Here is a 62,354-nt window from a genome sequence, read left to right as displayed (position 1 = left end):
ATTATACTCAATTATAATAAAAATAGATGCATATCAAATATATCAACTGCAAATAGTCAGAATCAAGGTAAAAAAAATGCATACACACAAAAGGAATACAGTGCAGAACTGCCTCACAGAAAGCATTTCTATGGAAGGGGCTCAAGTTTGTTCCAGCAAAAAGATGAATAAATCAGGATAAGTTTATAACAGAGTTAAAAGAATGGGAAAGACAAATGAGGCAAGCAGCATACTGTTATGAGGAAACACTCACAGAATCAGAACATATAAGTGAATAAAAATTAAAAGAAAGCAGCACTGGACCTCCAGATGGAAGAGATAAATGGCTAGACATGTGTATTGAAGTAGTGTGGTTAGAAATTGAATCGTAACAGGCCTAAACAAGAAAGGTAAGCACAATGTAACTAGAAATGAAGAAGTGTAAAGGGAATTAGTAGTTGATGATAGTATCAGTTTCAGACCTGCAGATAAAGGTTCAGGGATTGTAATAATGGACACAGTTGATTATATGAGACTGAATTGCAAAATATAAATATATATGAAAAAGTAAAAACTAGTAATATTAAAAACATAATAAAAGAAGTGAGAATTTTAGCAGGATGATTGTATAAAAAATGTATTTATATCAAAAGAATTTTAAAAATTTACATGCTCCCACAAAATCCAAGAACAAGTTAGGCAATAAAAAAAAATACACAAAGAAAAATACTCAATGTGAATGATTGTTAGCACAACTGATAACCCAACAAACATTACTGCAGAAAAATAGCTGAGAAGCAGCTGCAGCCACATGTTGAAAGTTTAACAAGCTATATTAAAGATGCAACACAATTTCTGAAAAGAATTAATAGAACAAAGACTAAACTCCTAGAGAATACTATTTTATTTTGCATGGGATGTAAAATCCGTGTACCCCGATGTTCCAAGGAATGCAACTTTAGAAGCATACAAACAAGCATTGGATAACAGAAAATATAAGAACATAATACCCTGAGAAGAAATATTAAATGTGATTAAGATAGTTTTAGAATGCAGTTATTTTAGATTTGGAAACAAAAGTTACCAGCAGAATGATGGCACATCAATAGGCTCAAAATTAGGCATGCATTTGCAAAAACGTGTTAAATGGTAGGAAATGTTACTGAGTAAACACGAAACCTTAAAATACATAAGAGATGTGGATGACATATTTGGAATATCGACACATGAACAATAATCTCTTTTCCAGTTTCATAAAGCAGCAAATAATACCCACCCTAACATTTCAGTGGATCTTCGATGGGTTCTTAGATACCTTGGGAAATTAAGGATCTATAAAACACATCTTTACTCGATACCTACTGATACGCATCAGTACTTACATATGTCATCTGCACATCCTATCCAAACTAAAAGAGACCTTCCTAAAGGCTTACTTATAAGGAGGATACAAAGATTCTGTTTTGATGAAAATGACTATAAAAATGGAGAAAGGAATTGAAAATAAATCTTTAAAAAAGAGGATATAAAGAGCAGACAATCTCATAGAAATTAACTACTTATGTATAATAGAAAAGATTGAAAGTATACAATTAATAATTACTTATTTTAAAGTTTGTATTACCCAGCATTTAAAAAAAAAAAACATTTTGAAAGCATTTACGTAGACTTCATAATTCAGAAAAAAATACGCAATTAAAAAGTAGTACGCAGCGCACGGCATTTACTCACGCATGCCTAAACAACGTCTAAACAACAAATATGGCGCCTGTGATTAAAAACGCACAGCATTATGGGTAAACTCGCTCGGAATTATGGGAGTCTATCCTATCCTTTAATTATCTTTGACACTACACCGGTAGAGGCTTTTAAAGGGGTGCAAATTTAAATGACATTTTGGTCCACTGTAGTGTAGTTTTTTTTTGTTTTTTACATTACGTGTAGTGTAAAATTTTTCACTACACTAAAAATGACTTCACTTTAACATTTTAAAGTAAAGGACTGTTTTTTGTTTAAACCAGCTTCAACCAGTATTATGGACTCATGGACCTGTATGACTAGTGCTGGTCATTCCTGGCATTTTCAATAGAAAAATATGAGATCCACACATTTTTTGAAAATAGAATATCACCGTTTATACCATAAGCGTGGGTATATCTAGCGTGGGATCCAATCTAGTGGTGTGCTGCTGAAACTGACAGATTTAGCTCAAGGTTCTGAAAAAAGACGTTTGGGAAATAGGCCATAAACAGGATTCGAACCCTGAACCTAACCATGTTCATCTGATGCACGGAGGAGAATGTACATTAATTGCCAGCTGCGCCCCGCCCTCACTTGCTCATTTTGTCTGGAATCGTCTTTTAGCCTGTGAATCGGTTCTCTCAGTTATCTTTACCGTTCCTCTGTACAGTCAGGAGAGATGGCTGCAGCTGAGGGTGCAAATACAATGTCGGACGAAACATCAGCCCAGAGCACATGTCACCGAGATGGGTACGAGGGTAAATGTGTCTTCTGTAAAATTGTCCATAAGGAGATCGACACTGAATTCATGTATTGTGTAAGTAATAACGAATATAAAAATGTTCTCCAAGTGTGTGTCAAATCAATGAAACAAATCTAATGCAAGTATTGTATGTGTAGTTAGCCTGGTACAGTTCGTATTAAGTAAGTACTCTATTATATGATGCATTATACTAATTGTTAAAATTTATAGAGCGCAATTGTGTACATTATTTGCTGTCCCATCACACTATCTTGACAGAATACATAGAGAGGACAACCAGTGGTCAATTGAATTTAATTAAATGTACTGTGTTTTCATATTATTAAATAAACTATACTTTTTAAACATGTTACATTACACAAAAATCTACTCGTGTTTTATTTGTAAGACATTATTGAGCTTACATTCTGTATTCTGCATTCATAATGTTCTAACTTGATGAACTAGAAATTTTACAATACATTTTAAGGGATTGCATATCAAGGTTTAACTAAACAAAAAACCCTTAAAGATCTGCATGTTCATTTGTAGGATGAAGAACTGGCATGTTTTAAAGATGTTAAACCAGGAGCGCCACACCACTATCTTGTGATTCCCACTAGCCATGTGGGAAACTGCAAAAGTCTGAAAAAGGAGCACATCCCATTAGGTAAGAATGATCATAGGTATGTGTCTGCTGGCTGCATTCAGTTCAAGTACATCCATCTGGGGGATCCAGAGTGCAGGGTGAGTCAGGTGATCATGTTGACAATCATGGGTATTTTGGCTGATTTGACTCCTGTCTTATCACAAAATGTCATAAATGCTCTTCTTGCTCTTAATGTATTACTTGTATTGTAACACTTGAAATGTATTTGCTTACAATTGTAAGTCGCCCTGGATAAGGGCGTCTGCTAAGAAATAAATAATAATAATAATAATAATAATAATAATAATAATAATAATAATAATAATAAATGTAGCAAGACAAGGGGCTTGATGCTCATTCTTTCTGATAAATAAAAAATCTCATCAAAAGATTCGGTTATTGATATATATCTGAAACAAAATGTATATATGTCTGGCTTGCTGTGCAAGTGTTTTATAATATTTCGGTAACATGCTTTATTGATTTTGATGTTTCTGCACAGTGGAGAAGATGGTGGAGGTTGGAAAAAAAATGCTGCAGCAGAACAACTTTACTGATCTTAATGACATTAGGTAAGGCACTTAGTGTATCGTGTAATTTACACTAATGGGAAGGTTGGGCAGTGAAGTGTAGCCTACCAGCAATCTTGTTTCATGCTGTGATGAGGGTAACGCCAATCAATAAGATCTTTGTCTGAAGGTAATGGCCAGAAAAATTAATATGCTCAATGATTGTAAGGGGTGTGAAAACGGAGCTGAAGTTAATGAATTTAGATTTTGTTTGAGAAAGTTGGTAAGCGCATTAATATGGTATCACTTTGTGGGCACTGACAGACAATGCATCTACAATGAAACCATAACAAACCTACCACTTGTAGAAAATGTCAGTGATAGTAATTGTTTTATTTGTATATTATTTAAGTAGTCATGTAATAAAATATAGATAGAACAGCTACAAAATATTACATTACTTTTTAAAAAAAAACAACCAATAGTTATCAAAGAATAATTTCACTGTTAATTTAAGCAGATACTATGTTGTTCCTGCTGTCTATTTATTCCCAGGTTGGGTTTCCACTGGCCCCCGTTCTGTTCCATAGCTCACCTGCACCTCCACGTGCTGGCGCCAGCCAGTCAGATGGGATTCATCTCCAGAATGTTTTACCGGATCGATTCCTATTGGTTTATTACAGTAAGTGCAATATCTATAAAGAGTACGAGTTTAAATGTGCAGAAAACTTAATCCGTGTCCTAGCTTGGGAGCGCTAGGTTGTTGGCATTGCAGTTGACGTCTGTGACCACTTTAAAAAATGTAACTGCAGTTAATATTTTACCTGGACCACGTAATTAAATGTTCAGTGTACTGGATGCAGTGCAACATATGGCTGAAGGTCCTTGAGCACTAGTTGAAGAACAGTGGGGCTAATCCCAGAATTCTGTCCTTTTTACCTATGCAGAAAAATAAGAAGTTTTAATACTGAAGATTGAGCATTCAAATCATATATTGGTCTATTTTTCAAATGTGCAGTCAGGTTAGAATACAGGGTCCAGCTGTACATGCGACCTGGTCTGTTTTAGTGATCTCAGTACAACCACTCTTTAATTCTGTAAATATTGCCCCCCTTAATAACATTACTACATACAATAAAATGCAGTGGTGCGCTGTCCATGAAAAGTAATGTTTAGCAATTTTGGGGCAGCCATATTGAGACCTGCATATGTGAAAGTGTTCAAATTAAACAAGCATAACTTGGTTTACTAGCAAACCAGCTCCAGGTGACATGAAATACAGTCCAGGTTTTATTGTAACATTTTAAACAATTATTACTTTTATCCAAATTTATTTTTTTTTACTTCACAGGCTGAACAACTTCTCGAGAGACTAAATTCCCTTCCTGAAAACAGCTGAATCTGAGTACTCTTGTGCTCATAGGCATGTAATGTCTAGTTCAACTCAGTGAGAGGTTTGGAGAATAAACTGCGCTTGAAAAACAGTTGTAAATGGTACCGATTAAAGCTCAATTTAAAATAAAGTGTGTGGTTGGTCTATGCATATAAATGTATTATTGGTTTGAATTTTATATACCACTAGTTTCCTTATATTTCCTTACAGTACCATTTGCTCAGGGGATTCCATGTGTGAAAGTGTGCTGTTGTTTACCAAGATTAACCTCTACAAGTCACACTAACCCTGATCTGTGTTGTTAATCAATAACTGAAGCTTGAAGTTTGGTCCTGAATGACTTGCATAGTGAATGGAAATAAGTAATTGCATTCACTTGTGCATGCTGTTTTTAGGATATAACCGACTATAAAATATAATATAATATAATACGGGGCAGCAGTGTGGAGTAGTGGTTAGGGCTCTGGGCTCTTGACTGGAGGGTCGTGGGTTCAATCCCCGGTGGGGACACTGCTGCTGTACCCTTGAGCAAGGTACTTTACCTAGATTGCTTTAGTAAAAACCCAACTGTATAAATGGGCAATTGTATGTAAAAATAATGTGTAAAAAAATAATGTAATTGTATGTAAAAATAATGTGATATCTTGTAACAATTGTAAGTCGCCCTGGATAAGGGCGTCTGCTAAGAAATAAATAATAATAAATGAGAAGAGTAAAATCTGCTTTTAAACTGAGGGCGCGGTGGGCTAGCAAAACAGAAATGACTATAAATATGATTCATTGTACTGTAACCTGCTTGAGATGCTGAATTACTGCACCCAATTGCCTTTCCTGTACTGTAGATTGTAAATGCATGTATTTAAATGTAAAGGTATTTTCTTCAGAAAATACTGGCAGTTTATACAATTACTATATTAATAAATTATTTTACAAATTAAAAAAAAAAATCAAACCTTGCATTTTTAATAGATTTTTATTTTTTATTGATTGACAAAGTCATTGACCTGTAAATTGTAAAGCTGATTTTATGATGCTGGGAATTGAAAAAACAAATACAAAATCTAGATTGATCAAAAAATAAATTTTCAGCAAAGCCAAAAATAAATGAAATACGTAATTAATAGCAACTGAGGCTAACACCTTAGCAAATAATGTAACATTACATTAAAATACAAACTACTGAAAAAAACTTTGGCAATTTGTTGAATACAGTGTAAAAAATAAACTACAAATGCTGTATAAAATACTGCAACATTGTTGGGAAGGATGTCCGTGTCCCCCCCTTTGCTTTGCTGCTCCAAAGCAGGTATGTTTTTGGAGAGGGGTGTACCTGCAATATGAAGCACACACTATTGTATAAATGGGCTGTATTCCACATAACTTAATTTGCTTCCCCAATGTGCATTGAATTATATACAAGATGCACCTTTTGTAAGTCAGTTAGAATCGCAATGGGATGGCAGTATTTGTAGAGGGCTGACAGATCTGTTGGTGAGCTGCACATGTTTCATGATGACTTTACAGAGCAATGGTCATTAAACCTTGAATATAAACACTGCAGTCTAGCGTTGTCTTGTCTGACCACAGTGATGCTAAAACAGAGGGGGTCAACTCCAGTCCTGGAGGGTCATTGTACTCCAGGCTGGTATAATGGAATAATTAGGCTTTAGGACCTGGGTGGATGTTGAATTGATTCAATGAAACAGCTAAGAACATGATTTGCACAAAGAACTGAATTGGAAGGGACAGAGTTGCCCACCCCTCCCCTAAATCATATTGACAGTGTTGTTTCAGGTGTTTCTATTTTGTGTCCAACCCCTTTGTGAGTTAAGTGTATGGGATCTGGCTACACCCAGGTTAATTAACTTGATATAATGAATAATCCAGATGCCTATGACTTTGATCGCGTTACCACCTACACCGCTATCAAATAAAAGTGTTTCATTCCAGCAGTGTAATGATCACATCATCATCTCTTCTCTGCCACAGCATCTCCCCCTCAAAGGAAATCCGCCCATGCTTTCTGGCCCTCAGCAGGATCCCTACAAGTTTATTAGAAATGGCCACATATCTCTCAAACAAAGGCCCAAATGCCACCCTGGTTTGCCCATCCCCTCCTGCTTCTCCAATGCTTTTAATGATCATACACAGTTCGTCCACCTCCTTCTCAAGGTGAGCGTGTGCGCTGTGCCCACTTTGCTGTGTTCTTGATCCTTCTCTGGGTCTTCCGTAGCCTTCCTCTCCTTTCTGGAATTGCACAGTCACGGTCCTATTGTTACTGAAGGGATTGTGTTTCTGATACTCTGAGTGATTGTTAGCCCATTTCTGCCAGTTCTCTTTTAACCCCTTCACGGTGTTGCACTGATCCTCCTTTCTAATGTTTCCTTCATCACGTGTCTCCTCCATTTCTTTCTTGGTGTTATATTTCACTAATAAATGATGTTCACTCAAATGATCCAACAATGACATGGCTGTTATTCTGTAAAAACAGATTTTAAAAATACATTTTCAAGTTTCCCTGTATGACAATTAGGGGTAACCAAATTGCTGTTCTTTACATGTAATATACAGTTTTCTAAGACATTTTTTTTTTAACCCAGTGGTTCTCCACTTTGGTTCTCAGTGGTCATAAACAGTCAAGGTTTTTCCAGTTCCTAAACTGCAAATAAATGTCTGTGAGAAAGGTGGGAGTCATTTAGATAGCGGCAATGATGCAGATAGTGAGGCTTCAGAGAGTGACCTTCAAAGCAAACTTTCATAGCAGCACTGTTGACTGACAGTGACTGCAATCATAACAAGCCTTTCACAAGTGCAAAATCCCAACTCAGCCTGAACAATAACCTGAATGAAACACTGATCATTAGCCCCAATCAGGATGAACAAACAAACAGCGTGTCACACAATAGATTCAACCAAGGAAAGGCCCTTGATATTCCAAAATCCTCCAATAGCCTTCCAGTCACCGTCCCATAGCTACATACCCAGTTCCAAAGAGTGCTCTGTCTAGCTATGTCTATATCAGTTTACTTCAATGTAGCTGCTAATGGGCAACAATAAGCTGCTGTGTGAGGACTGTACAGACACGTCAGAAACACCAGAAAAGGACCAATACAACTGGTAAGTATTCTTTATATTTTTCTGATCATGTCTTTATTCTTTCAACATGAAGTAACTGTACAGAAAGATCCACACTCAGGGACCACCCTCTTAGGGGATGAAGGAGCTGTTCAGTCTCTGAGCTCAGCAAGTCTTTTTGATAAATACTCATTTCACAAATTCATTTTTGAAATATTGGTGCAATTACCAATTACCAAGACACTTTTTACCTTTTAAGACTTTCCTACATGGGATTTGTTACATAGTGATTTCATGTTATAACCAACATTCCAAAGTGTAATTATATATAGTAAAATGATACGCTTTGTGATATTGAATTTAAGCCATCAGTGCCAGAACATGATAGTGTTGTGATGCCAGTTATTATTTGTTTATTTTTATTATTTGTTTATTTAGCAGCTGCCTTTATCCAAGTCGACTTACAGAGACTAGGGTGTGTGAACTATGCATCAGCTGCAATCACTTACAATTACGTATCACCCGAAAGACGGAGCACAAGGAGGTTAAGTGACTTGCTGAGGGTCACACAATGAGTCAGTGGCTGAGATGGGATTTGAAACGGGGACCTTTACTATGTCTTTAACCACTGGACCACACAGCCCAGTTCTTGCTCTGACGAGGTATCATAATACAACTCGAAGGGGGGTTGATACCTTTACATTTAAAACAACTGTTCAATGCCTACCGTTTAAGCCACTTCCTGACTTAATAACTTAAGATAAACGTGTTCTTACGCTGACATTTAGTAAAGAGCCGCTCGTTGCCGCTGGTTATATTCTTCCTTAAAAACAACAACTTTATGTGTTTGTAAGACTTTTTTCCCCCATGCAGTGTTGGTCGCGAAGCTCTGAAATTTGTTGCCATGTTATGTGCTACGCTGCCCATAATAGGTGCCCTGTGCATCTCTAATACTTTGTATTTTCGTTTTGTTTGGCAACACTGGCAAACACATTTCCATACGCACACATAAGATCTCCATTCTTAACTGCAGGACCAAAAAAAAAGAAGAAAAAAAAAACATAATGCATAAACAACAGACTATGTCAAATTGTATATTTCGAATATGTCCATTGTACTTGCTTACCTTGACGCATGTAGTTTCGGCTGGGTACAATATATGTTCTGCACAACTGGAAACTGCTGCTATAGCTCTTGTACTGTGTACATGGACGGTGCTTATTGACCTGCTGTGGCAGTGTGCTCAGTGGGATTGACATACAAAGCAACCAGTCACATCTCTAGCAGTAAACAATACTGCACCCAATTGCCTTTCCTGTACAAATCAGTCTTCTGCATTCAGAGCTCCTGAAACAAGGAGTTTAGGGAGAAACCGACTCAGCTAGTCATATCTTATGTTTAAAACTGCGCTAATGGAGGCTAGTTTTACTACGATGTTTAGAGTTTTAAAGTAAACAGGACATTTTTTTCTACATGTTGTAAGATTGAATGATTAAGTTTTTCTGTTTTTACTCCAAAATTGTGTTAACTGGTACCTGTGGCAGTTTTTCACTAGGAACTATTATAACCACAGTGGTTGTTTCCCGTCGGGTTGGTTTTCTGTTGTGAGCGGCAGAGATGGCGCTACCTTGTAGCCGAGCGTGTAGGAAATATTTATTGCATTTAGCTCAAGAAAATATTGAATTCAGGTTGCCGGTATGTATGGAGTAATAACTACTTTTATTTAAATTGTTCTTGTGGTGATTCCCTCGCAGAGGGATTCTGAAGAAACAGCTCGGTCACATCTACATCAGAATTGGTGCTACTTTGTAGGGAGGTATGACACAGGCCCGGTTTTTGGGATGGAACCGCATAACAGTCTCGCGTTTTGATTGGTCCATGTCTGTCACATGAATATGTCGTAACACGAGTGGAAAAGCTTGCAGGCATTTTTAACATTGTGATCAGAGAGAGAGAGTGATCTGCTTTCCACAACCTTTCCATTAAAATATAATGTGGTATTACGCTGTACTGATATAACAAACTATGGGTGATTACTTTATATGAATTATTATGTTATGCACGAATGTAAGAATTGGCTTTCTGTGGTGGTGTACTTTTTTCTTTCAAGTAGCATATTAGCTATAATCGTTTTTGCGATATATTTTAATATAAAATGTATACACAATTGCAGTTTTGTTAGAGGATACATTAGTTTAACTCTAATGTAATCACAGTTTTACATATAGACTGCCCCTGTTTTCATTTACGTAGCAAATTCTGGGCCGATTTGGTTTGCAGATAACGTCCCAAATTCTGGACCGCTTTGGTTTTTAGATAACGTCCCAAATTCTGGGCCGCCTTGGTTTTTTGGAATTCAGCCCAGTTTTGGGGACTCAGCGGACAGCCGAGTTTCTAAGTCATGCACGCACAGTTTACCGTAAACTGGATCGTGAATTCATTTGAGAGTAACCCTTAGTACATGAATCAAAGTTAATGTATTTTTTACTCTTCCCCAGAAATCGTTTTTTTTTTTTTTTTTTTTTTTAATGAAAAAACAAATAAAATGAAAAAAAAAAACGTATTTCTTATTACATGAAGAAACTACATAGCACTGAAATAGGTACATGAAAATTAATTAAAGCAGTCGTTTTCCTTCATTAAAGGCTAATATTAAAACACATTTTTGGGAAGGAACATGGTATTCTGAAAAAAGGACATCTCACTTTCTTATGTAACGTCCATCAATATATTGTAGTGTTTCAGGTTCTTTTTGGACAGAAATGAGACTGCAACTGTGAGTAGATGAAGGCCGTTTATTTTGACAATAATTAAATAAACACAAAATAAAATCATAAAGTGAGTTAAAGGAGACTGGGAGTCGAAAGGGAAAATAAATCATTGTAGTAATTTTTCTTTTACCCTACCCTTCCCAGTCTTTTCCCCGCCCCTCTTTTGCGCAAAACCTGCACTCCAATTCCCCTCCATACATGTGTACCACCATGCAACCCCTATATGCACACTCCACCATGCAACCCCTGCACGCACACACCACCATGCAACCCCTGCACACACACACCACCATGCAACCCCTGCACACACACACCACCATGCAACCCCTGCACGCACACACCACCATGCAACCCCTGCACGCACACACCACCATGCAACCCCTGCACGCACACACCACCATGCAACCCCGGCACGCACACACCACCATGCAACCCCGGCACGCACACACCACCATGCAACCCCTACATGCACACACTACCATGCAACCCCTACATGCACACACCACCATGCAACCCCTGCATGCACACACCACCATGCAACCCCTGCAAGCACACACCACCATGCAACCCCTACGTGCACACACCAATATGCAACCCCTGCACGCACACACCCACAGTAGCAATTCTTTGCAAAATATATTTTCGGGTATTCAGCCCCATTCATGTCTATGGCAGTGTTAAAAAACACATTTTCAGGCATATCTCTCGAACCAAAGCACCTACAACCACTGTTCAAAGTGTTATAGACCAGCCTGAAAGTAACATGCCCAGTTTCGTAGCAATTCTTTGCAAAAAATATTTTCAGGGCTTTCAGGGTGTTCAGCCTCATTCATGTCTATGGCAGGGTTGAAAAACACATTTCAGGCATATCTCTCGAACCCGAGCACGTAGAACCACCATTCAAAGTGATATAGACTCAGGGGAGCACCCCAAACCACCCCCTAAAACGGTGTGGTGGTTCACCCAAAAACTCATGTCATGACGAAAAAATTCACTTTGCCAAGCCGTCCTGGCATCTGAACCATGAAAATGGTGACTCCTTGTTCGGGGCCCCATGGGGCCCCACCACAAAAAAAAAAATCAAGTTCCTAACCCCCACAGAACCTGAGATACGCCTTGTCAAAAATGTCCAAAAACTACCATTTTCGGGGTCATATCTCCATGACCCTTGGGCCTAGAAACCGGGTTGAACTTCCTAGGGTCATGTCTGGGGGCCCTCTTTCACAGGGAGCCACCCGTTTTCAAATGCTACATTTTCAAGAAATGTACACATTTTCAGCATGATGGCATGTCAAGGTTGCATTTCCAATAGCTTTTGAGCTCCAGGTTGGCAAAAAAAAGTGTAAACTGGTGTCCTTTCTAGCTGGGGACACGTCGCTTGGAGGGATCGACAGGGGCCCCGAGTTGGACCTCCGTACCGATTTTCAAGTCTCGGGGACCCCCGAAACCCGAGATATAGCACCCTGAAAAATGTCTATGGGAAATCCCATTATAAACCCCCTTTGGGGCAACACCCACCATCTGGCGGTGGGGTGGCGTATGAACCCGTGTCCGATGTCTTTCTTTAGCTAAGACTCTTGTGCACGCGAAGACTGCCCTTCTGAGTTCGTTGGCCCAGGGGTCATGGAGATACGGGTACGATAAGAGACCACCCCCTTCCCTATGGCAAATCCCATTATAAAAACACCATCGGGGTAAGGCTCGGCCAATGGAGGTCGTGGGTCTTACGAACTCGAAGGAACCCATTTTCTTTAGCTAAGACTGTTGTGCATCTAAAGAGAGTACTAGCGAGTTTTGTTGGCCCAGGATTTGTGGACTCATGGGGTATGACAGGAGGACCCCCCCCCCCCCCCCCCCCGACCGCGATTTCCTATAGCAAAATACATACAAAAAAAGTCCATTATATATAAGACCTGAAATTTGCTCATTTTGTAGTGTATTTATGCAACAGAAGCACCAATTTAAGTCCATTCCAAGTGTTTTGTGATCACAGTATCAGCTTAAGTGTATCGGAGCATAGTTTTGCACCAAAAGCGAGCAGAGGAGAAAAAAAGCACTATATACCCTATTCTTTAAAATATCACTTTGCAGTGTAAATTTGAGGAAAGCAACCACTTAGCAACTTGCAAATTGGTACTGCAATTTAAAGGCCTGAAGTGTCAGACTGGTAGTACCTAACTGATTCAAGTGTTTTTGGAATGATTCCTGCAAAGACTGATTAATAAGAAAAAAGAGAGATTGACAAACAGCATTTTGCTTTATATGCAGAAATGGGCAACTACAAGAGGGTGTCAAACAAGCTGTGAATGTCCTAGGAGGCTACAGAGTACCTCTGGGTATGAATCCAGATGCTCGCAGTACCTGTTCTTAGATGTCCGAAACCACTCTATCGCTGTATAACTGTATACCCTATAAATATCACTTTTTATTGTGTATTTGAGGAACACAACCAATTACAAACTTCATTTGAATTGCTGTGCTATCAGAATATCAGTGTATAACTTTGCTGGGTATTGCAGTGTATGCTGTGTATCAAAAGGCTGTCAAAATTTTAAAAAGGCCGTCAAAGTTACAAAAAAAATAGGTGTGCTCCTAACCCAATACTTGTCTTTTTAATTCTGTGCATCCAAATACTTGTACTTAAAAGTTTTAAGAATTAAGCCGACTGTTTGTTGTTCTGTCCTAAACCAGGGGGTGGTGTCATCAGATTATTCTCCATTTTATTGCAACTGAGGTACCATTCAGTTGAGCGAAAATTGTAAAGAGGTACTCGAGCTGAAACCTCCAGATAGAAGGGCTACAGTTTCAAAAAAAGGTTGAAAACCCCTGACCTGTATAAACTATCAGGAATAGATAAGGGAAATGTTGACTAATACGATACACTAGGATTTATTTGAAGTTGTTGAAGTACACTGGTCTCTTAAACCCAGAGGTTCTGATAAACCCCTACGCCTCACTATATATTGATGGACATTACATAAGCAAATGAGATGTCCCTTTTTTTTTTTTTTTTTTTTTTTTGGTATATAATGTTCCTAAATGTTTTCTGGGGAGAGTAAAAAATACATTAACTTTGATTCATGTACTAAGGGTTACTCTTAAATGAATTAGCGGTCCAGTTTATGGTAAACTGTGCATGCATGACTTAGAAACTCGGCTGTCAGCTAAGCAGAATATCCTGCAAACCAAATCGGCCCAGAATTTGGGACGTTATCTGCAAACCAAATCGGCCCAGAATTTGGGATGTGATCTAAAAACCAAAGCGGCCCAGAATTTGGGACGTTATCTAAAAACCAAAGCGGCCCAGAATTTGGGACGTTATCTGCAAACCAAATCGGCCCAGAATTAAAGCGGCCCAGAATTTGCTACGTAAATGAAAACAGGGGCAGTCTATATGTAAAACTGTGATTACATTAGAGTTAAACTAATGTATCCTCTAACAAAACTGCAATTGTGTATACATTTTATATTAAAATATATCGCAAAAACGATTATAGCTATATGCTACTTGAAAGAAAAAAGTACACCACCACAGAAAGCCAATTCTTACATTCGTGCATAACATAATAATTCATATAAAGTAATCACCCATAGTTTGTTATATCAGTACAGCGTAATACCACATTATATTTTAATGGAAAGGTTGTGGAAAGCAGATCACTCTCTCTCTCTGATCACAATGTTAAAAATGCCTGCAAGCTTTTCCACTCGTGTGACAACATATTAATGTGGCAGACATGGACCAATCAAAACGCGAGACTGTTATGCGGTTCCATCCCAAAAACCGGGCCTGTGTCATACCTCTGTGTAGGACTCTGGACTACTACTTCTTTGGATCAGTCTGTTAATAAGCGTTGCCTCAATCTATTTAATAATGTTCTCTAGTTCAGGAAAATATGTTGTTGTTTGTTGTTGTTCGTTGTTGTTCTTGTTCTTCTAAAGCAGTTTTGCAATACTCTTCCTTAGATGCCTATAGTCATGTTTTTTTGGTTTTTTTTCTAAATTATTTCTATGGTATTAAGTTAGTGTTCCATTAGGGACAAGTGTTACAGTTTATTCATGAATCTGTTTTTTTCTTTATTTTTTATTTTTTTTATATAAATCAGCTCATGAATAATGCCAACTTGATTAACGTGTTTTCTCAAAGTAATATATTTGCTACTACATTTTTGTTTATGTAAAAAATAAACACAATTCTGGATTTCCCATCATTGGCAATAGAACCCACTATGCATGTTGGATTTCAACCCAAAAATCAAAGCCATGACCATTTATTTTACATAGGAACATCCTGTCACATTTTCGTGTAGGTGCAAGCAAGGCAGTTTTTTTTTTTTTTCTTCCTGCTATCGGAATGTTATACATACGTATTTGCTGGAGTTAAAGTACACCTTTCTAGTCCCAACACTAAACACAATTCTTACCTTATTCCAAACCCGGTATTGTACTGTTTACATACAGTGCATCTGTAATGTACCTGTACAAACCTTGTAAGGGTTGTTTGGTTCTTGATTTGGTGTGATATTTTATCCAGATCTGGTCTGTGTTACATTATACACACGATAAAAAAAAATGTAGTTCTTTAAATCAGGCTTGAAACATTAACCGTATTTGACTATAGTACTTTATTTTGAATTGCAGGAAATCAAATCATTACTTGCTCTCAATGGGGGACAGTTTACGCCTGAGGAGAACTTTAATGAAAAGGTAGCCTATGTTATTTGCCTTTCTAACATGATTGTTTAACAGATTATTTTATACTAAAATACATTTTTTTGATAATGCTTAAAATGTAACCACATGAAGCAGCATTTGTGTAACGTAGTTTCCAATACAAATACATGTTTACTCGGTCCCAAGCTGGTCAAATGTGCATTTCATGTGATTATTGACATATAATAACAGTCTGGTGAGGAGATTGCATGCCGGTTACTATGACAGTTTGTTAATCAATCATTATATATATATATATATATATATATATATATATATATATATATATATTATAATTATTTTTTGTTACATTTATTTTAGTCTCCATTCTGGGTCCTGAATATTCCTTCTGAAGAAATAGCACAAGGAATAATGAAACGAACAGTGTGTGCAAAGTAGGTGGCCATTCTCTGTATGTAAAATACCATGTTTTAAAGTATGATAAAAAAAAAAAAAGTCATCATACAGTACATTACAGTTGATCAAGTAATAAAATCCAATCCCTTTGACAACGCAGATCTCTATTTGAATTATGGGGTCAGGGAAGAACACACGAGGATTTGCAAGCATCCTTAAACAGCTACCCAATGGAAAATATGGTATGTGAAACAAAATGAAGAATTTTTTTTTTTTTTAAATATGTTTTCTAAAGTGACCATTGATGCTAATCCTATTTCCCTTTAGGTTCCTTATCTTAAACCAGACTCGACATACAAGATCAATGTTTACACCTTCAACAAAACAGTTACTCATCTAGACAGAATAAAGAGAATAGATGTGAGTTATTTATTTTTTTTTTTTTACCATTTCTGTACCAGACTTAATATTTAAATCCAACGTCTATTTGCATTACAGAGCCTACAGCAACTGCTAATCTATTTCCACAAGTAGCTTTCACTTTACTGCAGAAATAGATTTTGTTGAAAAGCAAGAAGAGTAATATTTTAGTCTCTTTCTGAGGAATGCGTTGGAACACACAGTATTGACTCCAAGCATTTCTATTGAGGTGTACAGGATTGAAATGACTTTATTCCTTGATTATTTGATTACATATATTGACTTATTGTTAAAGTCTTTAGTTTGAAGTACTGAACATTTTAAATGTGTTTTTTTTTTGTTCATCAGACGGATGGAAATCAGATGTGCTGTACTGGAATATTTCTAAAACACTGATTTTTAGTTGCTAAAAGAAACCTGTTGATTTATAATTTGCTTCTTCCTCTCTCAATGTTTGTCTATTTGACTTAGTTTCTTTTTTAAAGATATGTATTCCTTATTGTACAGTATGTGCCTTTCCACAAAACTGATAATCTGTCAAAGTAGCATCTGAAGCATGTTATTAATACTCCACATTAATATGCTGATAGCTGACTAGATACTTTCATATATAACAAGTTACTTTTTTTGTTTCTTTGCTTCTTGCCCAAGGCTCTGGAGTTTTTGCCATTCCAAGGAAAAGTAAACCTAAAGAACCCAGAGAATGTTTTTTGTCTGTTAGAAGACTATGGCTCTGATCCCAATAGCATTCCCGAAGAACCGGTTCACATTTACTTCGGGAGATGGGTAGGTATTGTAATGGATGTCGTGCATTCATTCAGTTTTTTGAACATTAGATCTTTGCAATACAAACAGCAAGTGCAATACAGTATACTGCCACTAGTAGTCACTGTTTGCCTGGGATATAAATACTAGTGGTGTATATTTAACCATATACGTAGAATATTATCATTGACTCATTTACACTATATTGAACTATAGCACATTGTATAACAAAAACAGGATTTTGGTGTGTTGTTTTTTTTTAGATCGCAGATGGTCAGAGGGAATTAATAAGGTCCTACAGTGTGAAGAAGAGACACTTCATTGGAAACACTAGCATGGATGCTGGCCTGTCCTTTATAATGGCAAATCATTGCAAAGTAAAAGCAAACGACTTGGTATTTGATCCTTTTGTAGGAACAGGTGATCACTCAGTAAATATGTTCTTCATCCAACTGTAAACATGCTTCGGTAATGTATCCTGTGGGCTTAAAATACATAATTTGTGTTTACTGTATGTTAAGGCTTCCCCTGCTTTACATTTCTGATAAATCCCAGAAAGACATAAGACATCTTAGATGTATTTCCTCTGATCAATTTGCAGAGTTAAAATGTCCCTCTGGAAACAAGTGAATTCTTTAATGTATAATGCAATTAAATGTTTGTTTTTTAAATGTGGTTCCCAGAATGCATATTCTCTAGCAGCATTCCAGTAATAGCAAAGTACCTGTAATAGATCTGTCAATATCCATTTTGAATGTAGTACTGCATGTCTTTCGAAAATAATTGCAGTGTTGTGTACTACTGGTCCCATGAATCGTTTACATTTCTGTTGCACTTTGTAGTACAGTCATTATTTTGGTGAGATCTAGCCAGCGCCATCCTTTTTAGTTCATGTTTGAGTTCGTAGTAGAAATACCAATGCCAAACTGATAAAAATTTAAAAAAGGAACTACTCAAATTTAGCATGTAGTTTCCAGGTAGGATGGGTTTAAATGTGAGACCTTCCTGCCTGGTCCACATCATTTGCCTGGGGCAGCGGCAATATAACTCAAATTGCTGTTCTTGCCTTAATAGTTGGTAAACATACAGCAAGTTTGTGTTATGTTGGTGAGAAATTAAAAATGCCAAACATGTACATGATGTAAATAAGTAATATTATGTTCTGTTTTCACATACTTGTTCATAAACCCAGTTGTTTCTTGCTGTTTTACAACATTAAGATAAGATCCTGTTCCCAAAAATGGAGGTAAACTTCACACTGGTTCAAACATAACAAAAATCTGGCCTATTGGGGTAAATTCAGTTCACTAAATGGTGGCAGATTTAAATATCAGCATTGTAAAGATCATTAAAACGTGCATGCCTGTTTAATTTGTTATAAACGTGGTACACTAGAGGACTAAGCTGTTATTTCCAATCATTTTGTTATGTGACCTGTTGAGGCCCAGTGTCACAGAATCCAAGCCAGCGTCTTGGAAATGCTGCTGTTTACTGCTTAGAATGTGCACTCCAGATGTACTTGTTTATAAACTGAATCCGTGCAGAAACATTCTTTTGAAAAACCAGGGTGCATGTATACTATATGTCTTTGTACGATGTCTTTAAGTATACTGTATGAGTCAGTTATGTTAATTCGACCAAGATTCAGAAAGCTAGTGGCTAGACATATGCAGGCTATGGGATTCATGGATAAATCCAATGTTTAACAAACATCAAGGTCTATTTCTCTAATGGGAATTAGTTGTGTCGTAATGTTGTTTGCACGTTGTAAGGTTCACTGGTTTTGTTTGTCTCCCCAGGTAGTCTCCTTGTTGCTTGTTCACATTTTGGCTCCTATGTATGTGGTACAGACATTGATTACAACACAATTCATGGAATAGGTATGATTTGAAGAAATGCATGAATACAAGTTGAACAACCGATTATTCGTGGACTGGTCTAGAACGAAAGTGCATTTGCTCACATTCCCCCGAAATAGTAAAATGTCAGTAAAATGTCTTACGAACACATAGGCTCCAATAGGGAGTTATAATGCTAATTAAAAGAAACCCTGATGCATGGCCCCTTACAAACTAATGTAGAATTTAAAAGGTAATGAAGAGCTATGTCATTAGATTCGAATAGGCTTTAAGCTACCATAGATAGTATATACAATGTGAAATGTTGCATACTGTAACAGTGGTATTGTAATTATTTGTATCGTTTTTATAGCGGAAGCCTTTTTTCAACACCTGATCTGTTTTTAAGGAAAGGCGAGTAGGAAAGACCAGAAGTGGCGGGGGCCTGATGAAAATATTCGTGCTAACCTCCGGCAGTATGGTGCAGAGAAATCCTACATTGATGTGCTGGTGTCTGATGCTTCAAAGACAATATGGAGACCCAGGGAGCTGTTTGATGCAATCATCACAGATCGTAAGCTAGTTTCATTAAATCAAATCAATAAACATGTGGAATCAGAAACACAGGTATTCAGAAACATAATTTGTTTTTATTCCGTTCAGCTCCTTATGGTATACGGGAATCCACAAGAAAGACAGGCTCCCAGAAAGAAATCATTAAGCCAGCTGAGGAATGGTATGTTAAACACATGCTTTACTACAGCAAGTTTCTGGATAAAGGTCTGATTTTAAAATTGAGAAAAGTGAGAATATTTATTTAAAATCCAATTTCCAGGTTTTTATAACCAAGATTTTCTTCTTCCAGCGCATAGATTTATCCCTACAACAAACTCCTAACATCAGACATCATACAGTCGCCATATGCAATTAAAACCCCAGGTTCACTTTACTGCAAACACGGAAGACTGTATTTTGAAGCTAGTACAAAGGTATATTTTATCAGAGGAATAAAACAATTGAACAGTGTAAAACAAGCAAGAAACAATTTAACATTGACCTGGTGTAGCTTGTATATATGCATTGCGGAATGTCTAAAATGTACTGTTACCTCAAAGGACTCTCTGGACCCTTTACTGAGGTGAAACAATGTAAATGAGAAGCAATATTTGACTTGCAGCACAGAGCCCCATTCATTCCACAACATCACAAAGTTCTGTACATCAAAGATTATGGGGGTAACCAAGGCTCAGAAATGTTTTTCTTACTTCTCAATATTGCACGTTTTAAATGATCTGCAAAAGGATAAGTTACCTGCAGAAAAGTTGTTGTGTTATTGAAAGGTAAGATTTTTTTTATTATTATGAAGTTTATTTTGACAATCCAGTAAATTCTTAAGAAAGCTAATGGGTTTTTATACTCTTGCGTGGGTGTTTTTCTGACCTGACCACTACAGTTAAGGGTTAATGTCAATAATGGAAGCACATGTTCATAGCATGCAATGGGCTCATGAGTATGTTACTGATTTAGATTAGAGCACATAATCGGTTCATGTTTTTTGCTGTTTTTTTTTTTTTTTTGCAACAGTGGAGAAAATCACGTTCCTGTGTCTATGGCCTATCACCTCAGCGATATCTTCACAGACTTGTTGAATTTTGCTGCTAAGCATCTTGTCATGGGGGGAAGATTGGTCTATTGGCTCCCAGTGTACAGACCTGAGTAAGTACCCTTCACTTTCATATTGATTATTGTGACTTGAAGACAGGTGGTGGTATTTTACAGAGCAGTACAGTAGAAGAGAAATAATATTAATCTTCTTGTTGTTGTTGTTATTATTGTGAGCATTCAACATGTTCAAAAAATAACCTCTTGGTTGAGAAATTGGGGATGAGATCTAAAAAAAGGGATAACATCTACAGCTAAAGTGCCAATATGTAGTAGTGTAATTCCAGCTTTAACCACTAGAGGGCAAGCAACTACTGATCGGAAGGAATATAGTAGAAGGAATTGTGCTGAGAAAACAGTATGCCCAGTGCTGCTATAATTCTAGTATTCCAGTTTATATTGTATTTTCTCAACATGCCTTTGTTCTGCAAAGCAACAGCAGACAAAAACTCATCAGGCTTGTTCTAGTCAAGACATACAGCTCATCTATATACTGTTCTGTAGCAAATTGAAGACATACAGCAGTGGTTTGCAACCTTTTTTTTAAATTGTACCCCTTCTGTCTGAAGCTGTTAGCTTAAGTACTGTTTCCAATTTCCACTCTGCTGAGTGGTACCACACTTGCAATAGTAGGCCTACCAGCATACCAAACAATAATTCTTAAAACTTGTTATTACAAGTCTTTGGATGCGCAGAATAAAAAGTATTTGGGAATCATTTTGAAAACACACATATTCGCTGTCTAATCCAAAAAACACATGCATACAAGTGGATGATAATTTTGAAACTATACTAACCTTCGAGCTGCTAAACAAAAATGAAATATTTAGGCACAGTGGTTTAGAGATTATAGAATACCGTTAAATCCATTTAAAATCATTATTTTCTTTTTTTTTTTTTTTCGGAGTCATCCTGTGTACCCCCATTTGCCCCTTAGAAGTACCCCTGGTTGAAAACCCCTGACATTGAGAAGAAACTTCTAGTCAAAATATTTGTCAAAGAATAGCAAAACATGATTGATTAGAGAAACAGGAATATATATGGGCTTGGATGGAGAACATGGTTAGAATAAAGAACTGGACCAGTTAAGATTATTCTCCATTCTGAATCTGTAAGCATTGCAGAACTGTGTGCTTCTAAAAAGACATTGCTCCAGTATCTGACTGGTTCTGTGTCATCAGGATGGTGAGGGAAGAAACCCCTGTTGGGCAAAATGGGGTGGTGGTTCTCATCCAGAGAGAGCTTTCCCTCACAGCTCACAGGCATGCTGTCAAACTGGGACTGGCATTTCACTTTGTGGCCTGAGCAGTTCACTCCTGTAGACCAGATGACAAAGCTGTGAGAAACTAGTGAAGTTTATACTTATGTTCATAATTTGGCATCCAGAATTAGAAATGTTGACTGGTCTGGGTCTCCTGCTCTTGGTTGCTGTGTCTGTCAAGTAGACACACCTTGACAAATCAGAAAACAAGACATGGAGCTGGAAAAAAAAGGTTTTGTTGTCGTAAGGCCAATTTATGATTGAATAATTTTTTGACTGGCAGAAATGTAGGTTTCATCAAGCTAGGGTATTCATTTTCAACAAAGCTGTGTGTGCTTTAATGCTGGAAGACAGGAGATGTGTCTTGAGCAAAGAAGATGAAAGACAATGTAAAGAACTGAAGCAGTTTGCTTGAAATCTGATAGAGAAATCACATTGGGGAGCCTGAAATAGAACAAAACAGGACCCTGCTGAATGAGTCATTCTTATAAAATGTTTTATTGGTGGTACCGCGATAGGATAAATGGTTTTACTTTTTATAGCTATGGTTCCTTAAGCTGTTCCTGTACAGAGTCATGTTAGGAAGTATTTTGTGTGGTAAGGATATGTGGGTTTACAGTATGCTGATAGCCACATTTGTGTACAGCAGGAGCTCATTTAGTCCCTATACTGTATTTTAACTTACTGCTTTCTTGAGAAATGGTTGAGATGCAAGATAACTTATTTCATGTTGATGTCTAGGTAATGTTATCCCTGGAAATGATCATGCTTTAGTTGACCTGAGTGTAAGCATTTACCTGTCCCGCTGCAACAAGGATGTGGTGACTATAACAGAAAATGATAGTGTTTTTAAACAAGAAAAATACATTTTAACTTGGCTATCAGACCTCTACAGTTGCTTTAGGAAAGCCACACCCATGTAAAATATGAAGCATAAGATGTTTCCACTGTGAAAAATGTGGTCCCTTTTCCCCTATGTAATATTTAAGGACTAGTTGTTTTAGGATGAATAGCTTAATATAAAGTTTTGTTCATTTTAGTGAAAGGAAGACCTTGAGAAGTTATTCTCAAAAGGCAGTAAATGGGAATTATGTAATATGATTTGTACGTTTGGGAAATAAAATCCTGAATTTAATGCCAAATACGGTTAATTTCTGTACAAGCCTGTACAAGAGTCTCATTCTGAATCTTTCATTTATGACATTTTGGGTCCTGTCCAGGAACACATTTACAGAGCTTAGATCTTGTAAAATATACTCTGTTGGTGACCTTGTTTTGAGTAATCCTTAAGTTTTTATTCCCAGTAATACTGTAATAATGTAGCCAGGATTGTTGCCATGAATTATCAGGAATATGTATCCCCACATTTCTCAGAGTAGAAGAAAGGCTGTGGGTAGACTGAACTGCTTTAAAAAAAATATGGTGTCCACTGCTAGTAGTAGCCCTTAAAAGAACAAAAGTTAAAATGTCCTGTTTTATATTCTGTTTTTAAACTTTCTTATGCTGTCACTTATTTAAATCACATGTCAAAATATTTAAAAATATGTAAATTCGTTGATCTCTGTCATGTACTTTTTGTAATCCTATTTTAAGAATTACATTTTTGAAAAATCATTAAAACAGGAAAGCCGCATATACATAGAACTCAGTTTTGTGTGGTTGTCTCCCATGCTACATAAACTAATGGGTAGTTCATAAATCTATGAAACAGAATTTAAAGTTATTAGTGTAAAAAGTTTTCAGGATGTTAACAATGACAAGAAAAAAAATACAGGTACGTTATTTAAACAGTTGTAGCAACACGCAGGGACATGTAACGCTATATTATTCAGAACCCCACTACTTACCCTTTAATCTTTCATTAACTCAGAAAACTGTGGTGTTTCATTTTAACTCCACCAGAGGGAGTCTTTCTCCATGAAAACAAACAATTTAACCAACTAGATTGGTGGTATAGCTGCAGATTAGCGCATAGCAACAATTTGTTTGTATACAGTGGCTTTTGCTAAAGCATTTTGCATTATGGCACTGCGCTTTCTAATTCTGCTCTTCGGAGCTTGTATGATTTTTATTATGTGCTGTAAAACCATTTAAAACCATTTGGCTTAGTTGTCTCAACATTTTGGAGTTATATTGGACACATGCAACATTAAGCAAACTAACCAAAGATGATGCAAGGCAATTTGGTTATCTAATTAAAATAGTTCAGATAATGTTTGGTTTGCTGCACCTCTTTACCAGATTTTATTCTAAATGCATATGTGGCTTTTTAGGCCAGTAAAATGTTATAGTGGCTTTTGATCTTGAAGTGCTTGACACCATTTATTCTTTCCAACCGCTGATGTTTCATTTCCGTCTAATCTAGTAAAATAAACCAAATTGTTATTTGTATAACTGTATTGCAGTTTCAAAATGAGCTGAAATGGCAAGTTTATTTTTTTTTTTTTTTTAAATAAATGAATATTGTACAGCTGAAGGCACATTTATGCAGCTTTTATAAATAACTTGTAATGACAATTAATGGTGATTTTTAAAGAATGCTTAATTTCAAGGTCATATAAAATATGGATGATTTAATAAACTGACCTTGTCTGCTGCATCCTGTATCTAAACATCATTATGAACTTTTTATATTGGTATCTCATTATATTCATTTGATGTCAAAAACCAGCACATGTCTTTTTGGCAGTTTAGGGCTGCGGGTTTTTAATACATATGGAAAAATGCAGACTATTAGCTATTACAGTAGCTAATACATTCTGTGATAGAAATTATAAAGTGTAATTCCAGCAATCACCAGCACTGTTCAGTGATAGCAGTGCTGGTTTTCAACAGAAAATACGAATTCATGGTACTGTAATGCTGGTTGAAGTTTCCAAACATGTTTGCTCCCTTACAACTTTTATTGCACCATCATCTTCCAGTAGTGTTAAGTCAGAGATATAAATGCCATGTACAGTGAGTATAACTGAGCTGGCCTGCAATAAAAATTGGGATGCGTAATTAGGCTCAGGTGTGACAGCAACAGCTCACACTGCCTTGCATTTCCATCAGTGTATCATTATCCATTGAAAGGACAAAGTTGCTGCACATAGATTGTACTGTACATGAATGTCGGTCAAATGTAGAATGCCATAGATAACAAAAAAAGAGAATCTGCAAGGCCGGTAAAAGACCACATTATACGAGGCATTGAGAGGAGGTCAGCTGGCTGTGTCTAGACTGGTCTACGCAGTGTTGTCTCATGATCTCACTTCCCAGGTTGAACTAATGTCAGACACTGACCTCCCCTTGTGGCCCCCACCGTGATAGAAATGTAATATTTAAAAGCAGGTGTGTTTTATGTGCCTCAGCTGTTGACTGTTTAGCACCAGATAAGAATGATCTCTGCAGGATAGCCCCTAGACTCCATGTTGGGGAAGCCCCCACTTGGTGTTTTTCAGTAAACCCCATATACCAGGTGCATAGCTAATCAGACCTACTGTAGTGAATGAGCCTTCCTTCAGTTAGATTGTACGGGGTCAAAGCAAGTGGACTATTCCCTGCATTTGTTTCAAGGTATTGCCATAAGTATTGCCATAATAGTTTAAATAATAGTTTAAATAATAAAGAGGTTCAGCAGGTATTTTTACTACAATGTGTACAGAAAAATGACATGTGACATCACAGTATAGGTAAATACAGTGCTGTGAAAAAGTATTTGCCCCCTGTTTGATTTTCTGCATTTTTGCATATTTTTGACACTGAATGTTATCAGATCTTCAACCAAAACCTAATATTAGATAAAAGGAACCCTGAGTGAACAAATAACACAGAAATTTGATACATATTTCATTTATTTATTAATGAAAGTTATGCAACACCCAATGCCCCCGTGTGAAAAAATAATCGCCTCCTTAGACTCAATAACTGGTTACGCCACCTTTAGCAGCAATAACTGCAACCAAACGCTTCCTGTAGTTATTGTTTAGTCTCTCACAGCGCCGTGGAGAAATTTTGGCCCACTCCTCCATGCAGAACTGCTTCAACTCAGTGACATTTGTGGGTTTTCGAGCATGAACTGCTTGTTTCAGGTCCTGCCACAACATCTCAATGGGGTTTAGGTCTGAACTTTGACTAGGCCATTCCAAAACTTTAAATTTCTTGTTCTTCAACCATTCTAATGTAGACTTGCTTGTGTGTTTCGGATCATTGTCTTGCTGCATGACCCATCTGCACGTCAGCTTCAGCTCACGGACAGATGGCCTGACATTCTCCTGTAGAATTCTCTGATACAGAGCAGAATTCATGGTTCCTTCAATGATGGCAAGGCGTCCAGGTCCTGATGCAGCAAAGCATCCCCAAACCATGACACTACCACCACCATGCTTGACCGTTGGTATGAGGTTCTTACTGTGGAATGCAGTGTTTGGTTTTCGCCAGAAATAACGGGACCCATGTCGGCCAAAAAGTTCCACTTTTGACTCATCTGTCCATAGAACATTGTTCCAGAACTCTTGAGGATCATCCAGGTGCTTTTTGGCAAACTTGAGATGAGCATTCATGTTCTTCTTAGTGAGCAATGGTTTCCGCCTGGCTGCTCTGCCATGAATCCCATTTTTGCCCAGTGTCTTTCTGATGGTGGAGTCGTGAACACTGACCTTATCTGAGGCGAGAGAGGCCTGCAGATCACTGGATGTTGTTCTAGGGTTCTTTGTGCCTTCCTGGACGATTTTACGCCTTGCTATTTGAGAGATTTTGGCAGGATGGCCACACCTGAGAGGATTCACTACTGTCCCAAAGATTTATATTGGGCAGGGCTGGCCTAAATCAGGCCTGGTTGTTAACCAAAGTACTCAAACAGCTGACCCTAATTATCCTTTTAATTGGGTTGAGTTAACTAGGGGGGGCAATAATTTTTATATATTTATTATTATTATTATTATTATTATTATTATTATTATTTTTTTTTTTTTTTTTTTTTTTTATTATTTTAAATCAAAAGAACATCATTTTGATCTTTTCTTTTAACACCATGTAATCAAATAAACTACAAAATGATATCGCAAAAGTCTACGGGAAGCCATAATATTAGTACAGTAATTCATGTTCGATTTTGAAATGTCACATTGTTCTATTTTGTTGATTAAATATATGGAAAACTGCAAAGTAGTATGTAATTCAATATGTTAACAGGGTTCATTTGACTTTATGAAGCTATATTAGGGTGATGCAAAACTTTTGGCCATTTTCTAGTCAAAATTGACAATAAACTTTAATGGAAATGAACTCCAAATTCCAGATAAGTGTTCACATATTTTTCAGATTTAACTCAATGCTGGGTTTGTACTTTGCAGATGTACAACAGGCAGTTTCTGCTCCATTTTAAAGATTATTTATTACCTATATTAACACATGAAACTGTTATACTTTTTGTTTAAATATATAACCAGAACCAGATTTTACTGACATTATGGGTACCCGTAGTAACTTTGTAGTTAATTGAGAAAAGTCAAACCAGTGATAAAATTGCAACATGAAATTAAAGGTATTTACCATTTGAAGTTAATATTAAACAAAAAAATGTATAACAACTTCTAATATCTGTAAATAACATTTGTCTTTTGAGCCTTTTAACCTTTTAATTTTGACCTTTTGACCTTTTTTGGTTGCAGAATGCATATCAAGTGATCTAGTTTTAATGAATTTTTGGTAATTTACTTTAGACATTTTAAATTTATTGAGAAAATGGAAAAAAAATCTACCGGTATCTTAATTGTTTTTAAAGACTTTCCTTAGCCCTACCTTAAGAGAGAGTCTAATCAAGGCTAGTGGATTCAATCCCTGCACCCCCTACCTACAAATAAAAGCCACATTATAGTTATTTTACTGTGCTATTGAGTTTGCTTGTAAAAAAAAACTGTTTCAATGCCTCCTGTACAAGTATTCCAACCAGGTTGTTTAACCAGTGGTTGTTCCACATCCCGTGGAGAGGTCACGCATTTTCCTTTTTGTTTTTCTTTCCTCTTCGCTGTCACGGTTTGTTAAAGTTGTAAATCACCTTGTTAAACTCTACCCTTTTTGTATTCGGTTCGAGGTTCAATAAGCCATTTCCTCTAACACTATAGTATAAACCATGTTGTGTTTTAACAGCAGTCACTTCTGCAGCCCTTACAGTAATAATGTTTTAAAAGGACATGCTAACTATCAGAAATGTTTTACAAGACAAGAAAATGTGTTGGCTTGTACAGTGTAAGGCCACATGGAATGACCCTCCCACCCCCACCCCCCCAAAAAAGAAAATTAGGTGTATGTTCTTGAAAATACAGTGTGCATATTCTTTGTCTTGCAGATACAGTGAAGAAATCATACCCAAGCACCCATGCCTGAAACTTATTAGCAACTGTGAGCAGACTCTCTCCAGTCATACAGCGAGGCGCTTGATAACAATGGAAAAACTGAAGGAGTTTGAGGTAAGTGTTTATGCAACTGCACAATCTTAACTGTTTACCTGCATATATTTTATATGTATACATTAACACAAAAAATGTTAACACATTAAAAATGTATACTGTATTTAATTAGTACAGACACATACTAGTAAGCCACTTGTAACAGGGTGTTGATCTTCCGTGTGCAGACAGACAGCACTCATGATGAGTCTGTAAGGTGTTAAATGATTCTGGACAGACACCGTTCTTCAGTGATTTCTGTCTGGGGGGGTGTAGCAGATGATAAAAACAAGTATGTTGAGAAGAAGCCTTCTTTATCAGTGATGGATTTGTACCAGGTTCATGCATCAGTGCACTCGCTGAGCTTTTATCTTTTAGAATAGAGTGTTATGTTGGCAGTAACTTGGCACTTGGCAGTGGAGCTATCCTAGCTCAAATGATCTGTTTCCTAACTGGCCTGCTAGTTCTTGTGGAACCTCAGCTTGGCAATGCACAGGACCAAAGGCAAAGCTGGGGGGGGGTGATCTTACTCAGACCCAACCCTAAATAAAAAGCCTCTAGTTAACATAGCACACACCTTCCATCAGGTGCTTTCTGTGGTGCTTCTGACTTTAAAGTGATGTTTCTTAAAAGCAGGCATTCATAAATCTTTAGTACTCTCAGGAGACCTCATCAACATTTAAAGCAGCTTGGGCACTTCTGGAATTAAGGCTTTTTGCTCTTTTAAAGGAGTGCTAACCGATGCTTTTTACCTTTTATTAGGTTCACTAAAGTGTTATTGGACAGGCTGTAGGGTTTAAAACACAACACATAACTTTCCCTACCTTTCTGCTTTGTTGCACGTATTCGTGCAATATCTTTTTCAACATAATCATGATTGTTTTGATATTTTTATTAACATTTCCCTGTTTACAAATCAGTTTTGAGCAGTTATTTTCGTTTCACGAAGGTTATGCATCGCGTCTTCCCATCAAAATGTCTTCTGAATTCATCAGATCGATGGCTTCAATCCAGCCTCTTTCCTGACTCTCTTCTGGCACAGGTTCCGAGGGGCAGGAACAGGTTTATGAATATGCATGACAAGCCCCATATAATGGCAAGAAATAAATACATCAATTTTTTTGGTGGGTTAGGGTGGAATAAGAGCCAGTAATAAAACCTTAACAAGAACTCTACACGCTAAGCAACACAACAGCTTTTAGATGGACAGCACATTTCACCGGCAGGTTATAAAGTGTTCTGTTTGCAATGTCTTTCGCACTTGATTTCCCAGTTGCAGTGATAGATACAGAAACTAGTCAGACACCCACTATTAGGTACATTTAAATTTCTGAAATATTTGCTTCTACCTATTTTACCTGTATGTACTCTACTGCACCATTGATCAACATGTCACATCATGTTTCATCTTCAGTCAATAGCTGAGAGAGCTGGAGGAGGACATCACTGAGCTACACTGAGCTCTGCAGAATGGCTATGACACAGGCTGTTTGAAAGCTTGAAAACAAACAAAAAAAAAACCTGACTGATCTGTTGGATGCACGGGTACAGGGGGCACTGGTTCGCTCCAGGTTTCAAAATCTTTCAGAGGTGGACGCCTCAACTCAATTTTTGGGGGGGTTGGAGATAAATTTTTGACTGGGCTGGAGATGAGGGAGCTTGAGGCGATCCGGAGGCATGCTGTGGCTTTCTACTTGGACTGGTACACGGCGGAGGCTGTAGAGGAGACCCAGGAAGCCCAGCAGTTCCTCGAGGGTCTGGCCCAGGTTCCTGAAGAGGACAAGGAGAGGCTCGAGGGAGGACTAACTTTCCAAGAGCTCAGTGAGGCTCTAAAGGGACAGGCAGTGATGGACTGCCTGTTGAGGTCTTTTAAGGTGCTCTGGTCTCGTGGGGAAGAGACCTTTTTTGAAGTCTTCGAGGAAAGTATACAGCAAAAAGCTGCCTTTGAAAAGAGACCTCTGTAACTTGATGAATTGGCGTCCTGTAAACCTCCTTTTGCTCCGATTTTATAAAATTGTCTAAGGCATTGGCCAACCGCATGCAAACTCTCATGGACCGTATTGTGCACCCCAGTCAGTCATATTGTGTTCCCAACAGATCTATCTTTGATAACGTGTTTTTAATTCACGATCTAATAGCAGCCACCAATCTCTTTGGTTTTAAAGCTGGTCTAATTTCCCTGGATCAAAAAAAAGGTTTTGACCGGGTAGACCACAAATATTTATTTAATGTTTTTAGAGAATTTGGTTTTAGCCCCAATTTTTTTGTGAAAATTCAGTTGCTCTACAATAACGGTAAATAGTATGTTGAGCTCTCCTTTCCCAGCACTAGAGAACTGGGAGGGAGTGTTAGATCAGGTAAAGGGGAGATTGCAGAGTTGGAGGTGGCTTTTGTTAAAGCTCTCCTGTAGAGGTAGAGTTTTAATAATTAATAACCTGGTTGCTTCAATGCTCTGGCATATGTTAATGTGCTTGCCCCCCCCCCCCCCCCCACAATCTCTTTTAAAGGAAATCCAGAGACTTTTTTGTGGGATGGGCTGCACTGGGTGAAGCAGAGTGTGCTCTACTTACCATTAGAGGAAGGGAGACAGGGCCTGATTGATCTCACTAGTAGGATGGCTGCTTTTAGACTGCAGACACTACAGCGGTTACTGTATGCTCCTGGCCCTGTTTTTGCTTTCTTTCACAGGGTGGGAGGGCTGTATTTTGACATGCAGCTGTTGTTAATGAACACTAGCAGGCTGGCCTTGTCCTGTTTACCTGCGTTTTATCAGGGAAGCTGCTTACCTGGCACACGATGATTCTGGACAAGCTATTAATTCACAATCCTGCTCTGATATGTCAAATTTTAGTCTAATGGTGTTTTTTTGTTTTGTTTTTGATATAAATCTTTGTTGGTTAACATGGGAGTTACTCAGATTGGAAAATCTAGAAAACAGAGAGTGGAAGGGTCCAGACGCTCTGGCCTCTGAGTTGGAGGTCAGATCAGAGCGCTTTATCAGCTTGTTTTTAATGCAGCTGCAAGCATTGCTAGCAGGAACAGGTTTGAGGGTCCTGAGTGAGCTCTTTTCTGGGACTTACTCCAGGAACAGAGATCATCCAGTGTTTGAGCTGCAGGCTGGGTCAGCTGTAGACCAAAGAGCTGTAGACTCTTCAGAAAAAAAAATGACCAATACAGGCTTTGTGTGAAAGTCACCCACTACAAAGCCCATAGAGGATTGTCAGACACACACTGGAGGGGGAGGATGGGTGTAGAGGAGGCTATAGTTCCGGCTTGGAGGGCACTGTATAAGCCACCATTTCAAAAAAAAGTCGGGGATTTACAATGGAGAGTGCTACACACCAGTGTAACCACAAACGCCTTTATGGTGATTATTAAGCCAGGAGTTGAAGACAAGTGCCCCTACTGTTTGCAGAGAGAGACTGTGTTTAATGGTTGTATGTACTGCCCCAGACTGCAGCCACTGTTTGGGTTTCTGGTAGATATGTTTGGGGTCCTTGAGGTAGACTTTTGTGAAACTCTATTTTTGGGGTGAAGTACTTCAAAAGGGCAAAGAATAAGTGCAACTGGCAAACTTTTTAGTGGGGCAAGCCAAACTAGCAATTATTACAAAGCAGAAAAATAGTGACTTATGTTCAGACAGGGGATGTGATTGCTGTATTCAAAGTAATCGTGGCATCCAGACTCAAGATGGAGTTTGCTTAATATAAACCCGCCCATCAGATTGAAGTGTCCCAGGAGGTGTGGGGAATAGAGGAGGGGGTGGGCTTTGTGGTGGAGGGGGAGCTGAGGATGGGATGGTAGATACAATTTTTAGGTCTTTTTTGGAAGGGCTTATTTTGTCTTTCTATTTTTTGTATTTATTTATTAGTGAATTTAATGAAAAGTTGTTTTAATATGATTGCTGGTTATGATTGTGAAATGTAAAATTTTATATGACAAAATTGATAAAGGTTATTTAAAAAAAAAAAAAAAAAAAAGAGAAGAGTGGTGTCTGCTTTAGAAAAGTAAGGTTCTAATTCTGTACAACCTCACTCAAGCTCCTTGTGTTTTCCCTTTCTGATTTAAATGATTGTTTCTGAATTTCTGTTTGTTGTGATCCTGCACACTAAAGTAGGGACCCCCCCCCCCCCTTTCATACTGGCTACCAGTCCTGAGTTGTTAAACTACTGTCAAATTGTGTCTTTTCTGCAGGAGAAGGATGAGCTTGCACACCTTATGGATTCTAAATTAAGTCCTTACCAAGGTCACAATTCCTTCCGGGAGAAGTACTTCAGTGGTGTCACAAAGAAGATTGCTAAAGAAGAGGCAAATAACACTAAAAATAAAGACTGAATCTTGGATTTTAAATTTATTCTGAGCAGCATGGGATATTATGTACGGAGTACATTCTACAGAATATGGACCCCTGTCATGTTCCTAATTTTAATGTTTTTTGTTTTTTTTATATGATTTTTTTTTGTTTTTTTTTAAACCATGAAAGCTGTGTGTATTTTTAAGACACTTAACCACAATACTTTTAAAATACAGTATCTCAAATAAGTTTTTCTTCTGGCATTTATGTATATGTGTGTGTGTGTGTGTGTACCAATTTTTGTGATCTGTTGTTTTGTGAAGTCCTGATTTGTGATTTGTCACAAGAAAGTTTCTACAGTAGATCTGATGTAGGTCCTTCATTGCATTTTTGCACTGGCAATAGCCAAGACTGGTACTGTTGCACATTAAATTAGTATGTGTGTATATGTGGAGGAATCTGGACATAGGTTATGGTGATTTGTCATACTTTTGTATTCAGTATTGCCAGTGTATTTTGTGAGATGTGTTTAGGTGGGGCTAGAGTTAGTACAGTGCTTCATAACAGTGAAGGCCAAATAACAAATGCAGGGGTGAACACAGGCAAACTTCTGGAGGCTTGTAGTGTTATTCTTTTTGGCCGTATCAGTGAAAATCCCCCTTTTTATTCATTCAGGTTTAATTACAAAAATGATTACCTACGTTCTGCAGTGCTGGATTCTAATAGGGAATGTTTGTCTGCTGAACATCATCTGTTCGCTTCCACACACACAAAACAAACTGTTCATAATTCACCAGATGTCCTGCAGTATTTCATTCCATGGGACTGATCATGACAAACCGCAGCTTATGGGCTGATTATATTGCTCAGCTCCTCGCTTTGTATTCTCTTGCCAAGGTTTACTTATTCTGGAGCTACATTCAGGGAGATTCACAGTTCCCCACAGCTTGATCAAATGATCATTTGATTCCTAAGCACTGAAATCATTGATATTCTAGCGCTTTTAAACATTGGGCTTATTAATACGTGGTGGGAGCTCGGATACTGATTAGCACAGACATTTCAGCTATTTATCTAGAATTTAAATAAACCCCTATGTACTACGCAAGAGAAACTTTCTCTGCTCACGAAGGTAGTAAACCACACAGACATGCAAGACATATATTTGGTCAGCTAGGGAACATCCGAGCGTAGTGGAACAAATGAGTAATGAGATAAATGCTGCTCAGATCAAAAGACAAAATAGACTCTTGAAAACTATCACAACTATCAAAACCCTAGCAAGGCAAGGAATGCCTATCCGTAGCCACGACGAGGTGGAAAGCAAGTTAAGACAGTTTCTGTTACTTAGAGCTGAGGATGACGAATCTCTGAAACTGTACTGAAGAGATAACAGATATCTGTCTCATGAAACAATTCATGAGCTACTTTCATTAATAGGCAGTGAGGTTCTCAACAGCTTGCAATGTGCTTGTGTTATGTTAATGACAAATTTGAAATTAATGAAGATTTAATTGGTTTTGTTCATGTGCCTGAAACAAGCGCTTCCTCGCTGACTTCAGCTGTTGAAGATGTATTGATCAGATGCAGTTTAGACATTAGAAACTGTCGTGGACAAGCCTGTGATGGTGCTGTAAATATGAGTGGCCGCATTAGTGGAGTCGCTACACGCATTAAAGAAAAAGTTCCCAATGCCCTCAGTGTTCACTGCCAGAATCACAACTTGCAGCTTTGTGTACAAGACGTGGCTTGTGCTTCCAGACCAATTCAAGATGCACTCAGTCTATGTACAGAAATATACAATCTTATCAGATTGTCTCCAAAGTGTTTGAATGTATTTGAGAAAATGCATAAGGAATTAGCTGATCCAGACACTGGTGTTAAATCTATAACGCCCCTCTGTGCAACGAGATGGACTGTAAAATCAGGTGCTGTCTCGTCGGTATTGGATTATTACAGCATTTTACGAGCAACTCTTGATCAACTGCTTGTTGACAATAATAGAAATGACGTAGCTGCAAAAGTCAGAGGTATACAATCAAACCTTGAAAAATTTTCAACTCTTGGCTTTTGTCACAGACTGTATTTCAAGTAACAGACATTGTTTCAAGGGCCATGCAGGCTAATCTATGGATGCCATAACAGCCAGGCAGCTGGTAGACTCACTGAAAGCTCAGTTAAACAGGCTGAGACATGACTTTGGAGTATTTTGGAACAAAGCTGAAGACTCGGCTAAGTGCATGGAAATACCTGTAATAGCACCAAAACATGCATGTTTTATTAAGAGTGTATTGATTCTATCAACAGCGAACTGGAATGTAGGTTTGTCTACGAAGACCTAAATGTTCTGGAGAATATAGAAAACGTACTGCTAAGTTTCGCTAATGACATGGAAGTGGATACTGAAACTGAGCAACAGCAAAATACAGTCAAGAAACAAGAGGCCACTACCAGCAAACTTCCACAACAACTAGCAATGCTGAGTAATGTTGTCAAGATGTACAATGCTCAATGCGGGGAAAACAAAGCATGTCACCAAGCTGACCACTCTTGGAAATAATATTCAACAGTTGCCCTTTTTTGCTGAAATACTGTTGCCAGATGTAAAGAAATTGCTGAAACTACATTTCACTGTTCCAGTGACTTCTTGCACAGCTGAGCCGTTCGTTTTTGGCTTTGTAATGGCTGAAGATCTATCTAAGGCACAGTATGCACCAGACAAATTTAAATGCAGTGGCTTTGCTAAGCATACACAAAGACAGAACCGACACTGTAAATACTGGAAAAATTATGGAATGATTCGTATCCAAAAATGAGAACAGAGAAGCCTACTTTGGCAGGGCAAAGTTTTAATTGTCATCAGCAGACCTCAAGCCGTCACACAGTAAGAAAATACTTTATTTATATGCAGGGTTATTATTTTGTTTATTGCGGTAAAATACTATATCATTCAGTTTTGTCATAGTGTAGAGGTATAATGTTTGTCTAACCTGGATATGTGATTTTAAATTAGATATGGTTTGTAGTTTGTATTTTATGAGTATCCTGGTTGTTATCCTATTATGCAATATTTATAATGGATAACGATATATGAGCTATGTATGTATGTATGTATGTATGTATGTATGTATTTATTTATTTATTTATTTATTTATTTATTTTGCCCGGTGATGTGTCATGTGACCATTGTAAGCCTCAGCATCAGTAAAGTTCAGATGGTTCCGGCGCCTATGGGGCCAATGCATACCGGACTAGTACAGAGAGAAAAAAAAAAAAAGAAACCCAATTTAAATGAACTACTGCACACCGCAAGTGAAGCAAACAAAGTATCTTAATTCTGTAGGTAGGCTTTTTTTATTTTTCACCATCTTGTGTGCATTGCTCTTTGGGGGAAAAAAAACAAACAAAAACCATCCTTGAACAAATAACATTTAAAAAAAAAAAGATACTCCGAAGCTGTTAACTTTCTTGTTTACTGACAATGTTTTAATCAGCCTATCTGTCAGTGTGTCTGTACTGCTTTTCTGTGACCTGTACTGTACAGTAGGAGGTGGTACACAGTCAGTGTTGCATTGTTTTAGGTTGCTAAAACATATAGTAAGCATCAAAAGAAACGTATCACTTATATTTGGATAAAATTCACTAGATGTGATCAAAAAAATGACACTCTGTTTTAGAGCAGGTGTAGTGATTTTTTTATTGTGCTGATTAACAATTGACAGCATGAAGATGCTGCAAAATGATCTGTCGATCTTGGGCAGGTGTTGTGGCTCTTGGTCTCCCAAGTTTGTGGTCTGTCATTGACACAGTGTCTGTCTGTACCATCTCGCCAGGTTTTAAATTGTTGGCTGTGAGCACCCAAGACAGCGAGCCACAAAAGTCTTGCTTTTTTTCTGTGATTTTCTTTATTGCTTTTATTCAAGCTTGCAGTTCAGCCGCTGAAATCACTCCATATCCAGTGTCCAATCAACTGTCTCACTAATTAGGTGATTAAGTGCATATGTTTCAGTCATAGTCACTCAAGCGTGTCATGGTCAAGTGATCGAGTGATTAAAAAGAAACCAAAAACATTTCGTCAGTGTCCATCATTTATAAAAGGCTACTAGAGGCTGCTGAACAGAACGTAAAACAAACAACAGCTCTCAGAAAACAAACTTGAACATCAGACAGACAAAAAGTATTCCTGTTGGTTGTAGCCAAATTAAATCAGTACTACAGGTACGATCTAGCACAGCCACCTCGCTTCAAACAGCCTGCTGCTTACTTTTTTAACGCAGTTAGAATTTTAAACTCAAATAGGCACGTTTTCTTTCTTTTGACTCAGTACAATTTATGGGCAAATCTTCACACCACAGAGATGGAGAATGTTGGCAGCAGCTGGGGGATGTTGCATGTTTGTCTTTAACAAATGACAGCACTCTGTTTTAGTAAGGAAGCAAGTTCAACTATAAATAATGGTATTTTCTAATTTCTAGATGTAAATGGAAAACTGCTGTTAAAAACGAACAAAATAAAACTGTATTAGTTAACAACGGTGCAAATGCAACAACTAAATATGTATGTTAGCCATGTGTGCGCTCAACGGTCACTCACTGTATTCATAGAATTAACCTTGCCCAACAGAAAGGAAACGTACACCAGTACGTCTGTGGTTTTATTTGAAAGGAGATTCAACATTGTTGATTTGATTTCTAAGTTACGAAGTAATACAACATGATAAAAAAAAGCGTTGTCTGCCATTACAGGATTTTTCTCGCGTATCCCCTGATGAGAGCTTGTATACCCCACATTAATGTTAGGTTACTTACCGTAACCCTGGTTCCCTGAAAGAGAAGACAGCCACCAAAACATTACTTCTGGGATATGCCTTCCTATTGGTAGGTATTCACTGAGCTCCTTATATCAGAGCTGCCGATAGGCCCCTTCTTGGGGTGACGTCCTCGGTCCTGCATACCGAGGGATTAAACAGTCAGCTCACTGAAGACATGTTCTCTTTTTGCATCGAACCCGTGAGGGCGACCAATGCGACCTTGCTGGCTGGTGGCCATCTTCTCTTTCAGGGAACCAGAAGTATGATAAGTAACCTAACGTTCCGTATCCTGTGACAGACAAAGAGCTGGTCAGAATGACGCAGAGCTCTTGTCCTATCCACGTAACACCTCAACACCCGCACCGGGCAGAGGAAGCTCAATCTCCTATCCTCCTCTGAAGAAAACGGAGGTGGATAGAAAGACTCAAGTTTCAGATTGGTTCATGTGGAAGGCTGTGATCACCTTAAGGAGGAAAGCAGGGTTTGTAGTGAGACCCTGCTGCCATCGTCCCAAATACGCATACAGGAACTGTGCACCGACGACGCCTGCCGCTCACTGACCCGCTTTACGGAGGTGACAGCCAAGGGAAAGGCTGTCTTCATAGACAGATACTTCAACTCTATGGAGGGTATGGGCTCAAACGGGCCTTCGTGAGAGCCTCCAGTACAATATCAAGGCTCCATTCGGGGAGAACGACCCTTCTTGGAGGGTGTATTCGCCGAGCACCCTTGAGAAACCGGGTTGCCAAGAAATGCGCACCCGGAGATACGGTATCAACAGGGCCATGGCAGGCAGAAATGGCCGCTAAGTACACCTTCAGTGTAGAAGGTGACCATCGGCATTGAGCAGCTGGCATAGGGCAAGAGACTGGGTCATGACCCTCAGTCAGACACCAGTTCTGAAAATATTTCCATTTGTAGGCGTATAATGACCTAGTGGAGCCTGCCATAGTGTTTTGCAACGTACCCACGACTGCATCAGATAGCCCTAGGGCTGACCAGTGGTCCCGTTCAGGGGCCAGACCCATAATTGGAACCTGCTATGGCCAGAGAGTGCCTCTCGTCTGACTGAGGAGATCCAGGCGAAGCGGTGGAGGGAGTACCACAGGGGCCAGTGTGTCGTCTCTGCCGAGGCGAAGAGATCGATCTGCGTCTTCCTGAATCGTTCCCAAATGCGCTCCACCACCTGAGGGTGGAGCAGCCCCTACGATGGATGCACACCCTCCCTTGAAAGGAGGTCTGCTGCCCAGTTCACCACTTCAGGAAGATGCGTCACCCGTAGGGACAGCAGGTTCCTTTGAGCCCAAATCAAGAGCCGGAAGGCAATGCGATGCAACCCCTGGGACCGGAGGCCACTCTGGTGGTTAACATACGCCACCACTGATGTGTTGTCCGTCCGGACCAACACATGTGTTCCTTGCAGCACCGGGAGAAAGTGCTGGAGGGCAAGGAAAACAGCCTGTAACTCCAGCATGTTTATGTATGTGCAGGGACGTCCAACGGCCCGACTAGGTGCCGCAGACTCCTCTGCCTTCCCAGACTGCCCCCAACCCAAGTTGGAGGCGTCCGTCGTCACCACCTGACGGTTCAACACTACTCCCATCCGCACCCCTTCGCGCAGGTGAGAGGTCATCCTCCATCTGCGCAGGGCTGCCGAACACGAGCGAGACAAGTCAGCTGATGGTGTCTGTTGCGCTTCAGATGTAAATGAAACACATTGAGCCATGCTTGGAGCGGGCTCATGGAAAGTAAGCCCAACTCGACGGCTGATACAGCTGCGGCCATCAGACACAATAGTTTCTGAAAGGCGAAGTGGAGGTACTTCCTGTGCTTGGGATGAATGGGAACGTGGAAGTGCGCGTCCCGGTGGTAAACCAGTCGTCCGGCCGGATGGACTGGAGACTGTGACAGATGCTCTTTGGAACCTTCTGTCCTTCAAAAACTCGTTGAGGAGTCTCAGGTCTAGGATGGGGCGAAAGCCGCTGTCCTTCTTGGGTACCAGAAAGTACCCTGGAACTGCCTCCTAGAACGCTGCTGCATGGACGCACCACGCCCTGCTTTCCCCTTACCTTGCAGGAGAGCCCGGTTGCCCACTGCTGCTGTGGCCTGTAGGCGCTGCCTCAGGTCACCCAGTGGAGCTGTGGAAACCAGAACCATCCTGGTAATAGTACGTGCCAGGGGAGATTCCCAACGGTGGGAGCGCTGCAGGATCTCCTCCACAGTCGGCCCAAAAGTATGCCCCGGGGATATCGCCGCATCTAACAGCGCTGCCTTATTTGCATCGGGGACCCTTGCTTGCGACAGCCACAGCTGTCTGCGAGCTACTACCAGGCTCTGGCCTAGGGCTTGCACTTGAAGGCCGGAGATCTGGAGCAGCGTGTCTGAATGGAGGCGTAACTCGGTAGCCACTGGCTCTGGGAGCGGGGCTTCCCTCAGTATGCCATCCATTTAGGCGGTCAGTATACCCACCATGTTTGCAAGGCAGGTCACCTGCACCTGCAGGGAGCAAGCTTCAGGGAGCAAGCTTCAGCACACTTGGAGCCGAGGCCGGATGATCCCAAGAGGAGCGCACCTCCTCCATGAAGTCCGGGAAAGCTGGGAAAAGCTGCGGGCGGGGAGCTCGAAAGCGGGGGCGTACTAGCTTCCAAGGCAACCTCGGAACTAGTCTCTGCCTCGCCAGAGAGCGCAGGCTCCACTCCTTCCTCCGTCTCAGTAGGGAAGGAGCCCTCACCCCAGGAGGCTGCTAGTGATATTGCGTCCTCCTCTGCCATCAGTGATGGCGCTTCCTACTCACCCTGAGCTCCCCTGGGGGAGACAGGGGCTGGTACTGGGGGCGGCCGGAGCCGCAGGTGCCTGCTGCCTCGACAAGAGCACTAGGACCTGGGCCATCTGTGCCTTGAGGTCCATTATGTTCCTCGACTGCTTCGAGCGCTTAACCCGTCTCGCTTGCGGAGATGGGGAGCGGCTATGATGGGTCGACACCTGAGCCTGCATGCAGGGGATATTCTGCAAGGGGCTCTGGGACAATCGGAGGAGCGGGGGGACTAGGGCCCCAAGGGCCGCTGATGGTTTGGCCACAGGGGACGGAGTGTCCGCCCCTTTGGCCCTAGCCAGCATATTTTGACTGTGCTAAAAAATACGGATTGTCTTTTTATCCCTTTATACTGTATATATATATATATATATAGTTGTAGTCAAAAGTTTACATACCCCAATGGAAATTTATAATATTTAGAAATTTCTCGAAAACAAAGAATTTTAGGAAAAATATTCTGAAGCAAAAGTTTTGCTGTTGTGGATGAGGAAATAGATGTCTACAATTATTATTTCAGCAATTTTTTTGCAAAACTCCAAAAATGCTAATTCAAAAGTATTCATACCCTTTGATGCTATGATAGTATTGACTACAAGGTGCTAAAAATTTCAATATGATAATGCAGAAACTAAATCTAGAAAATTCTAGAAAATGCTGGATTGTAGGTGAACATTCTTAGAGAGTATAAAAGGGTTAGGCATAGGATTGCTGTTATTACCAATAAGTCAATATGGGTAAAGAGCTGTCTGAAGACCCTTAGGGAGAAAATTATTTATTGTCATAAAGTTGGAGAAGGATACAAGAAGATTTCCAAGCATTTGAGTATCCCAATTTCAACTATTGTTTCTATTATCAAGAAGTACAAGACTTGGGGGCTCCCGAGTGGCGCATCCAGTAAAGGAGCTCCGCGTGGAGTGCAGGATGTCCCCTATAGCCTGGAGATCGCAGGTTCGAATCTAGGCTATGTCACTGCCGACTGTGACCGGGGGTTCCTAGGGGACAGCGCACAATTGGCTGAGTGCCGCCCGGGTAGGGAGGGATTAGGTTGGCAGGGCTATCCACGATTCACTGCGCACCAGCGACCCCTGTGGCTGATAGGGCGCCTGCGGGTCTGCAGTGGAGCGATTCAGATCTGTGGTCACGCTGATAGTCGTTACATTTGGAGAAAGTCTGGTGAGGCGTACAAAGAAAAAAACACCATACCTACTGTCAAGCATGGAGGTGGTAATATCCTTCTATGGGGCTGTTTTTCCTCTAATGGCACAGGAAATTTAGTTCCAATACATGGTAAAACTGATTCCATAGCATACTAAAAGATATTGGCCAATAATCTGAAACCCTCTGCTACAAAACCTGGTTTAAAGCGCAACTGGACGTTCTAACACAACAACGATCCAAAGCACACATCAAAATCTACTTGAGAATGGTTAAAGAACAATAAAATCAAGGTTCTGGAAGGCCCTAGTCAAAATCCCGATCTAAATCCGATTGGTTTGAGTTGAAGAATGGTCAAAAATCACTAAAGAATCATGCCAAAAGCTCACTGACAAATATCCTAATTGTTTAAAAGAGGTTATTATTGCTAAAGGTGCCTCAACTAGCTATTAATTTCATTTTCCTTGTCAGGGTATGAATACTTTTGAATCAGCATTTTTGGAGTTTTGCAAAAAAAATACTGAAATAAAAAATAAAAAAATTGAAATTGAAATGTATGACATTGTTTCCACCTTGATTATGAAAACATGTATTGTTTAAGTTAGAAACAGGTTATCAAAAGCTGTTCTCAGAGAGATTAAGGCTCATTTGTCTTCTGTCCAAAATTTCAGTAGCCAGTTGTTGAGCCCTCGTTTATTTACATTTGGAAATGCAAGGAGGCCTACTGGCACTGTAACTCTATATGCAGGGCCTGTGGTCTGTAGACATGTCTGTTGTACTTTCCATGATCTAATATGGGAAGTGCACCTGGAGATCCATGCAGGCTGCTATAATCTGTACAAGAAACAAGGGGACCAGCATGATGATAATGTTATTGAGGCACTTTACTGCTTTTGCTTTTTATTTGGACTGAATCCATGTGTATAAAAGCATGTCTTTTGGCTTCTTACTTGCTTTTTATTTAACTGTCTCTGTTATTTTCTCTTCTTTCAGAACTGTTATATATATATATATATATATATATATATATATATATATATATATATATATATATATATTTATACCATTTGCATACTTTTAACTTATGGAAAACAGTCTGTTGTATTAAAGATTAAAGTTACGACAGACAACTTACTTGACAGGTAACTAGTGTCCAGTAGAGGGAGACGTGAGGCTCCTGCCTTCTACGTAAATTAATGCTCTGCGGTGGCTTTGCTTTGTTTTTTACTCTACTGTGAACACATCGGTCTCTGAGTCGGCTCACGTTTGCCAGGTACACTTGTCGGCAACCCCTATTATCGGAGTCAAACAGGCAAAGACATCTGCAACAGGAAGTTGAGATTGTTACTCGGACAACAGGACCAAAACGCTGAGAGAGACAGGCCGAGGATATAATTTATGTGGGATAAATGTGAAACAAGCCCAGTTGCCACGACACTTTATTTTCAGAAATATTCTTTTTCATACATATCTACAAACGTAACCTGTGATCGTATTTTGATATGTATCATTAAGAGGAAATGTTTGGTTTTGTGGGTACCTCTATCTAGGTCTAAACCAATCATGACAGTAAAGTCGGTAAGAAAATAAAAGGTTTCCTTTACGGGGCGAATACAGTCCTTTGTTTAAAAGTAAAGGCCAGTTGGATAAAAGTGGTTTAGACTAGTCTAAACTGCTAGATTGGTCTTAGTTTTGTCACTCAGACTAATCTAATGAAAGTTAGCCAGTTGCATAAAAAGTTAGACTGACTTACTGTTAGCCTAAAATATTAGCCTCCTCCTCCACCCCAGGCTAACTCTGAGTCCAGGTCTTTGTTGCCATTATAATATAACAACTGAGCAGCAGGGAAACCTCCCCGATGAAGACTCTGGGAGATACATCAGACAGCTGATTGTGGAGAATTATTTCTCATGAATAATGCCTATATGATTATTCCACTTAGACAATAATATTATTTGATAAATGTATTTTATCTAATAATTTAAAATATACTTATTTAAACATAACAGAAACATTAAAATATTAGAAATACTATTTACAAATATCATTCCTATACACTGCAATAAAAAATATGAAACGTTTTAATTTATTAACAGGTGACATAAATAAGTGTTTTTCTATTTTAGTTTAATTACAGTTTTTTTTTTTTTTTAATTTTTAAAATATTTTTGTGAGGCTTTCTAATTCCATACACACTATCTTCTTTTCTAATTCTAGTTTTTCTATCTCCAAATTAAGTTTATTTTCCAGGTTAAAATTTCTGTACTGTTTGCTAAGTATCATTGCCATGGTGACATCCCTCACTTCCTTCTCTCTCACGATTTCCGTGCTGCTGTCAGAAAAATGCTCCTGTCCCTGTTCAGTCACTTATTCTAATACAATAAGAGTCACGGTTTAAATGATAGAGTACGAAGGTGATTTAGGATTAGCAATTAGCTTTAAGCAAAACTTTAACAAAATGAACACACACACACACACACACACACACACACACACACACACACACACACATATATATATATATATATATATATATATATATATATATATATATATATTCCCTTTTAACCCTATTGTCTCTATATGTTCTTATGTTCTTACTACACTTGTATAGTTATTATTTTTTCCTCAGCAATATGCAATCCAGCTAAATTAATATGACAGCGAAGGCATGCGTGAATGAGTAACAAATTAGTTAGCATTCAAAAGTTACACACAGTAACAGATTGCAGTTTGAAAATAAAAATAACAGCGGTCACAAATGTATTGATTTTAAAACAGTCTACAATTTTCATCTGCCTGCCTACCTCAATCTACTGTTACATATTAAATAAGTTCAGTAAAACACTTTGTTTCGGAGGCAACACATTCTGAAACGTAATCTGTTATGCCCTGAGCAATTACTCTCTCGCCTACTGAGAGTCACCAAAAAGGGGAATCCTCTCCGAAAATCAGTACTCCAAGGTAAGTTGCTTTTTTCTATTTGGTAGGAGGGCCACCATCAATTTTTTGAAATGTTCCTCTTTTAAAAAAACGTTTTTAGCGTCCTGCACCATATTTTTCTACCGTTAGACCGCTTCTCTGTGGACTAACGTTACGTTGTCAGTAATTGTGCTTGGTGTTTGTACTGTTTGTGCACTTGTTCGAAAATGTCCCTAACAGTATTCATTTTTCATTGTATTCCTCAAAAGACATGTTTTCAGCTGTGGTAAACTACGTACATCTTTTTTTTCTAACGTCGGCCCTCTGCTTATATAGACTTAATGTAGTTCAGTTAGTTCTGTCGAAGGGGGAAAAAGGTTTTAAAAATATGATTTGCCCAATATATCCGGTTTAGTTGTTTCTTGTTTGGGTGCTTATGAGAGCTGTGCAACGAGAGCTGTAGTTGTATGTAAGGTACAACAGTACAGTATTTTGACTATTTTTGTAAATAAGTTTAGAATTGTTTTATTTTCACTTTTTTTTCTTTAAAGGTCAAGGATGAGAAAGTTAGCAGCGATGACTGCAACAGAAGATGCTGGGCAGTTTGGATACTACAAAAAAGATTAATTAAATATAGGCTATTCTCTGTTAATTAAATTATATTCAGACGGTTATTTATGTATTTATTATTATTATTATTATTATTATTATTATTATTATTTATTATTATTATTATTATTAATAATTTAATTAAGGAAGTTAGTAGGTTCATGTTGCTGCGGGGCCATGAACTGGTTTAAGTTCAACAACTCTAAAATGTTACTGCTGTTAAGCAGTGATAATGATCTGAAGCAGTGGTATTGCAAAATAACAGAATCACGTTTTTACTTTAGAATTTCTTTTTTTCATTAAAAATTTGTCGTTCTTTATTAAAATTAGTTTTCAGCTTTCACATTTAAACTTGTTGTGTACTACTCATTAAAGCAGACCAAGTAGGAATTCGCTTAAGACGTTTTTCAAGTCAAGTAAGCTTATTTGTGTATAAATAATGACAATAGTTTAATCTTACTTTAAAGTGCTCTCCCTGCCGTTCTGCGCACTTTCAGCCTTGATTAACGATATAAATAATGTGCCCGATCCGAAGTAAGTTTAAAACTTGCCTGAATATTAAAGTAAAAAATATAAATATTTTAAAACTAGCAAGAAATGAATTGTTGCACTAGCATCAGTTGCATTATTTGTTTTACATTATTGTTTTGACCTCTAACTCAGTAAGGCCATTGTAATGGTATAAAACAAGAAACAACTCTTGACTGGTCCTTCCTGCAACTAAGTTTATACTGCAAAAAAAAAAAAGTATTTTTTTATATAGTAAAACAGTGCTTCTGACATGGCAAGTATTTTGAACTGCCTTACTTGGAGAATAATTACCTTCTAAAGAACAGGACTTGCTTTTCTTTGTTTGTTTAACACTTTCCTTTAATAAACGACATGTGGGAATTCTAGGTGTAGCACTCTGCAGAGACTTGCATGTATTTGTATTTAATGCGTGCTCAGTAAGTACATACTGTACATTTAATGCTGAAACATCTGCCCAGTTCGATAGGTTTGCAATCACTGAAACCGTAACTTCACAACAGCAAGGTTTGCTTGGTTTCTTAGAGCTTCTTAATTGTAAAAATAATAAAACAAATAAACATTTGCTTCTCTGCGCTCAGCAGTTAGTCCTTCAGCTTGCCCCCCTACTGTTGAACAAAGTTAGGTACCTATGATTGAGACATAAAATGATTTGTCCATTGCTTCTGACATTGATTAAAACACTGAATTGTTGTGCTGCTTTTAGAATGAAATACTCGCCTATAGATACCAAAACTGACTCAGTGTTACTGAATAATAAAGGTTACTGGTCCAGAGCTTATCTGTAAAAGTGAGTGTAAGTTAGATTTTTGTTATTATATTTAGATAAACTGTTAATGCAAAATCTTTATTTTTTACAGTTGGTTATTAGTTAACAACATAGAAAATGATATCAAACAGAAAAACTGTATGAACCCTGTATTTACAGTGTCTGATTGAGTTAAGCAGAGATTGTATATGATTTTTGCGGCTGAGGTTTTATAAAATTAATATGTGAATTGTGCATACATGTAAACGGTTTGATCAGTAGCATTTCAAAAACTATGTTTGTTAACTAGCCTCATGTAAATGATCCATCTGGTAAAATGACAAGTTGTAAGTGAAGTAATTTCTGAATTTCTTTTTCTACAAAGTTAAGTTCAAATTTGTTTCTGAAAGTGGTCTAAAATCGCTGAGAATGCATTTGAGTGCATGTACAAACCCAGAGCTTCAAAATGATCACTAGCCACTTTCACCCATCCTTCAGGGGTGCCATAATCTTAATGATGTTATATCAGTGGCTTTCAATAAAAACAGCGCAGCAGGACTGCAGAATGTCAGCAAAGAATTAAGAATTGCTGGTATCTATCACCCCCCCCCCCCCCCCACCACCACACCCCCACCACACCCCCAACAAAGACTGTGTTGAGTTTGATGTACAAGCTTACCCACAGGATACAGCAAGTCAGAGAAGAGTACATGGTACTGTGTTCCTCCACACATGTGCTACACATTACTGTAAAGACAATGACTCCTTACATTGTGATTGAAGCTTTCTGTCATCTTAGCAGTCCAGGGTAAGTCAATAGATCAGATGGCCTGCTACTGAAATTGGGTGCTGTGGTATGATGTAGGGGACTGATGTGGCTATTTAAACTTGAACAAGAAAACAATATACGCCTCTGGGAAAAGCAGAGGGTGAATCTGGAATGGGTTGCAAATCCATCATTGATAGTAAATGAGGTAGACCAACATTCTATAAAGTCACCAGAGAACATACTTGCGGTTTAGCTAAACAATTGGAACAGTGAAAAACGAGAAAGTTAAATAGATTTTAACATTTAAAATAAAAAAAAAACTATGTGGTCTACTGTCTAGTCATAAAAGCACATCTGGATTTATGTTTTGTATTGTTGGTGGTTGTTGTGTCAGGATATTCAAATCTCTAGCCTGTCTCAACTTTATTCTGGTAAGACATCTGATTTTAGGTCCTAAACTAAGTTTAAGATTAAACCTGTTATGCAGTATGGAATAGGGACAGTTCATAAGTAAAGCACCAGATATTATCAAATACATATTCTTTTTTTTAAATTGAAGTGGCCACTAGTTGACCTTTTTGACTATTTTACACTGTATTTCTACTGCTTGTTTTACCCCGCTCTATGGAACAATAGGAGTGCAGGGGATAATCGGTTTATCAGAAACCCAGGCATGGCTCTGTCACTTCAGCAATGCCTGGGATTGACATTCTATTCAAATAAAAGAACCTGCTCAAAGCTGTTGATCAAGAGCTGGAATATTATATTTGATCAGACCGAAAATATCCGAGAGACAGCATTATGGTCCTATGGCTGCTGGGAAGAGGGCAGTAGTATCGACCACTATACTAAACATATATACAATGTGTTTATAAGTTAATTATTGTGATTCTTCCAGTCTGCTTTGGGTTAAAAAAAATCCCTCATAACAGGGGCAGAAGCAAACTGGAGAATCATTACTGGAACTCCAAATCATTGACCTTAGAGAAGGGTACTTGATAAGGAAAGATGATGACAAGCAAAGGTGGGAAATGCGCCTTCCCTTTCAGCATTCAGATTTTTCTTTATGCTGACTGACAAAATGCGGCCGTTGTGGTAGACGTCTACTTAACCTTCCCCACCTCCTTCTCACCTTACATGCTGCCAAGCTGGGCTGTTGAGACTTTTTTCTATGACACAACCATTTACCAAGTCCAGCTGTATGCTAGATGCTTCTACAGTTTGCTGATTGCTGTTTTGGGTTAGTTTTATTACAACATAAGCCTTGCAGGTGCTAAGAATGATAAATATGATGTTTTTCCCATACTGTTTTTAAATTGCCTTTTTTTCACATGTGGTGTATTTGTATTTACAGTATAGGAACTTGTGACCATTAAATTCTAAATGCCCCATTGCCAGTTACTTTTTCAGCTGTGTTAATTATAACTTATGCATTCTAAACGGAAAAACTCTGTTATGCATTTGATGAATGATACAAACTAATTACTGGCAATAACTAATGTTTTGTAACAAGGCTTCCATGATGTGTATAGGTTGGGCATTGTGCTGCAATTTTTTCAAGGAACTGGAATAGGCTTTAATGTGAATGACAATATGGACATTGTACCTAAATATCATACATAAATCATTGTGTAAAAGATGCAGTTTTGGATGCGACTGACCTTTTCAAATGTCAATGAAAGGGATGGGTATTATCAAGATTGTCCTGAGGGACCTGGTTTGATGAGCACAGTGGGGAATTCACACTAACACCTCCCTTGGTTGCACAATCACCATGCATCAATCATATTGAAGCCTCTGAAAATCAACCTGACTGAAATCTTTGGGCAACGGTGACCATAATGTGCCTCTTTGTGTGTGTGTGTGTGTCTGTGTGCACGCATAGACTAGTGACAATTTAAAGTCATCCTCAAGCTCCGATTTCTGTGTCTGTACCACAAGTTTAAAATGTACTGATAGAATACGGCTTGAATTGTGGGCTGATGTCAGTTTTATGTGGGGCAGTTTACATGTGTATATATCATTTATCTACAGCAAACTACAGTATACCTCAATGTAAAAAACAAAACAAAAACAAATGTAGCCCTTTTAAATACTAGGTAATCTCACTTCATTTTTCATAGTTTGATAGAAGCTTTACTAAAATGTGCAAATCAGACATTATTATTTATTTATTTATTTGGCGGACGTCTTTCTCCAGAGGAATAGTAAAAGCAGTATTGGAAGTGTTAAAATATTCAGTCCAAATTTAATACTTTGTATGTTGCTTCCTGCAGACCTTTAGGGTCTGTAAAGTACAAGACCACATGCAGAGGCTTCAATTTGTTTAACATGTAACTTATTTGGAAAGCCTTTTTGTATGTCAGCTGTATTGGACCACCTCATGTTTCAATTCAGCTAATGTAGTGAGCGTAAACATCTTGTATTTCAAAAAAACATGTTGTATACCTCTGTGCTTACCGCTGGTGACAGATTCTGCAGCTCCAGCTGCACAAAAAGAAAGGTGTTGAAAACGGCTGTCTGTCCGATTTTGTACAAATATTCTCAGCACGCACCTTGACTTCCTGTAAATACTGATGTAAACACGTTTACCATTGATACTCCGGGAAACCCGACACTGGGAGGAGGATGTTATGTCAAATTAGTAAAGTGAACTTTGAGAGATGAAATGAGCTCTTGTGCAGACAACCTTGTTTTAGGGTACAGTCGCGGAGAACAATCCTCGTCTGTGCTGGTGATTTAGACGCAGTTCTTCTGTCAGCTGCAGTTCTATGGCTAGTTCATTTGAAGTAGCCAGATGGTGCAGCAGTTATGGGAGTCTTTGGGGTTGGAAGGTCAGTTCTATCCACAAAATATATTGTCTCAGCATAGAAACGAGTCTTTAATGATTATTAGGGAGTAGGCTGTTTGCCTGTCACCAGGGCCAGTACATTCCTACAGTAGTTGGTAGGAAAAATAAAATTGCAAATGGGAACCTGAGCTGAATACCCAACACCCATACAGCTATTATCACCCCATAGAATGAACTAATTTTGCCTCATAAAGTCGAATGAAACCAGCTGAATAATGTTACGTTAACATATTGAATCACATACTGCTTTGTATTGTTCCATATACATAATGAAAAACTGACAAAAATGAAAAAATGTGACATTTTCAAATTTAACATGAAATACTGTACTACTATTATGGTTTCCAGTAGACTTTTGCGATATCATTTTCTAGTTTCTTTGATTATATGATGTTAAATAAAATATCTTAATTATGTTAAATATATATATATATATATATATATATATATATATATATATATATATATATATATATATATATATATATATATCATTTGTATTATGTCTCAATCGTAAAAAGCCATAGCTGTAGGTCTATGATTGACATAGAAAACTGTTGCAGTGTTTCTGAGAAATGAATTTTAATAAAATATAAAAACATTGAGTGCACTCCAGATGCTGCAAGGTTCCTGCACACCAAATTGTTTAGTGTGATAGCCAGAGTAATTTATTGATTATAATCATTAAATCACTGCTTTAACTTTCATTGAGTGTTGACGCTTTTTAATCATGTGATCAGTTAGATCAGCAATACTCCAAAGATAACTTGTGTTATGAGTTACGTTTGAAGATCATTAGTGCTAATGTCCAACTTTTAAATCAGTTAAGGGAGTTGGTTTGTCTAGACTAGGGACTAGATTAAATGATTAGTAAACAGTAATCTATGAAACAGGACACTAATTATTATACTTATACCTGTCTTGAGCCAGTGTAGATGAATATAGCCCAATAGCTTTTACAAACGCAGTTCATTTATAGATATATTAACCACTCAAGTTGACATAATAATATGATTATTCAAAATGATCATATGGCATGTTTCTTCATGGCACTTAATGATACTGGAAGGCTCTCAATGCTTTCCACAATGCTGATTTAATTAAACGATTATAAAACCATAATGATAACCCTAATCCACAAATGTATCTTCCAACAGTGTATAAAACAACTCCATGCTATTACAGATTACAATGCGTAAACATTTAAACATTGATTATATGGTCCGTAAGAGTCCATACTAATTAGGATATTGCTGTTGTAAAACCCTGCAAAGATCACATGTAGTCTATCAGGTATTTTAATGCTATGTAAGTCCTTCCTTTAGAAACATAACTGTACTACAGTAGGTCTGGAGACTTTAAATGCACATTGTGCTGAAGATATTGGCCCTACCCTTGTCTTGCCCTTTTTCTTCCACAGTTGACCTCAGATTACATTTGTACTCTCTTGCTAAAGATCAAGGGAAGTGGTGTTGAAGTGTCTGACCCTAAAAACCCATTAACATTTTAAATTTAAGAATCAACATTCACACATTTCACTGACCCGTTTCCATTGTTGTTATACTTGGAGAGGTCCCAAAGTTCACAGCCAAATACTGCTATATATTGCTATAGAAACCCATTCAGTGCAGAATTGTGTGTTTTTGGATATACATTGTAATCAATCCAAAGTGGACCCAAGCTAAATATTTTGAAACTACACAAAGAATATAAACAAATTATGAATGACAGGAGGCCATTCAGCCCATCTACTGTATGCTCTTCTGGTCCTGGTTTCTGTGTTGAGCTTAAAGTATTGGTTAGGCTTAACTTCCTTTAAATGTTCACACTGTTTATAATTAACTATAAAGTTTTAAATTGCAAATGTTGCACACTGTAGTTAAAAGCTTTAATTAATTTGGGGCCCTTGACAATCTCCTCAAACTGAAAAAAAGGATGTGTAAAGTGCATTTCCAGAATGCATACAATATGATTACAGTTCTTTGTGATACTTACAATTCTTATAAAATACATACTGTAAATCTAACTGATGTTTCAACTTTTGCAAGTCTGTATGCACAAGACTGCCTTTATACTGCTCTGAAAACAGAATCGGTTAATAGGATAAGATACATACAGCAGTCATCCTCATCTAGAATACCATGGCATATGCTATTATTTCCCTACTTGAGTTCCATTAACTCCAACCTAGAGGTTGAGGAAATGAAATATCTAAAGAGTGAAAAATAAAGAAGTGTCACAGTTTGTATGCAGAAAGCTTTTATTTAGTAGGTCATGTTTTTTTGTTTTGTTTATGTGCCCTAAAAATTCCAGCTTAGATGTTTCTCAGGCAGGGATAATGGTTTAAATCATGTGAACACGTTCAATTCACATGAAAAGACTCATATTGTAAGAATCTTATTAAAACAAACGGTATCACTCAAAGCGTAAATATTTGTAACTTTTGACAACAGAACCTTCATTTGGATATTTAAAGATTTGCCATTAGGTAAAATAAAATAAAATAAAATGGAGGTGTAGAAATGGAGTTGATTGTTTTAAATTATTTAATCAGGAAATAACACTAAGTAAAATGCATATGAAAATTGTATTCATATGCGCACAAGTTCAATTAGAAGTACCATCTTAAAGGGTTAGGTCCGCCAGGGTGTCCTCGGCTCACTTTGCACCAGTGACCCCTGTAGTCTGACCGGTCGCCTGCGGGCTTGCCTGTAAGCTGCCCGAGAGCTGCGTTATCCTCCGACGCTGTAGCTCTTGGGTGGCTGCATGGTGAGTCCGCAGTGTGAAAAAAAGCGGTCAGCCGACGGCACACGCTTCGGAGGACAGCATGTGTCGTTAGTCAGTGCATGGGTGGAAGCGGTGAGCGGAGCCTAAAAATAATTGGCCATTCCAATTTGGGGAGAAAATAATAAAAAATAAGTGATCTGAGCTTAGGAAGTGAGAATTATGTCAGACAGCACACCATGAAGTTTTTTTTTTTTTTTATCTTTCTGGATAGATAAGGCAGACTTCTTTTGTTATAGAATAATATACTCTTGTCTCCATGGTGATATCATTTTTTAGCCAGATGACGAAGGTCTGCTGCTAAGCACACTACACCACTACCCCAAGCCTTCCCTCTTGCCCTGTGCATTCTCAGTTCTGACTGCTGTTTGGATGCTGATGGATGAGAAAGGGGAAGCAACATAACTACTGGAGTCATAACTGGAAACAAAGCAGACTTATAAATAAAAAAGTGAAACCCCATATATAACCCACTGTCACTGGCAGCATGACCTCCAAGTTTAATGCGCAAGCCTGGTAGTGTTCAAGAGGACTGTAATAACATGTTATTATTGCTGTGGGGGTAGTGGTACACAGTGTGCTCCATGAAAGAGTGATTCACGTCTAGGATGTTTGCAGTAATAATACAGACTTGCCATTACGACCTGCTGTAAATCACGAGGAGACAGGAAAAGTACAACTGTTTGTTTTGCAGGGCAGCAGCACGTTGGATAACAGCAAATGACGCCTCCTCCCAGAATGTGTCTATAGAGGAAGTATGGTCTACTCAACCTACTGATGAGTAACACTGGTACCCTTAATAACAGCACCTCAAAGGTCACAACCACTTTTGGTTTTGGATACTGAGAATTCAGATCTGCTGGTAAGTCAAATTGGGACCCACTTTCCAAAGACTTATAATCATGTTAGACAGGATTTTGTATAGCTTTATACTACGGTTTACAAATCGGTAATGCATTCAAAAAAATAATGGTTGCATATTTATATTCCAACACAATTTAGTAGGATTTCATATGAGTAACATATTAATATCTTATGCTTTGTAGTTTTTTGTAAGAAACTTTCTAGTTATGGCCACAGATTCATAAAACATCCAAGTGGAACACTATAGGAATAACAGGAATTCATTATTTTAAAATGTAGGCTTGAAATAGGCCACTTAGAATAACTTAGTAAGCAATAGGAGCTGCAACATATTCACAAAAATTGGCCCTTTAATACACATTTAACTCAGTATTCAAACAATTCACCTTCAAAATTTTAGAGGGGAGGGCCCGACACAGCTTTCAGCCTGCAGCATTGGCTTGGCACAGCCACTGCCAGCCCATATCAACATATATGAGATACGGGACCTTCACTGTACCCCAAGGGTTGTTCCCTCATGAGTTCATGTTGAAAATATAAATTCTGCTGATGTTTCCTGTATTACAGCAATTTAGGAAAAAAGTAGATCACATTTTATTTTCAATTGCTTACATGTTTTGCACTTATAGTTGACTTAAGTGGCAGGAGCATGTTCCACAGTGACTGAGTGGCTAGAATGGGAAGGACATTTAGAAAATGTATGAAGGTTAGGTTTTGGATAAACTAGCATGCACGTCAAGTTAAACTATGGAAGAATGTTTAAACAGTTACCCAGGAAGCATGTTTTACTATTAAACTGAACATGATTGTGGAACACTTCAGCATTAAGGTAAAGGTGTCTCTGTAGAAGAATGGGGCTGATTTAAATCATTCTCTAGCAGACATCACCTAATTGATCCTCTGTGAACCCACCGCAGCACTACACAGAGCCCCATACTGGGTGCTTTTTAACAGGGTGCTCCACTTGAGCAAGTGTTCAGTGACGTGAACACTTCAGCACTGCAGGTGGAGTACACACCTGCATTGGTTCATCCACTGGCTAACAGTAGTAATAAATAACCACAGATCTGTATGTGATAAATCAGCAGATGATAATAAGGTGAAACTGTTTGTTTCAGGGAGCAGCAGGAGTGCCGTACAAATATGAGTTTCACCATGTAAATCACAGTGAAATCCCACTATATCAATCACTTCAATAAAGTGAAACCTTAGATCCTTGCGTTACCCTTTTAAAGACTGAAATCCATCTTTCTGATCAGGCAGGGTCAGTGGTGTTTGAACTGAAGTTTTCTGTTCATGTCCCAGATGGCACAGTGGGAATTTTGTAGAGTTAATAACACTTAAAGACTGTGAGTCCACTAAAACCCTTGATCAGTAAGTGGAAACCAGTCATTCAATTCCAGGGCCATTTGGCCACTTTGCAATGTTTGTGATTTAAGTGCTTGTAAAAGGTGTGGGAAAATGGCACTGGCTTCAGTCTGATTCAAACCCGATTTGAGTCTTAGCACCTCAGTAAGTCCCTTGGTAATACTCGCTCTCTCTCGTAATGAGTTGGCCAGTTTTCACTGATATGATCAAGATGAGAATCAGAAATGATTATGAGGAGAAAAGCACCAATCTCGATTATTATTATTATATTTTTTATATATGTGCTGCAGCGTCTGTTGCACTTCGATAACAACAGCCAATTACAAAGCAAGGTGTGCTAGGATTGACCAATAAAATCAAGGTGCTTAGTGAGGGGCTAAGATTGAACTCTCCCAGTCTGGCATATTGCCGGTCTGCATCATGAGGGTTTTCCCTTCACAGCTCTGTAAGCGCATCTCAATCCTCAAACCAGCTTCCATTCAGTCATCGGGGGGGTCTTTCAAGGTGAGAGAGACACTTCGATGAAAGAAGCCTGCTCCATCACCTAGCCCCAAGCATTATGCTGTTCTAATTCTCAATAAGTCTCCTTTTTTGGTCAAATTATGCCCATAATTAACAGTACCATATCAGCTAGTCCTGGAAATATGTTAACATTATTTGGTGCATCCACCTGCCACAGCAGCATTGCAAATTGGCCAACTGGCTCATCACTGTGCACATTAAAATGAGGAAAAAAATATCTTTATATTTCTAATCTGAGGTTTAATCAGTCTGCGGGAGGAGTGTGTGTAAAACACAGGCTGCTTTTGGCACTGATTTCAAGTTTAATAAATGTCATAAGTAATCAAAAAAGGTTAACTGATTATAGAGTGGGGTGTGTGGGGGGCAATTCCCTGCCTTTAATGGCCATAACCTTTAAAAGGAGTATGTGGAACCATCCATGGGGATGAGAGGGTAGTTCAGATTCCTTGCTTTTGTTAAAGTGTCAGATGGATGGTGATTTCTGTAATGTGCACCACTTGTCTTTTAGTCACTGGGCCAATAAAGCTAATTTCACTTGGAGTATATTGAACTAGTGGAGGTGCTAGGCTTCCTAGGCCATTGCAAATCCACACAGCAGTTATTTTATTTTACAATAGATACAATACAATACAATACAATTATTTATATGTGGTTAAAAAACACACATATCTATCTATCTATCTATCTATCTAACTATCTATCTATTTATCTATCTATCTATATTAATAAAGTTAAACTACAGTTAAACTGCGCATTGCTACAGCCACAAGATGGCAACATTGTACAGCTGCCATCCCAGCATATCAAAGGCTAACAGACTCCTTTCACTGAAGCTGCTCAGAAATGGTTGAAAGAGTTATCATCATAGTCACTGTGGATTATTTACCCCCGCCCCCCTCCAAAGTGTAAGTGTCTCTATTTATTTTCTTAAAACTATATAAAAACCATAATCCCATGTACAGGTTAGAAATAGGCATATCAAATGGAAAGAGTGTCGGATTATAGCCAATGCAATCTGAATCCTCTGTAGGACTAGGAGTTTTGTTTGGTGATGATTGGTGCAAAATCAATGCAGTTATCATGTTCACTCGTTATAGTGTGACAGACGGAGGGACAGAAAGACAAACGGACACAATCACAGTATAAGGGTCCCCAAAACATGTGACCAGTGTCACATGTTTTGTACTGATATAAAATACCACAGAAATATATGTGTATGCTATAATCAGTTATTATCTGGATACTGCATGTGCTATTATTGTATTTTGTTGGATGTAAGTATATTATTGTTTTGTGTTCTACCAAGGATTGGTTCATCAAAGTTTGAACTAATAACAAAATAAATGAATCATGCTGTCCATTTAATTTGGTAATGTACACTGGTTATAAGTATAATAATGTGTCTTAGTATGTTTGTTATACCAAATTTTAAACAGGGCCAATACCATTAAAAAACTTACAATGGACCATTAAGGAGGCATATCTGTTTGGTTTCTAAACTGCTGGACTGTCGCAAACAAGGTGGATTATTAAAACATTAACACAGTGTATTCATGACATTCACATAGATTGCTAGAGTCCTATTGTAATTAACTGAACCTACCAAATCTCAGAAAACAGAGTTCTGTAGACTGTCTAAAGTGTGTGTCGCTCTTTTGCTGGGAAGGAGATTTGCTCTGCTAGGCATTAATACACAGCATGCAGTTCAGCTAATATAGAGCCTCGGGCAGGGAAGCACCTTGGGAAAAGGAGGCTACTCACAAGGGGTATGCTGAGCTGCTTGTCAGATTAAGTAAGACAGATACTTTCAAAGAAGTTTCTTTCATTAAACAGCTGCTGCTGTGCCACTGTGCTGCTAAGCAACTCACCAAAAGATTCCCCCGATACAATATATATATATATGTGTGTGTGTGTTAAATGTACTGTAGCTTCATTCTACCCCACAGGTCTCCATTTTATAACTGTTGATTGCCTAGCTGTTTGTATGGATGGTTTGGAAGCATTCTGTTGTGTATGCCGAGGCTATTGTACATGTAGTACCTGAAATGAACTAGATCTCTGTCCTTCCACGGACACTGTTAGATGAGATGTGCCCAACTCTTTTCACTAATGTAGGTGGGGCTTAACTGGCAGTCTTCTCGTTAAAACACAATATCAAATATGCAATTTGCTTTTATCCGTTAAAAAAGCATATTTGTAATGACGGTCTGCTACCCCTTCTGAATTCTTTGAAATAGACATGCCTACAGGTTCAGGCTTTACTCCTTTTTCACATTCTGGGTCAAGTTAAGTTTAACAATCCATATCAGTAATACTGAGAATTCTGTAACTTTTTAATCCTGATTTGGTATCTCCCCTAGGTCTTAAATCACAACAATATATAAGCTCAATCAAATTTCAAAAGCACTGTGTGGCGGAGTGTCCCGCCCCTATTTATTATTATTTGTATTTTTGTTTGCGGCGCGGATAAAAGCGCCGCGTCTTTTATTATTATATTTAAAAACCCTGTGAGGATGCATGGCTGATCAGCTACTAATTATTTAACTAGCTGACAGTCATGCATCCTTACCAAACGCGTGCATACTCTGGCCGAGGGATAATAAGATAATTAACTACTAGTTAATCCCTCGGCCAGAGTATATAAACCTGCAGCTCTCTGCACTCGTGGTTGAGTGTACAGAGGAGAGTACGGGGAGCGGAGAGAGCAAGCAACATTTAAAAAAACAATTGCTAAAACGTGCTGGATTATCCAGCACGACACTTACTTGTTTGTTTGTTTATTCGTTTGGCCCTCGTGCCCTTTTGTTTTGTGTTTCGTTAAAATCATTTGTTTGTTTATTAAATACGCTGAGTGCACTAGCATTCAGCTTCACCTGCCCATCCACTGTTTTGGTGTCAGTTACTTCCTGGTCCGTGACGTCATCCACCTCACCACTGCGAGCCAGACTGCCACACACACACAAAGATTCAACCTTGTTCCTGATTTATATGTGTGACGGGGGGGCAGTCAAAGTAGCAAATAAATGAAAAAAACCACATAATATGCAGTAATATAGAAATAATAAAACAAGTACCTGTGACGGAAATATAATGAGTTCTGGTTGTAAATCTCCCTCTCGACCTGTGAGGATACAAAGTAGCGAAAGGGAAAGGCTTTGGACAGGTTGTCCTGACAGTTCATTCCCTGGGTCGGGAAGTCAATCAGCCTGAAAAAAGACGAGACTCCAGTGCAAGAATGTATTGACCTGGAAGGTAAACGAGGTAGCAGCTGCAGGCAATAGAATCAGCTGCAATCGTTTACCAAGGGGTCATGCATAATCGCATAAAAGGGGCTGGAGTATTGTAAATCTTTTCCTTCGCTTGGTTTCAGAGTCGCACAGAACTGGAAGGACCGGGAGAGTTCCCAAAAATAAATAATAAATATTTGTGAGTGTTTTGTTTGTTTGTAGCACTGTTAGTAATTGTCTTTTGTTTTGTGAATTCACTAGACAGCTAACATGTCTCCGGAGCTGTCGCCTTGGGCCAGCACTACCCGGAACAACAACACCACAGTCACTGTCATTTGTTACCTTGAGCACTACTGCACGCACCCGGACCGGTGATTTGTGTTAGTAGTATTGTGGGAGCGGATAACGTGTTATTATTTGTTTGTGTTTACAAATCGTTATTATTCTCCTGCCGAGCTTTACACCAGGGGTGTATTGCCGGAGGATTATTGTTTGGTCATCAGACCAGGATTTCTGTTAAAATAAAAAGAACATTTTCCAAATTGGATTACAGTTTTCACATGTGATTGTTTCTGCACTGCATCACCTCTGCATCTGGTCTTAATCAGCAGCCACTTTGCCACAGTGCCCAACACAAAATCAAATGTCAAAAACACGGGGGTAAAAGTGCGACGTGCAATTCAATGTGCAAAAATATATCCAGCGTCCTCCCATGGCAGACAGGCAGGCGATGGGTAAAACCGAACGTCTCCTCGATTTAGAATAATCACTACAAAATAAACACAAAGAAACAAACACGGTGACCAAACAAATCAATAATTTAAATCAGAAAAAAATCCCCCCCCCCCCCCTCACATAATTAAATATACAACCATATAAAATAGTAAATAATAGTAATAATAATAAATGCTGCTGCACTGTGTGACATATGCCAAAAAAAAAGAAAGAAAAACTGCACAAGGTGAGAACAGAATACCTCCTTCCTGAGGTATAGAGAAAAATAACAATCTTATTATAAAATATATTTTAAAAAAAGGGAACAACTGTCTGTGTAAGACTTTTTAAAGGAAGGAGAACCAACTGGACTTTCAATCTAATACTATCTTGTAATTTTTCTAATCGTCTGGAGCTTGGCAGGAAAATGGTTGCTTGCCAGCGTGTTTCTTTGTCCTGAATACTTTAAACCTCAACTGTTCAGCCTTGTTTCCACAGACCAAAAAATATTTTTTTATATAATTTGGTTCTCAAGAAGACAATTTAAGTTTCTGATTTTCCAAACGATTTTCTGAAAGACATTTTGGTTCCAGATCATTATCTTTTACTATTTGGAACCCGTTCTTTTGAAAGCAAAGCATAAGTGACTTTTCAAAATACACTTTATAAATTGAATTTTAGTAGATCAAGGTACTCCTAACAGGAAAGGTTATTACAGCTGGGAATATGCCCTGTGGTTTCGTTTGCTTGTTGACAGCTCTTGCTCTAAAGATTAGGCAGTTGGATGATCAAATTCATGGGTGTTTGTGTGGGATGTGCACAGTATAAATGAGAAAGTGTGTGCACATGGGCCAGGATTAAATGCTAATTGGCCAAGATATATATATATATATATATATATATATATATATATATATATATATATATATATATATATATTCCATAAACTCCACATAAGCAGCCAGCCCATTCACTGTTGAGGGTTGGCCCAATGCCTGCCAAGGAATGAAACCAGCATGGTGTACACAGGTGAGTGAAACCAGCATGGTGTACACAGGTGAGTGAAATCATTACCTGCAGAACTCAGTCACAGTGGATGGAGATATCCCAATTTTTTTTTTTTTTTTTTTTTTTAATGTAGTCGTCGCCATTGGTTTTTACCCTGGTTTTTTCCCCTGTATTCTGGATGGATGGGGTACTTCCTAAAATTACCCTCTGTGAACAACATGACATGTATCAAGGAAACAGTTATAGTTCCAGAACCATTGTTTCTGGTAGAGAACTGATTCTAAACAGATAGGTCGAAAGCAATCCTTTTGTAAAATGTGAATGTGATAAGTGCTGGAGCAGATTATCAATGACAAAATCAAAACTATGCCCGGCCTGTTGTCACTTGGTCAGGCACTGTCGAATTCTATTTTCTGAAGGAATATCATTTTCACACTTAAATGTAGACACAGATAATGTGAAAATAATTGAATGCAAGTGATCATCCAGTAAAGTGGGTTCCTGCGTTTATACAAGTGTCTTGCAGGTATCAAGTAAAGACCCTGGTCGCCCACACCTGTGATGTAAAACGCTGAATGCACAGGCCTGTTGTGGTGTTCGCAGAGCCACTTTGAGCTGAGCCAGGAGGAGAATTCAAATCTTGCTGTGAACAAGCTGACTTATTAGATGCTATAGAATGAAATACATGCTATAGATTTAAATACATTGCTAATAGTAATGTTGTAGGATCCTGTATTTTGTATCCTTTTGAATAAGTCTGGTAAGGTCTGAAAAAGAGAGCTCCTGGTATCAAAAAGTCAGGCCGACCTGCTGAAAGTTCCAAACCTCCCTTATCAGGCAAAAGCATCTTTTTTAATTAGACTCAGAGCCTCAAACATTTTAATCCAGTGAGAACAGAATGGCAAAATCTATGGAGCACAGTTAATATGCCTGGAACAATTGAACTAGAATAGGTTTGTGGTTATATCAAAGTATAGCAGTCCTAAGTTTTAATATTCAAGGTTGCATTGGCTGCTAAGCAGGTGCCTAATTAAAAATTAACCTCATGCCTTCTGTGTATATCAATGAAGTAAAATAACATTACAATTTATAAAAGAGACTGCTACATTGAAGTATCTGACTTAGAAATACATGTTATAAAATCATTTAAAGTTAAACTGTTATACAGATAAAATTATTAGTGTTGAAAGAACATATTACAATAAAAAATGAGAGTACAGTACTAACTGACGGTACTACAGAATATTGTAATAATTGTACAGTGTTTTAAAGAATATACAACCAGTAGAAATACTATTTTTTAAATTTAGTCGTTGCCAATTATTTTTTATTATTTTCTCCCAATTTGTAATGGCCAATTATTTTATTAGGCTCAACTTACCGCTACCACCCCTGCACTGACTCGGGAGGGCGAAGACGAACACACGCTGTCCTCCGAAGCGTGTGCCGTCAGCCGACCGCTTTTTTTCACACTGCGGACTCACCATGCAGCCACCCAAGAGCTACAGCGTCGGAGGACAACGCAGCTCTCGGGCAGTTTACAGGCAAGCCTGCAGGCGCCCGGCCAAACTACAGGGGTCACTGGTGCGTGGTGAGCCAAGGGCACCCTGGCCGACCTAACCCTCCCTGCGCTCGGCTAATTGAGCGCCGCCCCCTGGGAGCTCCCGTCCTCTGTCGGCAAAGGAATAGCTTGGACTCGAACTCGCGATGTTCAGACTATAGGGCATATCCTGTACGCTACGCAAGTGCTTTTACTGGATGCGCCACTCGGGAGCCCACGTGGTTTATTTTAAACAATACTAATTACCAGTGCTTAATTTGTAAAGAAAGAGGTGCAGGGGAAGCAATGACAATAATACCGTTCTTAAGAACCGCACATTCAAAATCATAACAAGTTTATTTGAAAGAGTATTGTATGTACTAGTGTTACATTTTATAATCATGTATTCTACATCATATATGCAAAGCAGTAGTATGTGCAGAAAAATAAAGGCAAATGCAGGACAATATATAGATACTGTATATATGTGTGTGTGTGTACATAGGCACGTAACCCGTAGG

General features: G+C 38.4%; 3 protein-coding genes across 3 annotated transcripts; 2 read left to right on the top strand and 1 right to left on the bottom strand.

The window, feature by feature from the left end:
* Positions 1 to 1,803: 1,803 nt before the first annotated feature.
* Positions 1,804 to 5,142, top strand: hint3 (histidine triad nucleotide binding protein 3). The gene is made up of 5 exons (XM_034019046.3): positions 1,804 to 2,536; positions 3,014 to 3,131; positions 3,613 to 3,682; positions 4,175 to 4,301; positions 4,971 to 5,142. Exons 1-5 carry the CDS (start codon positions 2,399 to 2,401, stop codon positions 5,016 to 5,018), a joined length of 501 nt encoding a protein of 166 aa, XP_033874937.1. The 5' UTR covers positions 1,804 to 2,398; the 3' UTR covers positions 5,019 to 5,142.
* An 845-nt stretch (positions 5,143 to 5,987) lies between these two features.
* On the bottom strand, positions 5,988 to 9,574 carry LOC117410984 (actin-binding Rho-activating protein-like). Its single transcript, XM_034017971.3, has 2 exons — positions 9,214 to 9,574; positions 5,988 to 7,491 (listed from the first exon to the last, which is right to left on the bottom strand). The coding sequence occupies exon 2, from the start codon at positions 7,479 to 7,481 to the stop codon at positions 6,954 to 6,956; it is 528 nt and encodes a 175-aa protein (XP_033873862.2). The 5' UTR covers positions 7,482 to 7,491; positions 9,214 to 9,574; the 3' UTR covers positions 5,988 to 6,953.
* A 66-nt stretch (positions 9,575 to 9,640) lies between these two features.
* trmt11 (tRNA methyltransferase 11 homolog) lies at positions 9,641 to 32,847 on the top strand. Its single transcript, XM_034016948.3, has 13 exons — positions 9,641 to 9,782; positions 15,500 to 15,565; positions 15,893 to 15,966; positions 16,089 to 16,170; positions 16,256 to 16,348; positions 17,000 to 17,134; positions 17,377 to 17,533; positions 18,913 to 18,993; positions 19,361 to 19,525; positions 19,615 to 19,687; positions 20,536 to 20,667; positions 28,206 to 28,326; positions 32,500 to 32,847. The coding sequence occupies exons 1-13, from the start codon at positions 9,705 to 9,707 to the stop codon at positions 32,638 to 32,640; spliced, it is 1,398 nt and encodes a 465-aa protein (XP_033872839.1). The 5' UTR covers positions 9,641 to 9,704; the 3' UTR covers positions 32,641 to 32,847.
* Positions 32,848 to 62,354: the final 29,507 nt, after the last annotated feature.

The sequence above is a fragment of the Acipenser ruthenus genome, chromosome 6 (assembly GCF_902713425.1).
Source record: "Acipenser ruthenus chromosome 6, fAciRut3.2 maternal haplotype, whole genome shotgun sequence".
Lineage (NCBI taxonomy): Eukaryota > Metazoa > Chordata > Actinopteri > Acipenseriformes > Acipenseridae > Acipenser > Acipenser ruthenus.
This window is presented reverse-complemented; position numbering and strand designations above follow the sequence as displayed.

Excerpts from the sequence above, each read along its gene's own strand:
- hint3 (XM_034019046.3), top strand. The coding sequence starts at position 2,399 with ATGGCTGCAGCTGAGGGTGCAAATACAATGTCGGACGAAACATCAGCC. Across the intron at positions 2,537-3,013 it reads ACACTGAATTCATGTATTGT|GATGAAGAACTGGCATGTTT; the intron begins GTAAGTAATAAC and ends GTTCATTTGTAG. Across the intron at positions 3,132-3,612 it reads AAAGGAGCACATCCCATTAG|TGGAGAAGATGGTGGAGGTT; the intron begins GTAAGAATGATC and ends GTTTCTGCACAG.
- LOC117410984 (XM_034017971.3), bottom strand. The coding sequence starts at position 7,481 with ATGTCATTGTTGGATCATTTGAGTGAACATCATTTATTAGTGAAATAT.
- trmt11 (XM_034016948.3), top strand. The coding sequence starts at position 9,705 with ATGGCGCTACCTTGTAGCCGAGCGTGTAGGAAATATTTATTGCATTTA. Across the intron at positions 9,783-15,499 it reads ATATTGAATTCAGGTTGCCG|GAAATCAAATCATTACTTGC; the intron begins GTATGTATGGAG and ends TTTGAATTGCAG. Across the intron at positions 19,688-20,535 it reads ATTAAGCCAGCTGAGGAATG|TGGAGAAAATCACGTTCCTG; the intron begins GTATGTTAAACA and ends TTTTTGCAACAG.